Source organism: Amborella trichopoda, chromosome 7 (assembly GCF_054954075.1).
Source record: "Amborella trichopoda isolate Santa Cruz 75 chromosome 7, AtrichopodaSantaCruz75HAP2 v2.0, whole genome shotgun sequence".
Taxonomy (NCBI): Eukaryota; Viridiplantae; Streptophyta; class Magnoliopsida; order Amborellales; family Amborellaceae; genus Amborella; species Amborella trichopoda.
In genome coordinates this window covers 6,089,740-6,157,500 of record NC_142342.1, presented here as the reverse complement: position 1 = coordinate 6,157,500, position 67,761 = coordinate 6,089,740, and the positions used below count along the sequence as shown (strand labels likewise).

General features: G+C 34.9%; 4 protein-coding genes across 12 annotated transcripts; 2 read left to right on the top strand and 2 right to left on the bottom strand.

Annotated features, from left to right (window-relative positions):
- Positions 1–9,797: 9,797 nt before the first annotated feature.
- LOC18444239 (uncharacterized) lies at positions 9,798–15,974 on the top strand. Of its 6 annotated transcripts, none has more exons than XM_088871192.1 (3): positions 9,798–10,105; positions 13,225–14,969; positions 15,615–15,974. In XM_088871192.1, the coding sequence occupies exons 2-3, from the start codon at positions 13,278–13,280 to the stop codon at positions 15,783–15,785; spliced, it is 1,863 nt and encodes a 620-aa protein (XP_088727318.1). In that variant the 5' UTR covers positions 9,798–10,105; positions 13,225–13,277; the 3' UTR covers positions 15,786–15,974. The 6 variants fall into 6 exon arrangements, with proteins under 6 accessions (XP_088727318.1, XP_088727322.1, XP_088727319.1 ...); XM_088871196.1 differs by having other exon boundaries at positions 9,798–10,193; XM_088871193.1 differs by having other exon boundaries at positions 9,798–10,316.
- Positions 15,975–29,659: 13,685 nt separating this feature from the next.
- On the top strand, positions 29,660–44,442 carry LOC18444240 (histone-lysine N-methyltransferase SUVR4). Of its 3 annotated transcripts, XM_006854415.4 has the most exons (11): positions 29,660–29,818; positions 30,096–30,187; positions 33,415–33,652; positions 33,819–33,854; positions 33,965–34,613; positions 35,038–36,290; positions 36,618–36,883; positions 42,190–42,256; positions 42,786–42,836; positions 43,617–43,713; positions 44,203–44,442. In XM_006854415.4, the coding sequence occupies exons 3-11, from the start codon at positions 33,473–33,475 to the stop codon at positions 44,247–44,249; spliced, it is 2,646 nt and encodes an 881-aa protein (XP_006854477.1). In that variant the 5' UTR covers positions 29,660–29,818; positions 30,096–30,187; positions 33,415–33,472; the 3' UTR covers positions 44,250–44,442. The 3 variants fall into 3 exon arrangements, with proteins under 3 accessions (XP_006854477.1, XP_020529107.1, XP_088727312.1); XM_020673448.2 differs by lacking the exons at positions 42,190–42,256; positions 42,786–42,836; positions 43,617–43,713; positions 44,203–44,442 and adding exons at positions 40,419–40,449; positions 40,569–41,617; XM_088871186.1 differs by lacking the exons at positions 29,660–29,818; positions 30,096–30,187; positions 33,415–33,652; positions 33,819–33,854 and having other exon boundaries at positions 34,166–34,603.
- A 1,794-nt stretch (positions 44,443–46,236) lies between these two features.
- LOC18444241 (uncharacterized) lies at positions 46,237–60,031 on the bottom strand. 2 transcript variants are annotated; one of them, XM_088871187.1, is made up of 3 exons: positions 59,219–60,031; positions 47,188–47,437; positions 46,237–46,630 (listed from the first exon to the last, which is right to left on the bottom strand). In XM_088871187.1, the coding sequence occupies exons 1-3, from the start codon at positions 60,022–60,024 to the stop codon at positions 46,430–46,432; spliced, it is 1,257 nt and encodes a 418-aa protein (XP_088727313.1). In that variant the 5' UTR covers positions 60,025–60,031; the 3' UTR covers positions 46,237–46,429. The 2 variants fall into 2 exon arrangements, with proteins under 2 accessions (XP_088727313.1, XP_088727315.1); XM_088871189.1 differs by lacking the exon at positions 47,188–47,437.
- A 906-nt stretch (positions 60,032–60,937) lies between these two features.
- On the bottom strand, positions 60,938–66,281 carry LOC18447336 (large ribosomal subunit protein uL14). Its single transcript, XM_088871190.1, has 4 exons — positions 66,167–66,281; positions 64,714–64,998; positions 61,356–61,397; positions 60,938–61,257 (listed from the first exon to the last, which is right to left on the bottom strand). Exons 1-4 carry the CDS (start codon positions 66,267–66,269, stop codon positions 61,175–61,177), a joined length of 513 nt encoding a protein of 170 aa, XP_088727316.1. The 5' UTR covers positions 66,270–66,281; the 3' UTR covers positions 60,938–61,174.
- Between the last annotated feature and the right edge of the window lie 1,480 nt (positions 66,282–67,761).

The following is a 67,761-nucleotide window of genomic DNA, read 5'->3' as shown; positions in this document are numbered from 1 at the left end:
GTATTTTTAGTCAATACCGAATGCTTATCTTGTACTCGACGGGGAGAATACTTTACCCTCTTCCATATAAATATGTCAAAGTATTTTTTTTATATATGCAAATTTATAAGGATGAGGTTTGTATAAGGTGTCAATCTTATGTTATTGAAGTAAGACGAGCCACAAGACTATACCAAAAGATGTAGTATTGGTGCCAAAAAGCCTTGTGATGACATGACAAACTATTGTCACCTTTGATTATGAAATTTAAAGCTCTAAAAATGATGCAAATCTAGTAGATCTATAAACAACTAAAAATTTTGAAAAATAATGGTCCAGATAATGTGTCACAAGATATATTATTTTCATGACTTGAAATCTTTATTTTTTTAAATCCATATATGTTGAGAATAAGATGATCAACTTGAGAGTTTTTTAAATTATACCATTTAGCTTCGATACAAGGTGGCTACAATTCCTTGCAACCATTTGATATGAAATTTGATAGCTTTGATATATCACAAAGTTCAAGAAAATTTCTTTTAAAGTTTGAATTTGATCAATAGAATAATTACAGCACCCAATTTCACATCCAATGGTCGAGACTCAAGAATAATATGACCTCCTTGTATCAAAGGTAAATGGTCTCATTCTACACTTTCCCTTTTTAATATTGGAGCAACATTTTCCGATGGCGAGTTTAGATATGACTTGTTTCAATAGTATAAGGTTGACAACTTATACAAACTTTTTCTTGTTCTAATACTCTAACAAATCATCATAAAAGTATTTTCAAATAACGGAAACTAGACCTGGGGTTTAAAATACTTGTATCTAAATATTTGGACATTAGACTGTTTTTGTTCAATCATAAAACGTCATCTTTTTAAAGCATATATGGAGTTTGCATGAGAGTTGGTTTTTATTTTGAAGTTGATTGCTAGATTGATGATGTTACATTAAAAAAAAATTGGTGTCCTAAAAATACTTTTAGATAGTATTTTACCCAATAGAGTGAGTGCACAATATGCTCCCGAGGGACTGGTAGTCTTTTAGCTTTAAGCTAATATTTCACGCAACCTACAAACAATGTGGCACCAGGCCAAAGCCTAACACGGACAGGGGCTGGGTCGTTGTGGTAGGACCCCATAGTTATCCGTTGTGATTTCCAAGATATGCAGCCACAATGCCTTAAGGGTCCGCGCAAAGGGTATATATATATATATATATATATATAATTAAAATATAAAATAAAATCGTGGCCGTCAGATCAGCTTAGATTCAATCTGAACCGCTAGGCTCATATGTTCATATAAGCTAGTGGTTAATCTCAGCATTTTCTATATATGGAAAAAGCTGGAGTTAGCCCACTAGCTCATATGAATATATGAGCCCAACGGTCCAGATTGAATCTAGGCCGATCTAACGATCACGGATGTCAAGTAGTGTTTGAATTTTATTTTTTTTCTACAAATTCAAATCATTTGAAATTTAGGCATGTGTTCATAAAAAATAAGTGAATCTTGGAAAAATATCAAAAAAATATTTTACATGAAATAAATTGACCAAAATACCCCCAAAACGTTTCAAGGGGTATTTTGATCATTTTGTTTTTCACAAATAATTTTTTTTATATTTTTATTATGTGCACTTTGATAAGAATAATACACATCTAAAATTTCAAGTAATTTGGATTTGTAGAATAAATAAATAAAATTCAAGCATTACCAAACATCTGTGATCGTCAGATCGGCTCAAATTCAATATAGGCCATTAGGCTTATATGTTCATATGAGCTAGTCGGCTAACCCCTATATATATATATATATATATATATATATATATATATATATATATATATATATATATATATATATATATATATATATATATATATATATATTATGGAAAAAGCTAAGGTTAACCCACTAGCTCATATGAACATATGAGCCGACGTCTCAGATTAAAATTGGGCCCATCTAACGATCACTGATGCCCAGTAGTATTTGAATTTTAGTTTTTTTTTCTACAAATCCAAATTACTTGAAATTTTAGAAGTGTGTTCATCAAAGATAGGTAAATCTTTAAAAAATATAAAAAAAATATTTTACATGAAATAAATTGGCCGAAATACCCCTGAAACGTTTTGGAGGGTATTTTAATCATTTTATTTTTTACGAATAATTTTTTTAATGTTTTTATTAGCTGTACCTTAATGAGAAGAACTCACATCTAAAATTTCAAGCAATTTGAATTTATAAAAAAGTAAAATAAAATTTAAGCACTACTAAACATCCGTAATCGTCAGATCGGCTTAAATTCAATCTAGATCGTTGGGCTCATAAGTTCATATGAGCTAGTGAACTAACTCAAGCTTTTTCCTATAATGGGCTCATGTTAACAGTAATTTCATTGAGAAAATGAGGGTAAAGTGTATATATATGTTAAGTATGCATCAACATACTAACCCTCATTTATATGCCATTAAGTCTACATCCCGTACTACTACCACTACCACTACCACCATGTGCGGTAATTATACCAAATCCATCACCATACATCACTATTTACTTGGCTTATCAAGGGGGGTGTAAAGGGTTTGTTCAACTCATTCTAAAAGTCCTTATTGTTCATGCCAATTAAAAATACAGTTATTCCATAGCTTTCAAAACCTTACAACTCATTATATGTTCACCCACCTCTCTCAAATGATGCGGATATTACACAAGCCCATGTGTGGGATAGTTATCCAATTTTAATTCAAATTATTACATTTGATTGTTAATGTCAATTCACATACATGTCCAAGTGTACACTCAACTACCCTTTGCACGTGGCTCATTCCAATGTCCACTCAAGGTTAGGTTGCGCGGAATTCAACCAATCAATCCTTAGCTTGTTGATCTCAATAATCCACTGAGTCCCACCAACTTAGCCTCCAATGCCTTGCACCAGGGTTCCCTGGTCGTTGCCGAAATGAGTGTGAGGGTCCATGCACCATGCTACACTTGTCTCTCCTCGAGCTCAAGGTCAATCAAGTCTAAAGTGACCCTCTTATTTGGGTTCGTCGGTCTAAAGAACAACCATGTCAGGAGGGATAGCTAAGTAGGACAAGCTAGGGTTGGCATAGGGTCGGGTTTGGCTAGACTCGGACCAGGTGCTGACTAATATTCAAGTCCAAAATTTAGACCCATGTCCAGACCCGTCAGGTCCTGTCGGATGCATTGCCACCATATAACTATCATTTTTCGTAAGGGGAGGGGGGAAAGTATAGAATGAGACCATTTTACCTTTGATACAATGTGATCACATTAATCTTGACCATTGGATGTAAAATTGGGTGGCTGCAATTATTCCATTGACCAAGCTCAAACTTCAAAAGAAAATTTCTCGAAGTTTATGACACCTAAGCTATCAAATTTCACATCAAATGGTTGTAAGGAATTGTGAGCACTTTGTATCAAAGATAAGTGGTCTCATTGTATTAAATCTTTTTTTTTTACCTTTTTTTTTACCATCATATACCCTATGACTATGAGCATTTGTTTTTTTTTTTTTTACCAATAATATTGTAAATGTTGTCAATATTGTGACGATAGGAACACCTAAAAACACATAATTACCATCATATACGTTATGACTACAAATACAGGTCAGGTTCGACTGGACCTAGACCTAGACATAAATAGTATTTAGATCCAACATTTAGACTCGTACTTGGATCCGAACCTGAATAATATTCGGATCCAAATTTTTGACCCATACTTGAACCTCAAGTGGGGTATACCCATTGGGCCCTAGGTCCGGTGGGGTCCATTACCACCCCTGGGACAAGCCTACAAAATACTTGTGGGTCTTTTGCAAAATGTTTCATCACTAAGGCATTTCACCTGCCCCTTTTAGCCAACAAGTGTAATGCGAACGAAATGGATCTAACAAGCATCCCCCAACTTAATGCTGATGTCATCATCGAACGGTTGTCCTGCAATGCAGTCCCATGAAGCATTGCATGTCCTAAGATTGGTACACCACTCTCTTACATTTGGACATTGAAGATTGATGAATTTGGGTTCAAACTATGTACAGTAAAAGAATATATTAAAAAGCTTATAAATGACAAAGTTGGAAATAGTTTCTAAAATAAATCAAAATTAAAATATCGAAATTCATTATCAAACTTAACAACTTTCACTGTATATTCATTATCAATTACTTTAAAATTGCTCTCGATCTGACCTTTTCTTTTAGGTAAATGAAATGTTTCTTTCAAATTCGAAGTGTTGAACATTCTCTCCTAGACATAGTTTTGGTGAGTCAGCCCACTCACATATTTATGTGCGGTCTCTTGTCTATCTAACGTCCATGTCCAAGATGGATGTCAAAAAATATTACATCAACTAAAAGTTAAAATGGATGGTGAAAACTAAAAAAATAATAATATTTATATTTTTTGAAAAAGAAACCTTCTATTTTAAAAAAATTCCAAATTTAGATATATTGAACTCTAAAATTTTAGATTCAAAATATATCTTTGAAATATATTTTATAGAGAGAAAAATAAAATAAATTTGCACAAGATAATTGTCACTAAGTGGACATGCACATTTGGCATGGGCATAAACCTTATACACATGAATTGGTGGGCATGTGGGTCCCACCAGCCATGTGTTACAATGTATGGTCCACGTGTGCCTACTAAGAATGTTGAGCACATTGGTGTGCAAGGCATCTTTCATTTACAAAAGAAAAACTGGACAAACAACATATTTGGAAGCATGTGAGCTTTGTCCATCATGCCATAAATCACGCTTATTTTCAAAACCATGAGCCCTCAACTTCTCATATGACGCCAATAGCAGGACACGATAGTCATTTTCATAAATTTTCCATAGTTGGGTGAGTCTTTGGAAAAAAAAAAAAAAAAACTCCAAATAGTAAAGATTAATCGAACTTAAGAAGGTAAATGTTGGTTTGCCCTTTGTCGTTTAAATGCTCAATTATGTGAATTGGCCACAAAATTTCTTGTTGTCACCCTCCACATTCCTTAAATTACCCATGATATCCAAAAATCCAAAGTATGTGAAATTGTGAATTAACCAAAATGACCATGGGTTGGTTTTAAGACTAGTATGGGGTATTGGATCGGCCCTCCACTGGCTTAGTGATTTTCAATCTAAATAGGGGTGGCAATGGACCTAGACCCGACTCAGGGTCCAACGTTTGGACCTGACCTAGATCCAAGGATTAGACCCAACGAGCCAGGTCCGGGTGGCCAAATATTGAACTCGAACATTGTTCGGGTCCGGGTCCATGTGGACCCGACCTGGACCCTATTCGAATAGTGTTATTATATAACATAATATTTAGGAAAATCATTGCTAAGATACCTTAATTTTAACAAAATTGGAAAAAAAACCTCAAACTTTTCAAAACCTCACCCACACACTTTTTCTCAATTTTCACGATTGTTTGGACGAAAATGCTATTTACGGTAGTCTTTCTACCGTAAAGGCATTGATATAATTACGGTGCTAATACCTTAAAAATATATTACGGTACTCTTACGTTACTCGAAGTACCATTATAATGTAATACTTTAATGGGTATCATTTTATACGGTATTTAAAATACCGTAATAACTTCAATTAGCATTACGGTACTTTAAATACCGTAAAAACTAACCCATGTTATACCGTACTTCAAATGCTATAAAACATTTACTCTTTACTATATTTATCTCTTTCATCTCAATTTTTTTATATTAATCTCTTATTTATCTCTCTCATTCTATTTAATATTTATCTCTTCTTTCTCTCTAATTTTTTTTTCTCTTCTTTCTCTCTCTAATTCTTTTCTCTGCCTCGGATATTTGGCTGTGTCCAAATTGGCTCGTAGAGTAAGATTGTAGAGAGAGAAAGAAGAGAAAAAAAAATGAGAAAGAAAAGAGAGATAAATATGAAAAAGTATTAAAGAGGAAGAATTAACCAAAATTAGAGATGAAATAGATAAGTATAAAGAGAATGAGAAAAGGGTTTATGGTATTTTAAATGGCGTAAACCCTTTTTATATTTATCTATTTCATCTCTAATTTCTTTTATGTTGATCTATTCTTTCTATCACTAAGTTATACGGCATTTAAAATGCCGTCAACCCTTTTCAAATGCCGTAAACCCTCATAGAGATAGAAAAAATAGATCAATATAAAAAAAAAATAGAGATGAAATAGATAAATAGAAAAAACATTGACGCCATTTAAAATGCCGTAAACCTTTTTCTCATTTTGTTTATATTTATCTATTTTATCTCTAATTTTTATCAATTCTTTTTCTTTCATATTTAACTCCCTCATTCTTTTTTATCTCTTATTTCTTTCTCTACAACCTTACTCTACAAGCCAATTTGGATACGGCCAAATATCCCAATTAGGGAGAGAAAAGATTTAGAGAGAGAAAAAAAAGATAAAAAAATAGAGAGAAATAATAGATAAATATTAAAAAAAATGAGAAAGAGAATTAAGAGATCAACATAAAAAAAATAGAGATGAAAGAGATAAATATAATAAGGAGAAAAGGTTGCCGTATAACATGGGTTAGTTTTTATGGAGGTAAAATGGGTTTTAGTTTTTCGATACTTAAAGTACCATAATTGGCTTCCATACTTTTACGGTACTTAAAGTACCGTAATGTTAATTGAAGTTATTGGTATTACAGAACTATAAATACCGTAATACATTTTCAAGGTATTATGGTACTCGAAGTATTGTAATTCTATCAATGTGTTTACAGTAGAAAGACTATTGTAAAGGGTATTGTCGTAAAAAAAAAGTGCAAATATTGGAACAATGGGTGTGGGCGAGGTTTTGGGAAGTTTGGGGTTTTTTCTAATTTTGTTAAAATTAAGGTATATTAATGATAATTTTTTTAATATTTAATATATATTTTAATTTGAAAAAATTACAAAACCCCCCTCAACGGAGACTTTCTAGACAACCTTTCCCAACCAATTTTTTTTCTCAATTTTTACCCAAAATTTAACTTTCCTAGCAAATACCCCTAACTAAAAAAGTCTTATTTTTTTGACGAAAATGCCCATACCCCATACAGCCAGACATCTACGTGGACTAGCTCACTACCAAAAAAGGTTCGCAACCCAAAGTGACGGCCGCCCCTATTTTGTGTCGGATTGCATGCTTTCTAGAAGCCCAAAGTGTCAGATCGCCGCTATTTTGTGCTAGACCGCATGCTTTCCAGAAGCCCAAAGTGCCGGATCACCCTTATTTTGTGTCGGACCACATGCTTTACAGAAGCCAAAGGGAAGGTATTTTAGTCTGTACTTTACTTTACTTTTTTTTATTGAGGGGCATTTGCTGGGAAAGTTAAATTTGGGATAAAGGTTGTTAAAAAAAACTTAGTTGGGGAAGGTTGTCTAGAAAGCCTATTTTTGGGGGGTTTTGTTATTTTTTATATTATTTTAATAATATTTAAACAAATATAATTATATATTTTTAGTCATAATATTTGAATAATACATATGTATATTTACAATACTATTTAAATATATATAGTTTTTATTTTTGGATGGATCTAATCGGGTCCGGTCAAGTCCGGGTTTGGGTCCAGGTCCGATAACTTCATGTCCGATCGTGTTCGGGTGAAGGTGCCATAATCTTTTTTTGGGTCCAGGTCTAGGTCTGGCCAAGCCCCAACTCTGTCCGACCCGTTGCCACCCCTAAATTTAAAACTTGGGGCCACAAAAATATATAAGAAAATAAAAATCTACACAAATTTGGAATCACCAAGTTTTCTAAACCGAATGGCAAATTTCAATTACCTGGGTCATTGAGAGTTTACCAAATTTGGTCTAGATCCGCTATTTTTGATGTATCTGCGATTTAAAAACTATAGCTTAAAAGTAATACCCCTAAAAAAGGGTTAGTTGCTTGGACTTTGGACCGTACCTTTTGGTAAAAATGAAGTACGAGACTTCATTATGGAGTAATGCCAATGCCCTGCCCACTCTCGAAGGAAGACCCCTAAAAGATAGATTATTATTTTCAAAATGTATTTATAGAATTATTATTTTAAAATGTATTTATAGAGACTCTTGAAATGCCTTTTATCTTTTAAAATTGACTATCATGATTCTCAATATATGTTATAATATATTTATATGTGCTCTATCTCTCTCTCTCTCTAATTTCATAGTACTTCCAATATTCATGGGATTGATAGAATGTTTATTGCACTGAAATCAGGACATTTGCAACACTTTCGATTCTTCAAAATATAATTTATGCATAAACTTCCCTTTCTCTTGTTTCGGAAATCAAGGCAAATTTGTCACAACTATCGAATCTACCAATATAATTAAAATTTAATAATCAAACAAATATGAGAGGAGGGAAAGAGAGAGATTTATGGGCTCCACCTGTTCAAAGAAAAATATAGAATAAAAAAAGGGGAAGAGAGATAGAGTCATGCGATCCAATCGAAAAAGAAAATATTCAATAAAAAATGTCAGTTTACACCAAGAAAAGCTCATTTCTCCTCCAATCCAACTTGTTTTTTTTAATGAATTTGGGATCTTAAATATTTCTTAAGGACAAGGTTTATATGAGTCGGCCAACTCACTTATTTAAATGAGTCCTCTCTCCCTAATCTATTTTGGAGATGGATTTTGGATTTAGAATTTAAAAGAACGAAAATCTCAGCCAGCCAGCAGAACCTTCAAAATATAAATTTAAAAAATAAAAAATAAGAATATTTTTACATAATTGTAACACCATCTATTGCAAATTTTTGTTGGGCTACTATTTTGTCTAATATTTAAAAAGCACCAAGTCAACACATCACTCCGCTCCGATTCTGTGTATATATAGGAAAACGGTTGAATCTAGAAAGGAACCGGTCGTTTTGCACAGTAAAACGACGATTCTCTACAATAAAATAGAGATCCAAACCGTTGATTCACTGATTCAGACTTGTTTTTGGAGTGTCTACAATCTAAGTCACCGATCTATTTTTAAAAAAGATTGTTTACAAAGAGACCATTTATCTTTTATATATGAATATCACGACCATGCTTGTCCTTTAAATTTTAAAATTGATTGTTGTAATAGTATCATCTAATAAACATAAAGTACCAAAAGAAAATATTTCTTGAATTTTGTGGCTTACCCCAAACCATCCAATCACATATTTTATTTTGCGGCATCCATCTCTAAAATGGATGATATGTGTATCAAGGGACGCTATTATAGAAGTGTATACCCTAACACACAAACTACTTTTCTTTTCTTAAGTCACTCCAAATGCATTTTTGCTCAAGAGCTTTATTTTCAAGCCCAAAAGTTTCAAAATACCTAATTTTAGAGTTCAAATTTTAATTTTTTTATATTGATAGGTGTGGCCCTCACACACCAAACCCTAGCCTACAACAACAGTATGAGGCTATAGAGTCTACAAGGATTTTAAAGGATATTAATGGAGATAAGGGGCACACAGGGTAATGTCGGATTTGATAAGGACAGGTCAGTTCTTACCGTCCAGTCAAACTTTTCAAAATTTTAAATTTGAAAAATTTATGCCGTATAAACATACGGCTATAAACGGTATATATATACGGTTGGGGTCTGGTTTTTTCTTGTTTGTAAAGCTTTGGCGGGGAAAAAGTCACAGTTTCTGGTACAGTGAAGGGTAAGCATGGAAAGGATGCTTCTTTTCTGGGCATTCGAAATTTTTAGTGAGAGAAAAAGAAAGGAGGAGAGAGAAAGAGGGAGAGAGCTAGTGCGAGAGAGATGGGGGGAATCATGGGGGTCCATTTCCACTAATTCCGGTTTGAAACCGTGTTTTTCTTAGAGAGAGAAAATGGCAGTTCCCGGAGTGGATTAGAAACCTACACCACATGGCTGACCTCAAAAGCTTTGGCCCCTTTGAATTTTGTGAGCTCCATTTCTCCACCAAAACCCACTTTCCAATTTAGCTGAATTTTGGGTGGTTGATGCCTGAAGCTTGCGATTTTCGTCCTGTAGTGTGATTTCACAAGTTGGTTTTTGGCGTATGGAGCACGGGTGTAGAAGCTTTTGGAGTCTCCATGGGGTTGTGGGCTGAATAATCTTCTTCTCTAGGTTGGTTTTTCTTTTTGAATATGACTCTCTCTCTTCTTCTCTAGGTTGGTTTTTCTTTTTGAATATGACTCTCTCTCTTCTTCTCTAGGTTGGTTTTTCTTTTTCTCTCTCTCTCTCTCTCTCTCTCTCTCTCTCTCTCTCTCTCTCTCTCTCTCTCGCTCTCTCTTGAAGTTTCTATGGGGTTCGGGGCCTGAATAATCTTCTTCTCTAGGTTGGTTTTTCTTTTTTACTTTGATTCTGTCTCTATCTTTCACACACACAGATTTATTCTGTAGGTAGGTTTTCCTTTTAGGGCTATCTTTCTCTCTCTAACTCTGTCTCTATCTTTGGATGGGATTCTTATGAAAATGGGCTTTGTTGGAGTGAATATATTGAAAGGCTTTGTGTTTGTTCATTTAGTTGATAGAGGATATTGGAACAATTTGGTTTCCCTATTAATTTGTATGATGTTCAATTGCAAAGGTGAAGTTACTCTTGAGCTTTTCTTCTGGGTATTTGAGTAGAATTAACAATGAGTTTTGTGGTCGTTTCTTGTAAGAATTTCTGTGATTTTGGAAAAGTAAGATTTTTTTTTTTTTCCCAACTGATTGGTGCTTTATAGTCACTGCGTCTTATTATTTATAATTGGGAGGAAGCTGGTTATTTATCCATTAATCATCCCTAAAAGCTTAAGTACAAAGCATGTTGAATCAATTATTACTTTACAATTCTTTCAGTTACCAAAAATTCCCTTTGTGGATCTCTTTATATCGTTTCATGAAGAACAGTTGTATAATTCCTTCTATGGGTATTCAGTGTTCTGCAATTAATCTTCAGTTTTTGGTGGTGCATTTATGTCGTTTAGATAGAGTTAGGACTCTGTGTTCTAAGACAGTGATGCATCTACCGGCCTAGGTTTAGATTTGCGCCTTGCTGTGGCAACTTTGATCATCTGAACAGGAAATGGTATACTACGAACATTTTTACATTTTAATGGCTTTTGCGTTAGCAAGTGAAAATTTTCTTTTATGGGAGACTCTTTGTTATGCACTACAACTTTTTGAGGAATTAGGCAGATGTACTTGTGCAGTTTGAAGTTAGAAGCCTGTCTCTATGTTTTTTAGCTTTCATCTTCACTTTGGTTTCTGAAAATCACATAATATCATAAATTCTTTTAACAGGTCACCCCACAAGTCTTAATTTAGGTGGTGTCAGTTTTCTTGAGATACACTATCTCTCTATTTGGATTATGCTTGATATGCTAAGCGCTAACACATTAGATTTAAATCATGGCTGCTAAGATGGCTAGGATTGCTTTGTAGTAAAACAGAAAAATGATGGTTTTTAAGTTTGGCTATATGATACTCACTTAAAGGGCAATTGTGTGCAACCTGTTGCCACAATTCCTCTATAACCGCCAACTCTATTATTTATCCTGTTGATGTGCTAGGTAGTCTTTTGAATAATGCATCATTGAGCAGCAAAGAAATATATGCTTTAATAAGCTCTTCATTTATTTTCTTAACAAATTCAATTCTTATTTCGTGGACTTCATGATGACAATGAATTGGAAACTATTAGTATGCTATCAGAAATGAGTAGCATAGAAGTTGACCGAGCCATGTAGTTTGCCATTATAAGCCAAACTGTGATGCTTGATTAATGCTCTGCCGTGCTTGACGTTACTATATTTTGTTTGTCTAAATATCACGGCTTTGTTGTGCTCTATCAGTTTCTTCATACTGATTGAATATGAAAGGCTTGCATTTATTTATTTTGGCTTGTTGAACCTTTAGAGGTACAGGTTACATTTGCAATTATTAACCAAGACATTTACATTGATTTCTCGAGCTTGAGCATATGATGAAGTTGATGGGTGAATGCTGGAAGTGGAGATGAGAAACAAGTGTCAACACAATAACTTCTGCCCATTTAGCCAGGGGATTTTTGGACAATTTTTTTAAGTTCAAAACATGCGTTCTTCTTCTTCCAGAGAGATTGTCCCAAGTACTTGTGAAGCCTTATGCCTTAGTCCTCTTAATGTAGCATAGTTTATGCCGATGTAGGATGAAGATAAAAAATTCCCCGCAGACCAGCAGTTACTTGTTTTCTAACTTTAACGATACATCTGATTCTCGAATCGCCTTTGACTATGAAGCTTTTCTGGCATCCTGTTTATGGGCTGGTTCATGAGGTTGCATGCCATGTGGACAGCCTTAACCCAAAGGTGACCATGGTAATCGCAAATCCATTAACAAGCACCTCTTAAAATTTTTCCTTGAAAATACAAAATATTTAAAATATAATATGTTTTGGTAAGCAGTATATTATATAGCTTCAACATATTTAGAAACTTAAATTAATCCCATTTTATTTCCTATGTCCCAGGTTTCTTTCCCAATATTGGAACCAGGAGTGCTTCATTGAATTATATATGTAGGATAGTTATTGAAAAGGCACTAGAATACTGTATAACATTTAACATAGTGACCATGTTAAACTAGCTCATGGAAAACAACCAACTGGACACAAGATAATTAGAAAGTATAGTATATAGACTATAAAGTTAATTGAGAGACTTACAGCGAAAAATAGCTAAATAACAAATTGCTGGTGCTTCTTGATAGGGAAGATGATTTTGAAGAAGAGTTACTGATCTGTCTCTTGTCTCTATTATCCATGAAGTTTGTTACCATTTCATTGCTGTGATATAGATTTTCTTGGTGTTAATTTACGTCTTTGGCCATTTTTATATCAGGCTGGTAATAGAGTTCACATGGGTTTATGAAATTATTTTGCTTTTACTAGCCTGATGTTGTTTTCCATACCATTTTAAATCGGTAATGACATAGTAATATGTGTTGTCAACTAGTTTCCATGAATCTGAAGTCCTTACTAGGTTTCAATTATTGAGGTGTAGAGAAAATTCTGAAAACTTAATTGGTCAATCCATCAGGCTGTTTTGTTCTGTAGATTAACCAATGGATCAAACTCTTCTTTACTATCTTCATAGAATTTTGTGATTCTGCTCATATAACAAAAGGATTTGCATTCAATTATTAAGGGGCATTGTATTATGTTCCTTCTTGGTTTTTGCACACAGCGGATACTGACTGAATCATGTACCCATTCTTGTACAGGGTATGATGCAATTTTACAGGGCAGAACTCTATGTCCCTTTCTTGGACAGACAATGAAGAAAAAGGTGAATTCTAAGGATAAGGAAGACTTTCATGACGAGAATTATTTTCTGGTTCCTGATAGGAATCATGACATAATATTAGCCAAAGAAAAACAATTTTTATTAGACCTCAACAAGGTATCAGAAAGGGTGAGCCATGAGCTGTTAGTGAAGAATAGAGGAGGAAACAGTTGCTCTTTTATGACAGTAGACAGGACTGGTGATTGTTGCAATGAAGAATTATCCTGTCGCAATAGTTTCTGTGACAAATTTACAAAATCCAACACTATTGATCTCTCAAATCTAGGAGACCACTATCCACTAGCTCTTGAGTTCATCAAGAAGTCATCCCATCTAAGGATAATATGCAGTGCTTCCATCGCATTCAACAAATCACTGAAACAGAGAACCTCCAAATTGGAGGTTCAGTTCAAGGGCTTGGTAACTTCTCAAAACAATGGAATATCGAGCCCAATCACTGGGTGTAAGCCTATAGAGTATTCAGAAATTGCCCATTTGCAAGAGCGGATTATGAGTACTGGAGATGAAAATGGAAAAACAGAAAGTGTTTTGAGAAGCCCTATTTATAGTAACTCGCCAAATCAGTATAGTAATTCTAGCTCTAGAACTCCCAGTGCAATGGATGATAGAAAAATCAGCTCCTGGGAATCAGATAGTTCTTTAGTCATCGTCAATGATACTTCATCTCATAAGCCAGTTACTCTTTCTAAAGGACTGATCCATTGCTCATGGAAAGATGGGCTTCCACACTTTGTATTCTCTTTAGATGACTCCCACGAGGTTCTTGTAGCCAAACCACAGAGGGTCGAGTTTTCAGGTGAAAAAGCTCTGGACTTTATCTATTTTTTTCATTTGAGAAGCAATGGAGAAAAGTCCCAACAGAAAGCTCAGAAGAATTCATCAAATCTCATTGGAAAGATGACCGTATCTTCCAGATCAAACCCAGTTGAATCTGAGTTTTTCGATTCGAACTTTGTTTTGTATGGTGCAAAGGAAGACCAAGTTAGGTGCAACATGAGCAAGATGGCATCTTCAAGCCCCTACCGTAGTTGGAATAAAGGTGCACAGAAGAAGGCAGGCAACATTTTTGGAACCTATAGTAGATTTCAGCATAGTCCTCTTCCTAAATTTCGAGAAACCAATGTGAAGTTGAAGGAATTGAACTGGGAAAATCCTTTGGATGCATCCAACAAACAGGATTGCTTAGTTATAGACAACCCTCTTGGAGAAAATATGCTGCCCAATCTTGAGCTAGCTTCTATACTCGTCAAATGTCATAACAGCAAGAAAACTGGTCAAGAGGCTACAATTGGGGGGTGGGGATTAAAATTTCTAGAAAAAACTTCAGTTGATGGGGCTTGTAATAGTCCCTCACAGTCCAAAACAAACAATTTGGAAGTTGTTTCTTTTAAGAATTGCAATGAAAGTGTGTCAAGAAATGAAGGAAAAATGATTGCAGGCATGACTGTTTTAGTCCCTGCAGGCTTTCATGGTGGTCCAAGAACCAGAAATGGAGGCCCTTCGAGTCTTTATGAGAGATGGGAGTCCGGTCACTGTGACTGTGGAGGATGGGATATGGGATGTCCTCTGACTGTGATGAACCTGAGAGAGAGAAATGATGCAAAAGTTGTGATAGAAGTTGATACAAAGGAAGATTGCCAATCATTTGAACTGTATATTAAGGTCAGTTATGGAAGGTTTTCTGGTTCCATTTTAATTCCAGAGCCTGCCAACAAAAGTCGATGTTTTCTTTTACAAACTTTATAGAGCACCATGTTGCATTTGACTGCACATAGTGAGAGTATACTGCAATCCAATGTATTATGGAAGAAACCATTGGCCAATGGGCCATAATCTTATAATGCAATGAGAGAGAGAGAGAGAGGGTACCCTTCTGGAACATGTGTTAGTCTGACAGGTCCCCTCTCTCTCTGTAACTCTGTTATTTCAATGACAGTGATAATCCAATGGAATACGTTTTCTCCATAAAATGCACCTATTAGTAGGCATAGTCCGTTGATGCGGTTTGCACATTCTACTAGTGACTTTAGAAATAAATGAAAATAAGCTTGTTAAACTCATGACTTGATGTAGTTTCTTTTACCTGATGTGGAAGCACAACTCTCACTTATTGAGCAAAACATAATCCCTTCTGTGTGTATGTTCTTATCCATAATTTCATGATATGGGTACTGTCAGATGAAAGAAAAGGGATATGGGGACATTTTCACCTGTGGAACCAAATGAGCTTTTAGACCTGCCACTTTCTAATGCCATTATTCTTCCAGTTCTGATCAGATTCTCATGCACATAGACTCAATTTTGCAGGGTTCAAAGAAAGGTGTCCCAGCTGTGAAGTTGGTGAATATACATGAAGGCCTGTATTTTATTTATTTCCAATCAAATCTATCAGCTCTTCAGTCATTCTCAATTGGGATGGCCATGATCCATGCACAGAGTCCAGGCCTTCCAGTAAATCATGTACAGCAGATGAAATAGTGAGTTCAGTGACTCATCATGAAGTATCCAAGTTTTGTAGTGTCCCTTTTCTCTTATGAAACTCACATAGCATTGTATTACTTATTCTATGTATTGAAAAATGTATCATTCCTCATTGGTAATGTATGTATTTAACTGAAAAGCCTATCTATTTTTTGAATAAATGTATCCTAATTTTGAGGTTCTAAATATCGGAAGGGCATTTCATATCTTAGATGTGACTTTGTGCTTGTTTTTCACTTAGATTTAAAAGAATAGTATTATGCTTGAACTGCTTGAGTTAATGAAAATAGGAGGCATTAAAAAGAGAATCTAAATTAGATATAGTTGATTGAAGTTTCAAGTTACTGAAAATGAATTCGTTATGGGGCCAACTAGGCCATTATCAAACTAAGCAAGAAATTCAAGTGGGGGATAATTTCATGGGTCATTAAAAAAAAGTTGGTTTCACAAATTCATTGTAAAAATTTAGGAAATAAATGGTCAAATAGTAATATACTTGAAAAACCGAAAGGTTTTTCATAAATTTTTAAGGGAAATTTATCCAAACATCCATGAGAGATGAATTCTTTAACATTTTGCCTAATAGATTTGAACCATTTGGACAACCATGAAATTTTACTAGATTTTTAGATTGAAATAAAAAATTCTACACTATCAAGGCAAAAGAGTTTTCGAAAAAAAGACAAGTCAGACTTGAATATGAAAATACGGCTCTCTCACCCCGTACAAACCTAGTAACCTACACCGTGAAACCTCAGAAACCCAAATCTACTTTCTCTCTCTATTAATCTACTCTCTCTCTCTATTTATCTACTTTAGAACTCCAAATCTACTCTTTATCTCATAAACCCCAAATCTACTCTCTCTCTTACTCTACCTGATAAATCCCAAATCTACTCTCTCTCTCTAAACTATTTCAACCTGAAATCTTCAAAGAAAAATCAACCGTCACAAATAATTTCTGAAGGTGACAACCACTCAAGTTTTTGTTTGTTCGCAGGCTGAAGTAAAGCATGTTGTTTATCTCGAGAATGACCAAGCTCCTCCCCTCTCTCTCTTTTTTCTAAAATCAGGGACAGACTTTCATCATACCTCCAAATAATGGTAAAAGAGGAAGCTCAAATAAGGCAGAGAAGATGAGTGAAGAAGAAGAAGAAAAATAACATGAGCTTGGATCTCTTGTTAAAGGGGCGAAGAGAAGAGAAAAGCGAGGAGATCTTTAATTCACCATTAGGGTTTGCTAGCATGGGTCTCTTGTTAAAGGGGAGAAGAGAAGAGGGAAGCAATGAGACCTTTAATTCACCATTAGGGATTGTTCCATTGTTCTGCTCATGGATTTGTGGTTGCATCAAGGTTTGAGGATGAAAGAGCAGCAAGGTGATGTATAGAGGTGTGAGAGAGAGAGCGTTAATTGTGTAGTTATCCCCTTCTTGTTGAAGGAGAGAATTGCATAGAGAAAAATAGACTTTAATCGCCCAACGGCTTTATAAAAAAAGAAAAATGCTTGATTTATTTTGTAATTGGTATTTAAAAAACCGTATTTTTATTAGATAATAATTTCTTTTTATTTGACATCCAAAATGACCTAAGTTTATGCAACTCTTTGACTACTTAAGAAACATGAGAGAAACTTAAGAATGTTTGGTTTGAATCCAGATTGGATGAGATTTGAATTATTTAACAAAAATACGCTGAAAGTAATACGTGATTCACTTAAAAAATTTCAATACCTGGGAAATCATCAAAATTTTGCTAAAATTTAAAAAAAATCGTTTGGGCCAACGGAGATCTTTAAAATTTGCAAAGGATTTCATTAAAAATTTATTTTATTGCAATTTTCATTGAAATTTGCTAAAATTAGGTATAGTTCAACCATTTCCACTGGTATTAAATTACTTATCTCACGTTGGGGGCCATGCCCCTGCTCGAGCTAAGTAACTCAAGCCAGTCCCAATGGACTGACCTAAGTCCTACCTAAGTACACAAAGAAATTCCATATAAGTTCATAAAATTCCCTTAAAAAACAAAAAAAAAATCAAATATTCAAAATAAAGTAACATAATTTATGAATAATAACAAAACAGCCCCCTTTGATTTTGCATCCAAGAGTAAGGAATACACGGTACACATACTCTGGAATGCCTCTCAAACGCAGACTCTTCCTGCGGAAAGCACTCCAATACAGAACTATATGTGAGCTACATTCTAGTTCGAAAAGGAGCACACATGGGATCATGTGTCTCATTGCCAAGACTCGTCATGCTTACTTCCACCTCGGCGCTATCCTAGCCGCCTGACTCTTTCAGGCCTTGCTACTCATGCTTACTTCCACCTCTGCTCTATACTATCCGCCGGGCTCTCTCGCTCACCACCTAGGCCTTGCTAGTTATCACCCTAGCTGTATCACTGGTGGAGTCATCGGCTATATCGCTCACCACCTAGGCTCTGTTGTATGTCGTCATGGCTCGACCTCTGACTCTCTAGCCAGAACCTCAAGCCTCCTCATCAGTGGAGCTAAAACCATCTTAAACCCCAACTCCTTCGACCTTTGGCTCCTGCACACTTTCGTGGTTAGTCCCCTCTACTTTTAGGTCACTTGGCTTGTTCACAATCTCTTCTTCAAGGTCCCTCCCAGCTGCTACTTCATCTAGCTCAACCAGTTATTCGTTAGCGGGATCTCCATTGAAAATGTGGTCAAGGTTGATTGAATTGTAATTATTCACCTCTGCCCTGGGTGCCTCTTCCTCTGGTTCAAATAATAATGGACATATACCAGCTTGTGCAATTCCTTCGTCTTAGCATGTTCTGCGGAATATGAGTACTATAAAATGTGCTCCGATTTCTCTCACACAATGACAAAATAAGTTCGACATAGGATCTTAATTGCAAATTTTAAGATATGATTATCTATTGGTATTTAAGTTGAGGAAAAATGGTTTGATAGAGCTGCAGTGTAAAAGCCTCACCTAATAACTCATTAAAAATTGCAATTCTAAGTGTTGAAAAACCTTTAAAGCAATCATCTCGGCTTGATCATTATGGTATGCAAAAAAATTAAGATTTTAAATTGTAAAAATAGTGTATATTGCAACAAATCATCTAGACCATTCATTTCTCCTTAAAATAAGTGTTCACATATCTGCAAGATTTGTATATTTTTTTAGTTTCAAATTTCATGTTTTGGGAATTAATTTTAGAGACCGTGAAAATTTCCAATGCCAAAAAGTACTTTTCGGATAAGGATTTGAGGTGAGACTTTATTTTGTTTTCAAAAAGCATAGGCCCAATAGAAACAAATTGGGATAGGAGATGGCACCACCATTAGCTTTTTGTAATGTCCTCGGGATCCCTCGCTTGCGGAATCAAGATTCTCAAATACTAGGATCGCACACAAAATCGTATACACAATTGGCTAAATATGAAATAGATAAATACAATTATAAATCGAGTGTAAGAAATAAAGCAAAAACTAAAACTACATCACAACGACACACGATTTACGTGATTCACCCCGTAGGACTACATCAATGGTCTCGGCAAGTAGAAATCCAGTATCACAATGAAGATTACATTTTTAGGTTACAAGTGATATACCTATCTCTAAATATCGATAAAAAACCATCATCGATCTTCCCTTCTAAACCCGCTCTCTCATCCGAGCCACGCCGTCGATCAATATCATCTTTCACAAATACCGCTACCAGAAAGATAATCTCAAAAGCAACCAAGTGACCATCTCTCTATAGAAATGGAAACATTAGCAAACTAAAACCCATGGGAATATTGCCCCTCTTTCGGAGGCCATGTCTTTCTCTCTCTTAGAAACACATCTCCATCTTAAAGATCCATTCGCATAACCCCCAAACAGGTGACCCTAAAAAATATGAGTATAATATATTCTGTAACTTCCTTAGATCACTTTTTTGCTCTCCAAGAAAACTCCTTTCTTTTTTACCATAATACTTTTAATCTTTAAAAGAAAATATAGGTGTGGTGATATTGACAACCACCCAACCTAACAATCTCTACCTTGATAGTAAAATCAACATAATTGTCTTGCCGACATTCATTGAATATACTTATTGATTTTTTCTTTTCTCCATTGCGAAATTTTTACAAACACTTTGCCTTTATATTTCTCCACCTTAAACTTTGTAACTTCGTCATTCATCTTTTTCTCCATACATTGTGCTTTGATACCACTTGTAGGGTTTTCGGGAACCCCTCGCTTGCAGAACTAGGAATCTCAAATACCATGATCCCACCCAAAGTTGTATAAGCAATTGGCTAAATGCAAAATCGATGAACACAACCGTTTATCGAGTATCAGAAATAAAGCAAAAATCAAAATCTCACCACAATGACACAAGATTTACGTGGTTCACCCTATAGGGCTACTTCCACGACTTCGGCAATTAGAAATCAATTATCTCAATGAAAATTACAATTTTGTTTTACAAGAGATAATACATCTCTCTAAATATCGATAAAAGCCCCACCGATCTTCCCTTCTAAACCTGCTCTCCCGACCGAGCAACTCCATCGATCAAACTCATCTTTCCCTTCGCAATGCCGTGACAAAAAAAATAACCTCGAGAGCAAAAGAAAGATTTTTTCTCTCTATAAATGGAAACCTGACCAACCCAAAACCTATGGGAATGCCGCCTCTCTCCGAGGTCATGTCTTTCTGTCTCTTAGACTTCACCTTAGAGATCCCTTCCCATAACTTCCATAGGGATGACCGTTAAAAAGATGAGCATTATGCCTTCCTTGCCCTTAATATTTAGAAGACAACATAAGTGTGGTGATTTTGACTATCACCAAACCTAACACTTTCCCTTAGTAGAACTCACATGAATTTTGCAATTTTAGGTACTTAATGTAGTATTTAAATGTGGTGCAAGCGTTTTAAGCAAATAATTAATCACCACACTCAAAGTTTGGTGATTGATTTGACGTGGTGCAAGTATTTTAAGCAAATAATTAATCATTTCAATCTCAATCCCCAACTTCAAATAAGTAGTGATTATATCACATTTTCTTTTTTTGTTTGGATAGAACACTCCTTAGAATTTTGGATTTCACTCACTGTGTTTAATAGCATACATGCATTTTATAATTAATAAGATGACATAATGGCATCGCCAAATATATAACCTTTCAAAAATCTAAATCCCTATATATATATATATATATATATATATATATATATATACCTGCACATCTGCAATATGAAATTTTTCCGAAGTTGGGCCCAGCAAAAGGAAGAGAGATCCGAGTCCGTGTTTGCTACTGTTCTGTACATATATGACAGAGAGTGAGAGAGAGAGAAGTTATGTGCTATTCTTTTATAAAGAAAATACGATTATGTGACTCCATCCTACATCTCGGTCTTCAATAGTGTTTTAAAACTCTGGGATTCCTGATCCCATATCGACGATCTCGATGAGATATTTGGAGGAACCGAATTGGTTTCAAGATACTATGTATCCTAGCCCAATTCCCTCCTAAAACCCCACCTTCTAAGCATAGTACAATGTTTATTAGGTGGCATTTGATAAACTTTCACTGCACTGTCGTCCTTAAGAATGACCCACCCTGCAGACGTCTTGGATTCTCGAATGCAAGTGAAAATTGATAGGGTGAAAGCTGGAAATCCTATTTGATAAACTGTGGTGGTAATGTCACCTATTTGACAATGGGAAAGCTGAAAACTGACTGTAATACTGTTCATTAATGTATTTTATTGATATGATGTGCAAACTACAGTCTTTTAAAAACATTATGTAACTAAATAAGGTTCCTTCCATCCATCCAATATAATACCAAACATGTAATAGATTCAAGGAATACTTTATTGTGCTTGGAGATTTCATAAAATGTTACGGAACCTGCGCAGCAAAGAGGATAGGGCAGTGTACTATAAATAGTTTAGAAGGGACCAAATTGATATAGAGATTAGGATGTAGGATGTTTGTTGGGTTGCCTTGGATTGGTTGTGGAGTAAAATAGTGGGGATTTTTTCTCATATAAGTTTTGCCACAGGCTCTTCAGATGAAATAAATGAGCCATCATTCATAATGGACTATCTAGGCTCTGCCTCATAATAGAACCTTTATTTGGTCGATAACCTCAGGCAAGATGATTACAATAGACTGTCTCCAGATGCATATTTTAGGGATACTTTTACGCTATGATTCTTTAGTGGTCATACCTACAAGTACTTGATTAGTTTTAGGGCAGAAGTCACAAAATGTTGATGTTAAATATTTAGAACAATCCTTTCAAATCTGAACCAAGGGTGTCAAGCACCAAATGAGCAGAGGATCCACTCAAGCTTAATTTTGACATTCATTCGGAACCTAATCCTTATTTAGGACTTCCCATGAGACGCAAAAAACACAAGTTGTCATATGCATGATAAAAGTTTTTGCTTCGAAGCTTCATAATATGCAAATTACTCTATGGTTGCCAATTGATTTGTACAAAATGAAAATCCGGATCTCCTCAGCAAAAGCAGTTTAAATTTCCATCACAAGAATACACTTGTATCCTCTGGATGGCCATTACCAATGTCAAACATTGGTCTTCTTATCTTGGTGTTTCAAAGTTCAAAGGAAGGTCCAACTGGTATACAAAGTGAGTACAATCTTGAATTCCATTAGGTGAGCTAATCTATCACAAGTAGCACTCAATGAAGTTTAATTCCTTTTAACACCACTTCCTATTCATGAAATAAACATTTTGGCACTAGATTTCTCATTTCTCTCTGATCGCTTTATTTCTCAATGATTTTTTTTTTTTTTCAAATAGTTTCTCTAATGCTTGTGAATCGGACTGTCAAGATATTGCTTCTGCGAATAAAATAGCTATAATTTGTGAGAAGATTAATATAAAATCAGACAATTACAGACACTACCTAACACGAATGATCAACATCAACATAATAACATTAGACATTGAGTAACTTCATTTGAACTCTGGTTTACCTAAATTTCTGACTTTTGTCAGCAGTTATACCTCTCTCTCTCCTAAAGGGGCACGCCCACTCTCTCTCCTCCATATTTCTCTCTTTAATTTTCTCTTTTCATAACCTTAGGTAGTACTCTCTCTCTCCTCTCTAGACCTAAGTTAATTTTAAGGGTTGGAAAAATTAGAGGGAGCCTAAGTTAATTTTAAGGGTTGGAAAAGTTAGAGGGAGCCTAAGTTAATTTTGGGGGTTAAGGTTTAGTAGATATTTTAAGGGGTGGTTACCTAATTTGGTCGAAATCAGCTATCCCGGTTCGAGATTGAAGCTAGACCATAGATCCCACGTCATTGGATGTGGTGACTCAGTGTGGGGTGTAAAAAGCCCGGTTGAGGTAATCTCCGACATCTTTTCTTTTATTTGTTTATTCTTTTATTTCATATTCTCAAGTATAATATTATGTTGTATAAATGACATCAAGTAGTTGAGATTTATTTTATTGATGTATTATTTATTTTGGAATTTCTATTATTTGTAATAAGACCATATGTGAGTGATCCTGTTGCCAAAAAAAAATATAAAGGGTTATTATTATTAAAAAAAATTATATTTTTCCGGCAAAAGATCACATAGGTATTTCTTTCAACCCCCAAGAGTTTTGAATCGAAGAATTAAATAAGTGTGATTATACAAACTTCAAAAAGTTAGATAGAAATATGCAACCCACATGGAAGATGGTGATTCACGGGTGAAGCTCCCAGGAAGAACTTCAAGGTTTTCATCAGTTCATCAAACCCGAAATATTCTCTCTTTCGAATCGAGACTAGCTCACTTTCTCTCTCTCTAAAGTCCGGCTTTTTCAAAGATACATAAGTACAAACCAGTCTCATCAAGCTTTAAGCATAATTTAGATGCTTAGATGATGCCCATAGAGTATTCAGTGAAATTATCGAAGGAGATATTTGCCAATGCACCCTGCTAATTAATGAGTATGCACAGAACAATAGACCCATTGAAACAATAGACCCATTGAAGCGTTACGGCTTTTTTCTTTAATGCTAAGCATGTTCAAGCCTTGGAGACTTAGGCCATTTCTAAAGTGATCCATGGACAGGGTCATTTTCAGCATTTCAAAAATCGAAATTAGGCTCATTTTAGTTTTTGAAAAACCAAAAATATGTAGTTCCGTCTTACAAAAAAAAAAAGATTGTTATGAAGTTAAAAAAACGGACGTATGTGTAATAATATAAACTTTTAGATATTTTCATAATAATAAAAACTAAAATGGATATTTACGTAATTTCCCTATTTTAAAATTTTTAAATTTTATAATTCGATACAAAAAAAAAAAAAATTCAACCTATCACCAAGATCTCTATACTGAAACAATATAATTTAGCTCTATTTGAATGCGCGCATTAGTTTGATTGTTTATAGCCTCAGAGTTATACAAACCACACCCAAATATCAAAGGGGAAGTTCTAATGAGATTCTGATCAAGTGCGGGCCCTTCTGAAGTCTATCTTGTGGATGGATCTAGGAAACATATTTGAAAAAGTTTCATGTAAGTTAACAGATGCCCACTAACCTGAAACATCTATATTTAAGAGATGGAAGTTGTGTAAAGTGCACCGCACCAAAATAACATATAGACGGGTCAAAATAAAAAAACAACAAAAATAAAAAAAACACATATTTATTTTTTATTTTTTACATATTCATGACCATTATACCGTAGATCATGAATCGTAAAAAATTTGGATTAACAATCGATCTTTAATATGGATTTTAGAGGGGATATGCGTATGTACATATGAGTCGGCCAACACACAGAAACGTATCCAACATATTTTAAGTCAATCTAGAGGCATTTTTACTTTAGGGAAAATTTTCTATAAGGTTGCAACCTTAAAATGTAGAATCACATATGCACCTCAAAAATCTATCAGAAATGTTGTTTTAATGTTGAAAAAACCCTTTAATTGATCATCTCGACATTGAGATATATGAATATGAAAAAAAAATGTTTTTGAGTCCCGGAAATAGTGTACTTTTAACACATTATCTAGACCATCCATTTTCAAGATTTTCACATATTTATAGATCTACTTGATTTTAACTATTTTTGAAATTTAAAAATTTCTAATTAAGTATGAAAATAGGTTTTAAGATAATACTAAGAACTTTTTATAACAAAATTATGATAAGGTTTCAACCTTATAGAAACCACACCTTTTACTTTAATATGTGAGTTTGGACAAATCTAATTATATATAAAAGGAAGAAGTTTATATAGAGCCGAGGCTCTAAACAATCAAATTAGAGCGCACCTCAAAAATTTCACTAGAAGATTTCGTTTTGATGCTCAAATATCCTCAAATCATCTATACATCAAGGTGCGTGGATATGAGAAAAAAAAAAAAAGATTTCAAATTTAAGAAATAATGCATCTTGTAATGCATTTTTTTTACTGTCAATTTTCAAGATTTTTAAAGTTTTTATATATCTGCTCGATCTACACTATTTTTTAAGCTTTAAATTTTATAAGTAGAGATGATAATATATTTTAAGGCTATCACAAAGATTTCCAATATAAAAGCTACATTTCTTGACCCTATTTGAAGGTAGGCTCTACTTCGATCGTTTAGAGCCTCGGCTATATACAAATTGCACCCTATATAAAAAAGTAAAATGAATAAAAATTAGTACTTAAAAAATACAGTTTGCAAATAATTTATACTTGAAATTCAAATTCCATTGGCCGAGATTATCAATATTGACTTGTAAATTTTAGTCCCAAAAATAATCTTTAGATTGAACATAACATCCCACCGTCCATTACTTATATATATATATATATATATATATATATGATCTAATGAACGGTTGTATCATAGTATAATGTAATGACACTAACCATGTTTGTGGTATTTGTATGGCCTCAAATTTTACACACACACTCTCTTCATCTCAATAATCAATCCTCCAAAAACAAAGTTCAATTTGAACCATAGATATAGTCAAAATGAGTCTCCTCCAAAAATGAATTTAGACCATTCATTTTGTGCATTTCAAGATTATATCATTTATAAACTCAAAATCATTTTTTCATTTTTTAACATTGTTCATCTAATGATAATAAAAACATCCAAAACACTTGGAAATGAAAAAATCCTTCTGAAGCCTAGATCTAAGCATCTCACCAAAATAAATTGCCTATGTTAATTGGGGTAAAAAAATATTTTTAAGGTTGTGTTTTCAATTTTTTTTTTTTTTTTTGTGATTGTTCATTAGAATGAAAAGAGTGTATATTTCAAAATTTGGATCAAACAAATGGCCACGAGATGGTTTTTTAAGGTTGTTGCATCATATTACTATACAATGGTTGCATAAAATCATTGCTCATATATATATATATATATATATATATATATATATATATATATATAAAGTGATTTCATTCAACGGTTCTATAATAATATAATGCAACAACTTTAAAAAAATCATGTTAGTGCCATTTGTTTGATCCTAATTTTTAAATGCAAACTCTTTTCATTCCATTGAACAGTTACAAAAAAAATAAAATTTGAAAATAACTCTAGAAGGTATTATTTTAGCCCAAATCAACATAAGCCCTCCATTTTGTGAAGGTGCATAGATCTGGGCGTTAGAAGGACTTTTCTCTTTTCAAATTTTTTGGATAGCTTTGTTATCATTAGATGAACAATGTTGAAAAATAAAAAAATGGTTTTGAGTTTGTAAAGGCCTAGATTTTGAAATTCATAAATTAGACAGTCTAGATTCAATGTTGGAGGAGACTCATTTTAACTGTGTCTATGATGCAAATTGAATTTTATTTGTTTGAAAATTGACTATTGAGATAAAAGAGGGTATGTGTAATTTTTGAGGTAATACAAATGCTACAAACATGGTTTTCTAGAAGTGAGGTTGTATTATATTACTATACAACCGTTGCATAAAATTATTCTCCCCTCTCTCTCTCTCTCTCTATATATATATATAGTAATAAAAGATATGTTCCAAGCCCCTCATTGTAACGGTATTAAAGTTGAAATATAAGTTATTCATACATGTTAATTATCTTTCTTTCTTATTTTTTACCAGTGATGATTATTCACGATTTTTAAAAAATGCAACCAAATAATGCATTTCAAAATACGTGAATGACACATTTAAGTGAAGGAAAATTGTCTCATGCGGGCTGGACCAAATAACATATGCGGTCAAAAAAGTGTAAAGCGTCCATCTTAAAGATTGATGCAAGTAGGTGTTCCATCTAAAAACAAAAGAAACTAACGGTCCAAATGTTTTCTTACTATAATTATTATTTCCAGTTTTTAAAATTTACTTCTTTTTTCGTATTCGTGGTCTTCGTGTTAGATATTATATGTCCTTAAAAATTAAGTCCAAAATCCATCTCAAAAATGCATTTATTAATAGGCCCACATTTCTACATATGCGAGTTTGGCTTTCTACGTATGCGGGCTTGGCCACATAAAAGCCAGGAATAACCTTAGCATAAGTCGAGTGCAATATAACAAGGACCCGGTTTTTATGCGGCCAAGCCTGCATGTGTAGAAATGTGGGCCTCCTAATAAATCTATTTTTGAGATGGATTTTAAGACTTAATTTTTAAGGATGTGTAATCTCTAGCATGGAGATCATGAATATGAAGAAATAAATAAATTTTAAAAACTATAAATAATAATTATAGTAAAAAAACATTTGGACCGTTAATTTCTATTGTTTTTAGATTAAACACCTACTTGCATCCATATTTAAGATGGATGCTTTACACCTTTTGGACCATATATGTAGAAATGCAATCCAACCCGCATGAAACAATTTTCTATATAACAAACCATCTTGTATTTCTGTATTGGATTAAGCTTGTATATTTTGTGAAGGGATTTTCCCTTTATGTTGAGAAAGCTTTATATGTAACCCCACCCATAGATAAAGCATATATGACCTTTGCTTTCAGCTGTCAAAATTGAGTAGATGGCTAGAATGACCAGAGTCATAATTTCACGATCATCAAATGAATATTTTTTAGTACAATGGCTAAGAGTGCTTTTTAATCTTTATTCTATAAATAATTTTGCTATGAAATTTGAGGTGCACATACATTTTGATAGAAAATCACCATAATACCCCTATAATTTTTGGAGTATTTTGTTATATTTTTTATGATAAATATATATTTTTATTTTAGGTGTGCCCCATTACGAAGATGGGATGCTCCGAATTTCATTCAAAAAGGTTATTTAAAAAATTAAAAATTAAAAATTGTTTTTGATGTGACATTATAACATGAATAATCCTAGCCGTTCATTCAAATCGAATGGTTGAGAAGTATACGAGGCCACATAATCTTTCCTTTTTATATAACATCTCTTGCTGCAATCGTCCCCTATAATGGACGGCTGGAAATTGAAATAACAGTGCCTCCACTCAAGTAAACAACAACATCTCAATCAGATGAACCTTAGTCATTCATTTGACAATAAATGATTAAAGTACAATATAATTAAGTTAGGGATTGTTTATGAATAGATTATTTATATTTTATACATGTAAGTCGCAATCATTCATGCTCATTAGATATTAAATTAAATGGGTAGGGATGAGTCACGAAATTTGAAAATATTTTATTTTTTTTATTTTTAACGTTGTGTTTATTTATGATACTCGTACAACCACTCATTTTGAATTTAAGAGACAAAGATGATTGTGACCTCTATGTACTAAAGATAAATGGTATCTTTGTAGACAATCCCATTAAATTTGCAAGGCAATTATCTCAGAGCGCTAATGCTAAAAACAAAATGATAATAAAAAATATATGATCCTTAGTTCAAATAAATGACAATATTACTATATTATTAAAGCACAATCCGACACGTACATGTGCCACAAGAATAAAATCGGACATTGAAAGAGAATGTAGAACATACGATAAATAAAGCTTAGATATATATTTTTTAATTTTAATAATCATTTTCTAGTCATCATTATTCATCCCAAAAATCAAATTAAAAAAGAAAAAAAAATACATAGAGGCATTTATTGTTGGCACAAAGAGGTCACAACCACCTGTAGCTGTTAGATGTAAGATTAAGTGATTGAGGTGTGTCATTGAATAAACTCAAAGTCCAAAAGAAAACTAATCGAGATTTGTGACAACTTCAATTTGTCACGTTCCACCTCTGATAGTTATGAGTGATTAATGTGATCATCTTATATCAAAGGTAAATGGTCTCATTGTATACCATATTTATAAATTAATGGTCTCATAGTAATTATCCAAAAAAAACTAATTGATTTGGACAAAAAAAAATAGAAATAAATTTAAGACTTAACACTAAATTTTCCATTAGCATAATGAGGTATAGGGTCTTAAGAGATCAAATCAAGATTCTTTTAGTTTGAAATCGCTCATAAATGAATCCCAAATATTACACAAGAATTTATCAGGCTAGACAATGAGCAAGGCAGCCCCACCCTGACCCTTAAAAAATTAGGCTTGGCGGCATTATTTTTCCTGGGGCTGTGCTAGGGTCAACTGCCATGCCCCAAGGGTAGGGTTGAGCCATGAGCGGCTCGGTTTGGCCCAACCTGGATCTTTTTTTCTTACCCCTTTTTATTGGATTTTATTTGGCCGGCCCAGCTTTGCCCGGCCCCAATAAGATTAGGGTCAAACTTGGGCCAAGGCCTTTTTTTGGAGCCTGGGCTTGGGCAGACCTGGGGCTAGGCCCAAGGCTGGCCGAGCCTGTTGCCGGACTTAAAATTTCTCGATGAAAAAAAATAAGAAAAATTGTTTCATGCGGGGCTTGGCCGCATAGAAATCCAATAAATAAATCCCTCATGTGTTTTGCTCGACAGACCATGTGTTTTTGTTGGTCTCGCAAGACCACTCGTGTGGGAGCCCTTTTAAAAACGCTCCTAGAATAAATCCGCGCACGTGCGCAATGTCAATTATAACAAGTCACACGCAGTCTTTGCGCTCGCTGAAAGGCTTCAACCATGGTTGCAGACGAAGGTCTCTTCAAATTCCCGCCTTTTATTTCTGCCCTAATTTCCCCCAATCTCGACCTTCATTCTCTCTTTAAACCATTATCTCTCCTCTTCTTCTTTTTTTTTCCCTAAATTTTTTCTCTTTTTCCACTTCGAACGCTTCATGCTCCATTGATGATCTTCTATGAAAGTGCAATCTCTTGCTAAAGTTTTCAGTCCTAAAAAATTTCCTCTATTTCCTTTCTTGCATTATGTTTCACTTGCATTTTTCCCTGTTTTAGTGGATTTTTTGGTGTATGCAGCTTCTCTCTGTAACAATGTCGCCTCATAGTGGAGTTTTCAGTGTGCAAAGTACTGCATTGGTAGGAAAGATTTAGCTTTCTGATGTGACCAGGTATGCGTTGCTTCGATTTTTTTCGTTTTTACTTCAAATAGGTTATTAGATTAGTGTTCTGGGAAATATATCACTTTTCTCTTTTTTGACGTGAAGTATTTGGGTTTTAGAGTTTGAAATAATTTAGTCAGGAGTTTTGTTTGTATGGAATCATTTTTTCAATGTGCTATTCTTGTAGAAGTTTTTCCTTTTTGAGTTTTTAGGGTTTATTAGCTGGAAGCATTTGTGAATTTACCTAGCCTCGAAGTATTTGCATGTTTGGTGCATTAAGTTTATGATTTCTTTTTTTGTTTTGTATCTTTATTTATTTTGGGGTGGGGTGTTTGCGTCACCATGATTATGGTTATTACTTTCCGGGTGGGATAGCTGGATTTGAACCTGTGAAATCAAGGTTGCCACTTTCAGTGCCTTGAACAGATCAATTGGTTTTGTTTTCTCTCTATTAGTCATTGAATATTCTCACTTTTCTAGAATTCATTTAGAGTGTTTAAGATAAAGGTTTGGGTTTTATGTTTTCATTTGTTGATGTATTTATTTCATTTTTTATTTCATTCTTTCAGACAAAATTCATTTTGTATTTTGTTAAAAAGTATTTGGGCGGAACTATATGAAATATTGCTTTTGTCCTTTCATTCATGAGTTAGTTGTGCACATTGTTCTTGTTATTTAGTGTTCCTGTCTTCATCAGTTAAGCAACTTGGTATATTTCTTTGCTGTAATTTGAGTATTCTTACACATTTATACGGAACACCATAGCAGTGCATAAAGATAGCAAAACATTATTTTGGTGCGCATTTGAGGGTTTTTTGTTTATCTAGGATATTTGTGTGTTGGATCTTATTTTAGTTTATTTTGTTTTATGTTCTGGCAAACAATTAGGTTTGTGTTGTTTTTGAACTTTGAACTTGTATATATATATGTAAAACTCTTAAAAATTCCTATAGGCGAAATTGAATAGTTTTTCACCTCGCCACGAATATAGCATATCCGTTGCGGTACCGCAACAGACATAGTAGGTCCATTGCGGTCTTTTAATCCACGCCATCCAAAAAAATTAGACGGTGCCGAGCCTATGGGCAAAAACACTGTTCATTTTCGCCTATAGGCGTTGTGTAGTGGCTTTACATATATATATATATATATATATATATATATATTATTTTTTATTTTTTTCTTTTTCTTAAAGACCTAGAATTTTAGGCCGACTTTCCCATATTAGTTAAGGTTCCATCTTTTGGTGGGTGCCAATGCTGGAAATTATGGTTTAATAATGTGCAGTGTGTTCAAATTCTTCTCTTTTCAATTTCTTTCATTAAGCTACATTTGATTTAGAGAGGTGGATTATAACTCCTTAGATCAAGATGCATTGTCTATATTAGAATCACATCTGAAGTACTGTGATGCATTCCATGATATTTATTGCTTATTTCTACTTAGCTCCTCTTTAACTATAAAATTTGTGATCTTATTCTTTCAATTACATTGATTTGTTTCACATTTTTTATGTGTAGTTATTTCACATTTCTAATGTATGTACGAATTGTATCTATGAATTTGCTAACTCCAAATAGTTGGGATAAGGCTCGGATGATGATGATGATGTCGATGAATTGTAGCTCCTATTTTGTGAAATTCTATGATATCTTTATGTAATTGAACTGCTTCTGAACTTATAAGCTGCCAAGTACCACTAATAGTTGCCATATGGTAATGGATCAAAGGGTCCTTACCTTCCTTTATGTGATCTCAATTTGGTAGTCCAAGTATTTATCAATTTTGTATATCCTGCAGGCAAGCCTTTGCTTCATTGTCTTGTTACGAAGTTATCTTCTTCATTTATCGGATTTGAAGTGTGTTGCTGACATACTGAACATTTACTAAATTTATGTTCTGCATTTGAATTTAGATTGTAAAATTTCAAACCAGCTTGCATGGTGCTTAATTTGATGGTGAATCTATCGGCCCAGAGATTTGCCCATAGGCGTTACGTAGTGGCTTCATATATATATATATATATATATATATATATATATATTTTTTTTTTTTTTAAAGACCTGGATTTTTAGGCCGACTTTCCCGTAATAGTTAAGGTTCCATCTTTTGGTGGGTGCCTCTGCTGGAAATTATGGTTTTATAATGTGCAGTGTGTTCAAATTCTTCTGTTTTCAATTTCTTTCATTAAGCTACATTTGATTCAGAAAGGCGGATTATAACTCAGTAGATCAAGATGCATTGTCTATATGAGAATCGCATCTCAAGTACTGTGATGCATTCCATGATATTTATAGCTTATTTTTACTTGGCTCCTCTTTAACTATAAAATTCATGATCTTATTCTTTCAATTACAGTGATTTGTTTCACATTTCTTATGTGCAGTTATTTCACATTTCTAATGTATGTACGAATTGTATCTAAATTTGCTAACTCCAAATAGTTGGGATAAGGCTCGGATGATGATGATGATGTCAATGAATTATAGCTTCTATTTTGTGAAATTCTTTGATATCTTTATGTAATTGAACTGCTTCTAAACTTATAAGCTCCCAAGTACTACTAATAGTTGCCATATGGTAATGGATCCAAGAGTCCTTACCTTCCTTTATGTGATCTCAATTTGGTAGTCCAAGTATTTATCAATTTTGTATATCCTGCAGGCAAGCATTTGCTTCATTGTCTTGTTACGAAGTTATCTTCTTCATTTATCGGATTTGAAGTGTGTTGCTGACGTACTGAACTTTTACTAAATTTATGTTCTGCATTTGAATTTAGATTGTAAAATTTTAAACCAGCTTGCATGGTGCTTAATTTGATGGTGTCTAAGCAAGGGTGTCTTTGGCATTTCATGTTTTTTTATACGCAGTTTCCATTGGGGTCTGATATTGTTATCATATTTTTTCTTGTTACACATTACCACTTGGTTTATAATCTATGTATACGACTTCTTGCTATAGGGAATTTGATCTTTTTTGTAAATTTTTAATGTTTAGTAACCTATGTGCATTCACGTGTTTTGTATATGTAGAGGGGGGAATTGTCTCCTGTCCTTACTTACATTCAACCCCTATTTGTCAGCCTTATAGAGTCATGTTTTATTTTTTTTCTACTGATTCTTAGAATGAATTGTTTTATATTAGCTGAAGGGAAACGCAACCCCTATTTGTCAGCCTTATAGAGTCATGTTTTATTATTGTTCTACTGATTCTTAAAATGATTTGTTTGATATTAGCTGAAGGGAAAGGAAGGGTGTTTTGTGGCCTTTCTAGGATCGGTCCAGAGATTCAATTATGGCTCCAGTGAAATTTCATATGGCTTTGGAAGCAATGGGAAACATTGGAATTCCTCCCAAAGCTGTAACACCTGTCCTTAAAAACCTCTTGAAGCTTTATGATGATAATTGGGAGCTTATCGAAGAAGAAAATTATAGAGTTCTTGCAGATGCTATCTTTGAAGCCCAGGAGACCAAGGTGCAAATTCAATTAACATTCTTAATTACTTTTCCAGTCTGACTTCCATTTTTTCTTTGGTTGATTCCCATTTGATCACAAAAATGACATTTGGGATAAAGAATTTTTGGAATGACCAATCAATAGTGATATGTTTCCTCATTAACTTGCTGATTTTTTTAAGCAGAAGCAAGAAAGAAAGAGGAAAGCTGAGAAAATTGATGTATGTCAGCCATCCTTGCCTTACGACTGTTTGCTTCACTTTTTATCCTGAGAACTCTTTTATCTCTGTTTCCTTTTATTTATGTGTTTTGGTATTTATCCTTTGATCAGAGAGAAGATGATAGGAACAAGGAAATTGAGAGAGATGAGACAATGCCTACACCACGTACACGTTCTCGCTTGAGGATAGAAGAGCCATCTTCACCATTCCTGAGAACAGAAGAGCCTGTTGCTTCACCCTTGAGATTAGAAAAGCCTCCGGCAGCATGCACAACTCATTCTGGTTTTGGAGTAGGTGAAAGCTCTTCAAAAGAACCTAAACGTGTACCATCTGCTTGCCCTGCAAGTGGTGAAAGGACATGGAAACTAATAAAATCTGAGGAGCCTGATTTGCCGTGTACTAATTTGGGGCAAGAAAAGGCAGCAAATGAGGCAGTTCCTAGCACCAAAAGGTGCTTAAAAATGCCTAAGATTGAACCAGGCATTGAACCCTTACCTGATGCGTCTAACGCAAGGGAACCTTACGATGATGGTCCAACCCCATTGGATAAGAGGTCTCCTGCAAAACTAAAGTCTCCTTGTGATAGGTATATGCATAGTGAGAAACAAAAGGATCGTGTCGATCATGACAATATGCCTAATCATCACAGTAAGAGTCCATGCCAGCTGAACACTGAGGAATTGCCTAGCTGTTTCCAGCAAGTGGAGTTTGAGGTTCCTATTGCAGTGATCCCACCACTGTTCTCTAATGTATCTGATGGTACCCACTGTTATGGTTTTTAGGATGTACATGGTTGATTGGTTGAAAAAGTAATGCCAAATCTCATGGAATATGGAACAACCATAGTGCATTGGATCATCACCATCCATAGGAATGTTGGATGGTAATGGAGAGTGAATGGAACCCGCAATTGGGTCATGTCCTGGTTTTTGCTGGGTCCTACATGCTCTTGATTACCATCTGTCATTTTTGCGCATGATGACGACCTTTATGGATTAAGGTTTTCTTATTTTCTAGTTGACTATTGTGTACTTTCCCTAAACAGTTACTTTTACTCCTGGATGCCTGATAATTTTTTCTTCCAAACTGATTGGATTCTTGAGCTCTTTTTGAACAGTAATGCTTAAGTTAGGTAATTCCCTAACCCAATTTGTGCTTTGTTTTTCTTTTTTCGCCTATCCAGTGCCTAAAGAAGGTCCCTCCTCCAGATATGAGTCTTTTGAGAATACAAGTGTCCCAAATTCCCCTTCTGCAAATTATAAAGATCAAGTGGGAGAAGAGGATATGCCCCCCTCTTCCAGTGGACCATGCCGAAATTCTAATCGTTTGGAACTTGTTAGTGTTCCTGAGGCAACTGCGAACTATGAGATTGCCTCATCAAGCTCAGGAGAGGTTAAACTTTCTCTATCATGTAATTCTGCTCACGGGTCTCCTGACTTTCATGTGCCAAGTTTGGAGGCAGTCCTAAAATTGGCAGAGGATCGTGCTCTCAAGACGTACAGAATTCTTGATCCCAGCTTTTCCATTATGAAGTTAATGAAGGACATGTGCCAATGCTTTCTAGAACTGAGCACTGGCAGTACTTCTGGTGATGAGGAAACCCATGTGAACCCAACTCCAAACATTAACTTGTTCTCTTCCAATAATCAAGACCATGGGCTTGATGCTAAAGGGGTTTTTGCTTCAGGTAACGGTGTGCCAGTTACTTCGAAGGATTTAGCATTGAATCATGCTCAAAGTTTTCGTTTATCTGTTGATGAGAAATTCCTCCAATTTCCAAGGCAAATAAACTTACATGGCATGGATGGACTCTGCCGAAATGAAAGAGCTAAAACCAATGACAAGGGTAAGAAGAAGAAAGAATTGGGCCCAGATCCCAACTCACGAATGTTGGTTGTTTCTTCACAAGCCCAACTTTCTATGGATGAAGCCAGGATAGTGCACTGTGTGAATGACATATCCAAAGGTGAAGAGAGTGTGAGGATCTCAGTGGTAAATGAAGTTAGCAGTGAACGCTACCCGCCCTCATTTCAGTATATCCCAAAAAATATTGTTTATCAAAATGCATATGTAAATTTCTCTCTTGCTCGCATTGGTGATGAAGACTGTTGTCCGGAGTGTTTTGGTGATTGTTTATCTTCATCACTTTCATGTGCCTGTGCTCGTGAGACAGGAGGTGAGTATGCCTATACTTTGGATGGCCTTCTCAAGAAAGAATTTCTGGACCAAGCACTTTCTATGAACCGAGACCCAGAAAAGCATCATCACTTTTACTGCAAAGATTGCCCCCTTGAAAGGTCAAGGAATGAAAACAAACCAGATGCCTGCAAAGGGCACCTGGTAAGAAAATTCATTAAGGAATGCTGGAGCAAGTGTGGCTGCAGCAGACAATGTGGAAATCGAGTTGTGCAGAGAGGAATACAATGCAATTTGCAGGTCAAAATTTCTCTTGTATCTGGGATGTGTTTCGATTGTTACCTGTTCTAACGCTGTCGAAATCTACGTATAACAAACTTGAGGATCTTCTTAGAAAAATTTCATATGATTCTTAGATTATCATATCATATAGCTATTTGATTGCCTTTTCCCATAAAAGTAGAAGTAATTATACAATTGAGATATTCTGATGGCATGACTGTGTGCTTCTTTATCTCCTTTGTCTTATAATTCTTTCTATTGAATTCTCATTTATGGATTCTATATTTACCTATTTTCTATCCATGAGATAGCAAGCTATTCTCAATGTTATTTCTTGTATTTCAGGTATTTTTTACCTCTGAAGGAAAGGGATGGGGTCTTCGGACTCTCGAGGAATTACCTAGAGGTACTTTTGTATGTGAGTATGTTGGTGAAGTGTTGACTAACACCGAGCTCTATAATCGAAATGCTCAAGGCAATGGAGATGAAAGGCATACATACCCAGTGCTACTGGATGCTGATTGGTGTACAGAGGGAGTATTGAAAGATGAAGAGGCACTTTGTCTGGATGCAACACATTTTGGAAATGTTGGCAGATTCGTCAATCATAGGTAATTTGCGCATGAGAGTTTCAATATTTTTGGTGCAGTTCGGCGCTACGAGACTTAAGTCTCAGGTCACGAGATGATTGGCCTGGAAATTTTATTTCTGAGCTTTTAATTAGAAGGCCTTCATTGTTAAAAAACTTTGCTTGGGCTTGGGACTTGACACCTATTGGGCCGAATGACTCGGGCGACTTCGGACTCAGTTGAGTCCTGCTCAAGCCAAAAAATTGCCTGAAAAGTCGCCAAAAAAATACAAAATTGTTAAAAATAGTTAAAAGAAAACTAAGTTGTAACATCATTTAATATCGATAAAGGATGAAAAAATTGTATATAGAAGATTTGATATATAGTTGGAAACAATTCAGAAAAATGAAAAAAGGAAAAAATAGAAAATTGGAGCATATAAAAAGAAAATTTCACAAATCATCATTAAAAACATAAGTATTATTTAGAAACATATTTTTGAATCATTTATTAGTGATTTATTAAATAAATTCTTTATTTTTTATGCAAATTTAAGAAACCCATATTTGCCTCAGAAACTTGCTTCGGCAGAGTGCCGAGGCCAAGTTTTGAAACACTGAAGGTATTTGTTCTGAAACTACATTCTTTATGCTTACCCATTGATATGGATATTACTGCTGCTGATTTAGGGAGTTGACTTTAATTGACTTTGTGACCTATATATTTTGATGGTAATCAATTTCACTTGTGGTTCCTATTATGGCCACGCTGACCATCAAACTTCAAAAAGTCGGCTACCCAGCCTCTTAGGCGGGTTGCCCAGGAGGTTGGGAGGCCTCACTGCCGGGTGACAGCCCAGTGCGGCTGACTAATCGCCTAGGGCACCGCTGAGGAGCTATATTGGTGAGGGCAGAAATTGCCCTTGCTAAAAGGGCAGAAAATGTAATTTCCCCCCTTTAAAAGGGGGGAAATAATATTTGGCTGGCATTTTGGCTCCTGGAAACCCTAGAGACCTATATTTGTGCCCCAAAAACTACTTTTTTAGCTCAAAATTGATTTCTTTTTTAATGATCGAATTCCAATTCGAAGTTTTCAACTTCTCGTGGCTTTTTACCTATAAAACGTTTTGCGGATTAAAGTGGTTGCAAAAGAGAGATTTTGGCAACTGAAAGTGGCCGATTCAAGCCTCCTTCGATTAGCTTTCAAAAAGTAAATTCAATTGTTTATGTCTAGGATTCATATGTTTTGTGAGTGTTGTGTTATGTTATGCTTTTTTAATCATTTTTTTGTGTTTATTTTTTGAAGTTTGGCTGTACTTTTATGATAAAACTTCGTTGAGTGCCTTTTTTGTCTTTTTTAAGGTTTCTATTTCCGTGATCATAGTATATTTTTGGCTATGGTTCTAATTCATAATGGAACTTTGGAAAGTGTTGAAATCTAACTTTTGAGCTAAATTTTTGCGACTTTTTATATCTTAAACGGCTAACGCCTAATGGATGTAAATTCATGGTCTATGAGTTTTTATTTTGGCTTAAATGGTTAATAGATGTAAACTTTTGAGCAATTTCAAAGGTTTTGTTTTGGACATGTGTATTTTAGTGTCAAACAATGTTTTAGAAAATGTTGATATTATATGGATTAGAATTGGTCGATCTAGATCAGGAATTGTTCTAGACCGAACTGATTCCTCTAAATATATCGAGAACATGGTGGTTCCATAAAGAACCAGTTGGTTATTGGACAGAACTGGTCTGTTCGTGTTAAGGAACCGGGCGATCCGGCCCCGCTGGATGTCCCAATTTCCACTTTTTTGTTTTTTATTTTTTATTTCTAATTTATTGATTCTTAATTGGATAATTCGCTCGGCCAGATTGTTGATCATTCGCCGATCCAGACCAGTTTCCCGGATGGGCTTGTTCACTCAACCAATCTAGGTTTTTAAACATTGATTTTAAATGTAAATCTTTCGCATTGGTTAAATATGTTTGAAGTTTGAAAACTCTCCCCTCCCCCACCTTTAAAGAAAATAAGAGCAAATAAAGGTATTTCTTGAACATTTCTTACCATAATGTTCATGTAATTTAGTAATCTACAATAAAAACGTTATGCACATTACACCCCAACCACAGAAAGTAGGGTCAGCAGTCTGTTGAGTTATCAGACCTGACTACATATTGATGTCCTGGTATTCATGTTGACAAGACAGATATGTGCATGGAAGAGGGCACATTTTGCGTGATGTTACTTCAAGCTGCAGGTTAATGATTCATGCACTCTTCCCATGGAGGTAGTGCATGACGCTTTGCTACACTTGCTTGCATTGCTTGTGAAACAGAATTTGTGATGGTTTTGTCTGATGATTCATTATGAAGCCTCTATTGCCATATCCTTTACAAAAGTATAAAGGGACCAAAGTTTGGGAATCTTAAAAGATTTGACGTGGTTCCTTTACCCTGCATGCCATACGAATCTTATTTGTGTTGGGTGTACTGGGAGAACTTACCAAAAATAATGATGGGATCTGTAGGGGTAAGTTGGTCCAATTGAGATGAGAAGGTTATCAGGAACATTAGTCTCACTGTTTATGCAACCTGCAGGTATTCTTGACTTGAATATAAGAGAGTAACTTACCTTGTGGTCATATTCAAACCTTTTTTCCTTGTTTTTGAAAATGATGGTTGTATTCATGCTTATAAGCATAAAGATTAGGGTTGTGCAATTGGAAGAACAGTTGAGATGTCAAATTGGATGGCTTGGGTTGTTATGAAGTTCAATAAATTTTTTTTGAACTTTGACTCTAGTCAATGTCACTCTTGCGACCACCCGATTTGAAATTTGAGGGATAATAGTGATAGTGACCTCCTTGTACTAAAAGTAAATGGTCTCTTTGTATTACTTTTCCTTAACTATATGAGGACTGCGTATCAATAAAAGATTGTATTTCTCTGCGATTATTGTCTTACTCTATATGTTAATTTAACAAACCTAAAGTTTGTATATACTGTATAGGATACATAGACATACACACACAACAATTTGTCTATGTGATAGTAACACACACAGGTATCTACAAATTTATTAAGCATTCTGTATCTCATATAATGTATGTAGCGAGTACTAGCAAGTGTGTTTATGCTATCTAGTATACAATTTGCACCTCTTGGCTTCTACCATTTGTTTGACTGTGCCGATGCTGTACGAGTTGTTTCGATTCTGAATTTTCATGAACATACAAGCTTGGAGTGGCTTGCCACATTGGAGAAGAATTTATGAGACATGAATTGGTCTTCCGAATTGTTATCGACCATGCATTAATATATTGGATAGCACCATGACCTTTTAGTGGCAAACATTGCATGAAGAGTCAAAGCCTAAAGTGGGATGTCACTTCATAGGGTGGTCTGAATGTGTGTGCACAAATGCATGTTCAAAGCACACATTTGCAATCTCTGTAGAGCCTTTTTATATTTATCGTAGAAGGGCTGTCTTATTTTTGTTCTTGATGCTTAAATTTTATATTTATCTGTAATTTCTATCTTATATTTTTCTTTACTTCTTGTGGTGCATATTATTCTAGGGGTTCAGACATTCAATTCAGTGCCACAAATGTGAGTATTTTCTTATTCAAATGTTGTTTGAATTTGTCAAATTATCATTATGGTGCGTTTAGCATCTAAACGTTGACCTAGTAACTATGCTCTTCTACATTCCTATTGGTCCATCAAAGTCTTGGACAGGTAGCAACATGCTTAGGTGTGTAAAGTTGGTTCCCAGAAACTACACATATTCGGGGTGTCCAGTCACATGGCAGTACTCTTGTCTGTTTTGAGCCCCTTGCACAATTTCATGGGTCATGTCATGTGAGCTCAGTTAAGAATGAACCAGATCTGCGATCAACATTTGTCAGATCATGTATGGTTGGCGTGGTTGAAAAGGAACATGGACAGTCTGCTGGCCTATTGTTTCGCGGCTACCTGCGTTGAAGTGATACTGCAGAGCTAAATAAGATAATCCACATATTTAAGGTGAAACTCATTATTCCATCTATATGATCCAAATGATCAGAGGGGTGGCACACTGGCTTGTGTTTTGTCCGGACCTTGGGTTACATTAAGGGTTGTTGTAGGGCGGAAAGGGATGGCTTGTTTTGTGGATGGTGTATTATGCTATGATGTATGTCTCAGCATTCAAGTTTAACAGGGATGAGGATTCAGGCTTGGGCTTGATTGGTTAAGGACCTTAAGATGTTTTACAACACTATATCCCCAGTTGGAATCTTATAGCTGAACTACCATTAAAAGAAAGAAGTTCGACAGGATCCTAATAAAATCTTTGATAGATCAACCGTAAGTTGTGTGGTTTCAAATGAATTTTTGAACTGGTGAACGTAGTTTTTGGGTTCCTGGAACTTGGAATTTGTTCAACCCTTGAGGAATGTTGCACCGAGCTATGTTTTGGACATCATTCTTTTGCTTTATGATGCAATGAAGTTTTTCGATCCTGGGCCAGCACAACTCACTTATATCCATTATTTTGAATTCTTCCTTGTGGTTTTCTTTGTTCCCATCATCTCATGCAAGATATGTCCGCATTTAAATTTCAATCACTGGATTTAAGTTTGCATGAACCAAGCATTCGAGAAGTGTATTACAAAATTGGTCCAGAAAAATCGTAGCACATAAATTTAAAAAACTGATGTATTCAGTTGATGATGCTTCATGCCATTGGTAGAACTTGTATTAATGGTTTTGCAAATTGCATGAACCCAGCACTAAATTCATTAGCAAACTTGTTCAATTCTAAATGGTTGGCACCATTGGCATAGAGACCGAACTAGTTGTCTTATCAGTTAGGAGTTGACCGTATCCCAATGGGTCTCGATGGTGGGTCAGTTGGATCAGTCTCAAAAGATAGCATAAATAATGGACAAAATTAAGGAAATACAAATACAAAATTTTTTGCCTCATTGTTCTGGCACATTTCTCTGGGTTTTACTTAATTTTTCAGTTTTTAAGATAGAATGGGCAGTTCCTGGCCTAGTTCCTTGTCGAATTTGTTGGCCTGATACTGTTCTTCTAATGTTGGGACTTAGAACAATCAACCTGAAATATGTTACTACATCATACACTGGTTTTTGGTCATCATTCTGTTCGAATGCCATCTGAGTTTGGATGAAATTTGGAAATGCTTGTCTGTAAATGACTGAATTTTTCTAAAACTTGGGTGAACTTTGAGAATCAAACATGCATATCAAAAGAAGAACTTTGATATTCATGCAAACAACATACTGTTTTCTTTTAATAAAAATTGCTCTATAATGTTTTTTTTATTAATGTAATGACTTCTAGGTGTGGTGATGCAAATTTGGTGGAGATACCAGTTGAAATAGAGACGCCAGATCATCACTATTATCATGTATGCAATCTTACCGACCTATTTTTTCTTGAAATATAGTATATTCTTAGTTTTCTTTTGATATAGAGCCTTTTTTATGGGAAACGTTTATATAGAGCCAAGGCTCCAAACAATCAAATTTGAGCCTACCTCAAAAACTTCACTAGAAGAGGTTGTTTTGATGCCCAAATGTCTTCAAATTGATCATCTCAATATCAAGATGCATGGACATGAGAAAAAAAATGGATTTCAAGTTTTGGAAATAGTGTATTTTGTGACACATTTTTGCACCGTCAATTTTCAAGATTTTCAAGTTTTCATAGATCTGTTGATCTACACTATTTTTGAAGTTTTAAACTTTATAAATAAAGGTGAAAATATATTTTAAGGCTATCACAAAGATTTCCTGTATTGAAACCACATTTCTCGATACTATTTGAAGGTAGGCTCTAATTTGATTGTTTAGGTCCTAGGCTCTATACAAACCGCCCTTTTTTTTCGTGTTTAATATTGAACTTCGAAATCCAAATCTTTCTATTGATATGTGCAGCTTGCCTTCTTTACAACGAGAAAAGTAGAAGCACTAGATGAGCTTACTTGGGTATGTAACTTGACTTTTGGTAGACATGCTTGTGATGATTGTTTAGCTGTTTTGCTCAGCAGTGATTTGCCTGTTCTTCTATCTGACAATAATCATTGGATCTTGGATGAGCAAGAAATGTCCTTGGATACTTAAACGCTAGAAAGTTGAATGGCAATGCATTATTCCTTTAGATGAACCGGTTTTGGTAAAACTAGCCAGGATCCCCATGGTCGGTCTCCTTGGAATATTTAATTTTTACTTTGATTGGGAGTGTTATTGGCTTCCCGAATTCTGAAGATTCTTTTTGGTCTTGCAGTTCTATGTTTAAGAAAGAAAAAGTATTCGTTCCATTTATTTCTTCTGCAGCTCCATCTGCTATCTGTTCTGCTATTTATTCACAAAAGAGGGATCAATGTGTTTTTGAACAAAGTGGTTCTTGGGGAATAGAGATCTCCAATCAGAAGTCTCTTCCATGTTTGTCTTAAAATGAATTAAGCCTTTTTAGCTGTAAATTTGGCTTTAGAGTAATATATAATGATATGAATAAATCAATAAACCTTGCATTCTTCATGTAATTAATGAGTTCTATCTGATCACCATCATCTCTAGGGATTTAGCATGGATCCTTCAATAATGAATTTCTTTTGTGAAATTAAATCCCATGTTGGTATTTCTATTAGAGCTCTCACTTTTCTGTTATAAGTATCAATAAGCTACAGCATTGCAGTTCTTGTGCAGTATGACCACTAGATTCCTTTCATAGGTTGTTTTCCACTGCACTTGTGGCATTTGTTGCAGGACTATGGTATAGATTTTGAAGACCATGACCACCCTGTGAAAGCTTTCAAATGTCTATGTGGAAGCAAACTCTGCAGAGGAATTGGGCAACGAAGCAGTAAGTACCTTCATGCACCATTAGATTTTCTTTTTCTAGCTTCTTTCCCCTATTTTAGGCTTTTGGCCTTACACGCTATCATTTCAAACTAATTTTTGTGTGGGGGAAAACTAGTGAAATCCCATGCACCTTGAAGATTACGAAGCAAAAGCCACACTCATTTTGTTCTATAACCTAGCCTAATGTATTTAATTTAGAAAAACTACACTTTTTTTTATAAGAAAAAGAGAAAAAGAGTTTATTTCAGTGCGAAGAGAGAGAGAGAGGCAGAAGACGAAAACGGATGCTGCCAGGGGAGGGGGGGTTTAAAAATGAGGTCGTTGTCTTTAACATGCTTCCTGAATGTGAGGTCTTGGTTTTTCTCACCATCTTGTCTCTCTTTTTTAACTTGCTTTGATTCGAACGGTTTCTTTTTTCCTGAGATAGTGGCAGTTTAGATTATTTTTTTTTGCCTTTCTCCTCCTAATATTGAGCCTTCGCTATTTTTAGGGACAAAGGTCAGGCCGCTTACTGTTGACGGCTCATACCGAACATGATTCTGAGATCTCTCAACTTCACTATAACTGGTTTCAACGCATTAGCATACTGGGTTCTGAGTAGATGGACAAAATTGTACAGTGGCTACCAGTTCAAATCAATCTAATTAGGCGTTTTCCTATGTAGTTGTTTTATATGTTGTCTTAATACTTTTGGATCTAATTCTATGGATTGGTGGCGGTTTTACGGTTCTTGGTTGTGGCTTTGTTTGGATATTTTCTGGAATTTTGGTTTGCTGTTGCAGAAGGGGAATTGGCTGAAAATTAACATGCATTAATCTAAATTTGGATAAAATATAATAGAATATATATTAGGTTATGGTTTGCATAACGTGCCAACTTTAAACGATCAGAGTAAACGTGTCACCCCAAATTTTATTGGAAGATGTAATTTTGGTATCTGAAATTATTAAAATGGCTGGAAAATCTATTTTTACTTTTTAAAAAAACAAAATCTGTTATCGACTATAATTATCAAATTTAAAATTTTAAAAATAGTACTAATCGAACATATCTATAAACACTTTAAAAATCTTGATAATAAATGGTATATATTTTGAAAAACTATTTGTAGGATTTGAAATTCTCTTCATTTATATATTCGAAACTTCTTTCTTTCTCTCTTCCTACATCTTTCTCTCGTGTTTTTTAAAACACCACTCTTCCTAATAGCTTCTCACCTCCATGAAGCTTTCTCTCTCAAGAAGTTTGGGAGAATGGCTTTTAAAAAATGCATATCTTTTTGGATTTGTTTGGTCTAAAAAAAAAACAGGTTTAAATTAACTCAAGGGTTAAAAGAAATGAAATGTACAATTTATATGCCTCAAAATATCTTTTAAAACTTTGGATCTATTATGTAATGGAACTTAAAAATATGGGGTATGAAAATATTTTCCTTAAAACTTTTTCTTTAATACAATATTTGCCGTATTTATGCTGGAATCCGGAAATTCATGGCATGAAATGTTTTGCCCAAAGTTTTCAGTAATAATAAAGAGGGAAACTTACAATCTAGTGGGGCCTCTACAAGTAACTTATGCATGCTTAGGCGCAGGTGTTTGATTCAAGGAAAAAGTTTGTACAAGGCGAGGCCCTAAACAATCAAATTTCAGCACACCTCATAAAGTTACTAGGTGGGTTCACAAAAATGCTCAAGTCAATCATCTCGACTTCAAGTGTATAAATGAGAAAAGATAGACTTCAAGTCTCGGACATATGGCATCCTATAATGCATTTTTTGAACCCATAATTTTCAATTGTTTATAGATCGGTTTGATTTACACTGTCTTAAAAATTTTTAATTAGAGATGAAAATAAATTTCGAGACAATCACAAAGATTTCAGTACTGAAAAAAAATCTTTTTTAAAGGTGCGCCTTTGATTATTTAGGGCGTTAGCTTTATATAAACCACACCCTTTATGTAATGGAGCACTCATAAGACCTCAACGACAATTAAATTTTGACTTATCTTTATTTTATAATGATAACTTCCATATCTGTTAATTATTATTCTGTAAAATAAAATAATCACAATACGATATTCTCACAATAAATACTATTTCCAATATGGATTGTATACAATAAGACTATTTACCTTTGATATAAGATGGTCACAATTACTTACAACCATCCGATGTGAAATTTAAAAAAAATTATTTGAAGTTTGAAATTGGTCAATGGAATAAATACAGCCACTCAATTTCATATCCAATGGTCAAGATTAATTGTGACTACCTAGTACAAAAGGTAAATGGTCTCATTCTATGCTTTTCCTTTAATAACATGTACATATAAAATGTAAAACTCGAATTTGAAAAGAAACATTCATTTGCTTATAAATAGCTCTAAGAATATTAATAAAGTAAATGGGACGCAGTTTACTAGAAATTTTGAAGGAATTGATTTGATTATTTTATTTTTTATATATATTAATAAATATCACAACAATGTGCAAGCAATTTGCATAGACATGTATGGCTAAAGCTATTTTGTCTAATGAGTTCTGATATATTTTAGTATTTGTATACATTATTAACACTGTTATTTACAAACTTCCATACAAATGAAGCTCAATCTTGGTGAGATATTTCGGTTTTGGGTAGCATTTCACTGTAATGAGGCCATACAAATGAAACTGAATTAGTCACTAAGTTTGTTGGTTTTTGAAAGCATTGCCTTGCTATACAACTGAAGAAGCTGAGACACTACGAAATTTGTTGGTTTTTGATAGCATTTCCCTATTATGTGGCTTGCTGAGGGTTTCATGTGCATAGCCCAAAGGCATTGCTGGTCTGATGCCTCCGGGGTTCAGAGGGAAGAGAATGCGATAGTAACCGTCCATGATTGCATCGAAGTTGCATGTGGCTGCAACCTTTGGAATCTAAGCAAAACAAAACAGTATAAAGAGAATACATTAACAAAAAAAAATGAATGCATAACATGTAAATTTAAATGGTACAGTAGAGGTCAAGGGAGAAAAATTTCCCAATTATCAATGCATTTCTAATCTTGATTTCTTTTCATTTTCTGGCAAGCTGTTCTGCTAGTTGAAAAAATCTCCTTACTATTTGAGAATTTGTAAATACTTTCAGAAAAGATATTTCCGGGCTCTAGCTTTTTCTCTCAGTTTTCTATTCTTTTAAGGAAAGTTCCAGAAAAAAGATATTGTTAATTGCAGCATACAAATAATTCAATAAATAGAAACTTAAATTTCTCCGTTTTTAAATTTACCGTTTCGATTTTTTTTTTTCCCAAATGTTCCCCAACATGTTCCTGGACTTTATCTGAAAACTCCAAAATTTTAGACTCCCCAAGGGAATTCCACACATCATAATAAAATGCTATCATACCCAACTCTCACCCATCAAGTATATGAACACTTTCTGATCAGTAAACCCTTTTATTTTTCTATTCATGGAGTATCAGATTGAGAGTTACCTGATATATGTCAAGCATATAACCATGGAGAGTAGGGTACTCTATCAACTTCTTCTTCGTACATTTGAATAGAACATTATATACTAGATCAAAGCGAATCAAAGTGGTAAACAAGCAAATATCAGCAAGTGTCAGTGCATCACCACATAAGTAACGGTTAGTGGCCAAGTGGGCATCGATCTTATCTAATGTACTGAACAACACCTCAACAGCACTATCGTATGCCTCTTGGCTCTGTGCAAATCCACATCTGCAGAAAAATAGTAATAGTGTGTTTTCAACTTCCAATTCTGGATGTCACTTCCTCCATAGATACATCGATCTTTAATACATGAGCAAGTTTATAGTGGGTTTTAATTTTCAACTCTTCACTTCTTTCGATGATATATCAATCTTTTGTTGATACATAGTACAATTGTCAAAGGCAGCAAGAGGAGAACATCGCTTTTCAGATCAGATTCATATATGCTATTTGAGAACTATCCGTTGAATTAAAAAGTAAATATTCCAGAACAAAAAGAAATAAAAAAATCCAGAACATCAAATGAATATGCAGGGTACCAAACCACAATTCCACATAAGGAAGTTTGAATTTTTGCAGTTGATTGAATAAATAAAAGATGTTATGTACAAAAACCATTCAATTCAGGTACTTGAATGCACATAGAAAAGGAGAGGTCAAGTTTCTTATTGAACAATGTGAAAACACCATGTACGGCATTTTAGCATAGGATAGTATTTGCATCCAACAATTCATTTAACTTGGATTTGGATGCAAGCACGGATGTCACGCACGGCACAAACATGGATATGACGCTGCAAATTTAGTAAATGTAGGATGAGAGTAAATGGCATATGTTTTATATTTAGATATAGATTTAGAAGAATACAAAGTATATTAAGAACTCAATAACCACGCTGAAGTTAAGTAGTACAGTATTGAAGTCATTTATGAACGTATAAATACTTTAGAGGTAAAAATTTAAAAAGTCTTATATGAACAATTATACAATGGTTAGTCATTTCCATCCATGATATTCAACAAGATTAAATACAATCATGTTTTCTTACTTCGAGAGGATCAATTATTTATGAACTGTCTATGTTTTCATATTTGAAAGAGAGTACTCTTAACTTGTTTTTATCTGCCATTTCAAGTGAGACCCATGATATGTGACACCAAAAATGGGGACAATAAATAATACTAACTTGACAAGTAACCATATTGCTAGGAGAGCACAAAAATTCCCCAAGGATGTATACATAATTTAGAGAGACTGCTTGCTTATGGTTGACACCCAAAAATATAACACATTGGACACGGTTGACTAGAAAATGGAACTTTCTTTTAAAGACAGCATAAAATCACCCTAAGTTTCACCTCAAAAGGTACAATATGTGTGTTTGTAAGGATTTGATTGGAATTTTATGTGACTGAGAACGGGAATTTGACAACACTTGAACGTCAACTGTGCATTTATTATATGTCCTCCTTTTGTGCCATCGTTGAGAAGATCAACTTCGTCAGACATATGAGATTTGATATATTGAGCTTCAAGATTCACGAACACTAGGAGACCTAAAATTTTTTTCTCGAACAATACATTTTCTCAAGAGGAACTATAATTAAATGTAGCAAGAATTGCAGAAACCAAACAAAATCCAATCCACTGCACCATGGCCCCAAAAAGGAACCAACATAAATATTATCATAAGCACTGGAAGACAATCTATCATAGACAAAATAGGAAAATTGGTGTGCATTTTGGGAGTAGAATTCACCTTTTCACACACCTTATGAAATTAATAGAGGTGGGTGCTCTCATTCTGCTTTTTTATGCTTTTGATATACATTCTTTCCCTATATAGATCCCATTAGCCCAAGAGAAAACACTGTAAATTCTCTACCAACAAGTACGGCTAGACAAAGATCGAAAATCACGGGCAGCTTGGGTGCGCACCCATAGTGATATACTTCACCCACCTTCCCCCAAAAAAAAAATAATAAAATAAAAATAACCAGGCAATTATCATATAGTTTCTATTTGGCGGACTTTTCTACACAAGCAAAGTTCCAAAGCTGAATGCATAACAAGGAGTTGCAGAAGACAATTGCACTAAACCCATAAAGTGGTCCATCAAACAGGTCTCGATTTTACATAACACTCATGAAATAGATTACAAAAGGTGACAAAATGCAACACTTGAGGTAAGAAATTGGCAAATTTGGTTCAACCCAATGTTTAAAAAGTTGGACCGGTGGGCTAAACCAGTCACTCACTGGTACCAAGTCGAACAAGCAAAGTCGCAAATCATAAAAAAAAATAAAGGAAGCGAAAAAAATGCAAACGAAATTTAAAATATTTAAAAAAACATTTAGGGATTTCAAATCATTCTAGAATAAATAGTTTGCTAACCAGCAATTATCATATAGTTTCTATTTGGCGGACGTTTCTACACAAGCTAAGTTCCAAAGGTGAATGCACAACAAGGAGTTGCAGTAGACAATTGCACTAAACCCGTAAAGTGGTCCATCACACAGGTCCCGATTTTACATAACACTCATGAAATAGAGTAAAAAATGTAAAAAAATGTACCACTTAAGGTAAGAAATTGGCAAATTTGGTTCAACCCAATGTTTAAAAAGTTGGACCGGTGTGCTAAACAAGTCACTCACTGGTACCAAGTCGAACAGGCAAATTCGCAAATCAAAAAAAGAAAGAAAAGGAAGCAAAAAAAATACAAACAAAATTTAAAATGTTTAAAAAACATTTAGGGATTTCAAATCATTCTAGAATCAATAGTTTGCTAACAAGCAATTATCATATAGTTTCTATTTGGCGGAATTTTCTACACAAGCTAAGTTCCAAAGGTGAATGCACAACAAGGAGTTGCAAGAGACAATTGCACAAAACCCGTAGAGTGGTCCATCAAACAGGTCCCGATTTTACATAACACTCATGAAATAGATTACAAAAGGTGACAAAATGCAACACTTGAGGTAAGAAATTGGCAAATTTGGTTCAACCCAATGTTTAAAAAGTTGGACCGGTGGGCTAAATCAGTCACTCACTGGTTCCAAGTCGAAGAGGCAAAGTCGCAAATCAAAAAAAAGAAAGAAAAGGAAGCGAAAAAAATGCAAACGAAATTTAAAATGTTTAAAAAAACATTCAGGGATTTCAAATCATTCTAGAATCAATAGTTTGCTAACCAGCAATTATCATATAGTTTCTATTTGGCGGACTTTTCTACACAAGCTAAGTTCCAAAAGTGAATGCACAACAAAGAGTTGCAGTAGACAATTGCACTAAACCCGTAAAGTGGTCCATCAAACAGGTCCCGATTTTACATAACACTCATGAAATAGATTACAAAAGGTGACAAAATGCAACACTTGAGGTAAGAAATTGACAAATTTGGTTCAACCCAATGTTTAAAAAGTTGGACCGGTGGGCTAAACCGGTCACTCACTGGTTCCAAGTCGAAGAGGCAAAGTCGCAAATCAAAAAAACAAAGAAAAGGAAGCAAAAAAAATGCAAACGAAATTTAAAATGTTTAAAAAAACATTTAGGGATTTCAAATCATTCTAGAATCAATAGTTTGCTAACCAGCAATTATCATATAGTTTCTATTTGGCAGACTTTTCTACACAAGCTAAGTTCCAAAGGTGAATGCACAACAAGGAGTTGCAGTAGACAATTGCACTAAACCCGTAAAGTGGTCCATCACACAGGTCCCGATTTTACATAACACTCATGAAATAGAGTACAAAAGGTGACAAAATGCAACACTTGAAGTAAGAAATTGGCAAATTTGGTTCACCCCAATGTTTAAAAAGTTGGACCGGTGGGCTAAACCTGTCACTCACTGGTTCCAAGTTGAACAGGCAAAGTCGCAAATCAAAAAAAGAAAGAAAAGGAAGCGAAAAAAATGCAAACGAAATTTAAAATGTTTAAAAAAACATTTAGGGATTTCAAATCATTCTAGAATCAATAGTTTGCTAACCAGCAATTATCATATAGTTTCTATTTAGCGGACTTTTCTACACAAGCTAAGTTCCAAAGGTGAATGCACAAAAAGGAGTTGCAGTAGACAATTGCACTAAACCCGTAAAGTGGTCCATCAAACAGGTCCCAATTTTACATAACACTCATGAAATAGATTACAAAACGTGAGAAATTGCAACACTTGAGGTAAAAAATTTGTAAATTTGGTTCAACCCAATACTTAAAAAGTTGGACCGGTGGGCTAAACCAGTCACTCACTGGTTCCAAGTAGAACAAGCAAAGTCGCAAATCAAAAAAAAAAAGTAAAGGAAGCAAAAAAAATGCAAACGAAATTTAAAATGTTTAAAAAAACATTTAGGGATTTCAAATCATTCTAGAAACAATAGTTTGCTAACCAGCAATTATCATATAGTTTCTATTTGGCAGACTTTTCTACACAAGCTAAGTTCCAAAGGTGAATGCACAACAGGGAGTTGCAGTAGAGAATTGCACTAAACCCGTAAAGTGGTCCATCACACAGGTCCCGATTTTACATAACACTCATGAAATAGAGTACAAAAGGTGACAAAATACAACTCTTGAGGTAAGAAATTGGCAAATTTGGTTCAACTCAATGTTTAAAAAGTTGGACCGGTAGGTAAAACCAGTCACGTACAGGTTCCAAGTCGAACAGGCAAAGTCGCAAATCAAAAAAACAAAGAAAAGGAAGCAAAGAAAAGGCAAACGAAATTTAAAATTTTTAAAAAAACAATTAGCGATTTCAAATCATTCTAGAATCAATAGTTTGCTAACCAGCAATTATCATATAGTTTCTATTCGGCGGACTTTTCTACACAAGCTAAGTTCCAAAGGTGAATGCACAACAAGGAGTTGCAGTAGACAATTGCACTAAACCCGTAAAGTGGTCCACCAAACAGATCCCGATTTTACATAACACTCATGAAATAGATTACAAAAGGTGACTCAATGCAACACTTGAGGTAAGAAATTGTCAAATTTGGTTCAACCCAATGTTTAAAAAGTTGGACCGGTGTGCTAAACCAGTCACTCACTGGTTCCAAGTCGAACAGGCAAAGTCGCAAATCGAAAAAAGAAAGAAAAGGAAGCGAAAAAAATACACTCATGTGAATGCACAAACCCGTAAAGTGGTCCACCAAATAAGTCTCGATTTTACATAACACTCATGAAATAGATTACAAAAGGTGACTCAATGCAACACTTGAGGTAAGAAATTGTCAAATTTGGTTCAACCCAATGTTTAAAAAGTTGGACCGGTGGGCTAAACCAGTCACTCACTGGTTCCAAGTCGAACAGGCAAAGTCGCAAATCAAAAAAAGAAAGAAAAGGAAGCGAAAAAAATACACTCATGTGAATGCACAAACCCGTAAAGTGGTCCACCAAATAAGTCTCGATTTTACATAACACTCATGAAATAGATTACAAAAGGTGACTCAATGCAACACTTGAGGTAAGAAATTGTCAAATTTGGTTCAACCCAATGTTTAAAAAGTTGGACCGGTGGGCTAAACCTGTCACTTACTGGTTCTAAGTCGAACAAAGTCGCAAATCAAAAAAAGGAAAAAAAAAGAGGAGAAAAAAATGCAAACGAAATTTATAATGTTTAAAAAAACATTTAGGGATTTCAAATCAATCTAGAATCAATAGTTTGCTAACCAGCAATTATCATATAATTTCTATTTGGCGGGCTTTTCTACACAAACTAAGTTCCAAACGTGAATGCATAACAAAGAGTTGCAGTAGACAATTGCACTAAACCCGTAAAGTGGTCCATCACACAGGTCCCGAATTTACATAACACTCATGAAATAAAGTACAAAAGGTAAAAAAATGTACCACTTGAGGTAAGAAATTTGCAAATTTGGTTCAACCCAATGTTTAAAAAGTTGGACCGGTGGGCTAAACCAGTCACTCACTGGTTCCAAGTCGAACAGGCAAATTCGAAAATCAAAAAAAGAAAGAAAAGGAAGCGAAAAAAATGCAAACGAAATTTAAAATGTTTTAAAAAACATTTAGGGATTGCAAATCATTCTAGAATCAATATTTTGCTAACCAGCAATTATCATATAGTTTCTATTTGGCAGACTTTTCTACACAAGGTAAGTTCCAAAGGTGAATGCACAACAAGGAGTTGCAGTAGACAATTGCACTAAACCCGTAAAGTGGCCCATCACACAGGTCCCGATTTTACATAACACTCATGAAATAGATTACAAAAGGTGACAAAATGCAACACTTGAGGTAAGAAATTGGCAAATTTGGTTCAACCCAAGGTTTAAAAAGTTGGACCGGTGGGCTAAACCAGTCCCACTGGTTCTAAGTCGAACAAGCAAAATCGCATATCAAAAAAAGAAAGAATAGGAAGCGAAAAAAATGCAAACGAAATTTAAAATGTTTTGAAAAAACATTTAGGGATTTCAAATAATTTTAGAATCAATAGTTTGCTAACCGGCAATTATCATATAGTTTCTATTTGGCGGACTTTTCTACACAAGCTAAGTTCCAAAGGAGAATGCACAACAAGGAGTTGCAGTAGAGAATTGTACTAAACCCGTAAAGTGGTCCATCAAACAGATCCCAATTTTACATAACACTCATGAAACAGATTACAAAACGTGACAAAATGCGACACTTGAGGTAAGAAATTGGCAAATTTGGTATAACCCAATGTTTAAAAAGTTGGACCGGTGGGCTAAACCAGTCACACACTGGTTCCAAGTCGAACAGGCAAACTCGCAAATCACAAAAAGAAAGAAAAGGAAGCGAAAAAAATGCAAACGAAATTTAAAATGTTTAAAAAAATATTTAGGGATTTCAAATCATTCTAGAATCAATAGTTTGCTAACCAGCAATTATCATATAGTTTCTATTTGGCGGACTTTTCCACACAAGCTAAGTTTCAAAGGTGAATGCACAACAAGGAGTTGCAATAGACAATTGCACTAAACCCGTAAAGTGGTCCATCACACAGGTCTCGATTTTACATAACACTCATGAAATAGAGTACAAAAGGTGACCAAATGCAACAATTGAGGTAAGAAATTGGCAAATTTGGTTCAACCCAATGTTTAAAAAGTTGGACCGGTGGGCTAAACCAGTCACTCACTGGTTCCAAGTCGAACAAAGTCGCAAATCAAAAAAAGAAAGAAAAGGAAGCGAAAAAAATGCAAACGAAATTTAAAATGTTTAAAAAAACAATTAGGGATTTCAAATCATTCTAGAATCAATAGTTTGCTAACTAGCAATTATCATATCATTTCTATTTGGCGGACATTTCTACACAAGCTAAGTTCCAAAGGTGAATGCACAACAAAGAGTTGCAGTAGACAATTGCACTAAACCCGTAAAGTGGTCCATCACACAGGTCCCGATTTTACATAAACCTCATGAAATAGAGTACAAAAGGTAACAAAATGTACCACTTGAGGTAAGAAATTGGAAAATTTGGTTCATCCCAATGTTTTAAAAGTTGGACCGGTGGGCTAAAACAGTCACCCACTGGTTCCAAGTCGAACAGGCAAATTCGCAAATCAAAAAAAGAAAGAAAAAGAAGCGAAAAAAATGCAAACGAAATTTAAAATAATTAAAAAAACATTTAGGGATTTCAAATTATTCTAGAATCAATATTTTGCTACCCAGCAATTATCATATAGTTTCTATTTGGCGGACTTTTCTACAAAAGCTAAGTTCCAAAAGTTGATTGCACAACAAGGAGTTGCAGTAGACAATTGCACTAAACCCGTAAAGTGGTCCATCACACAGGTCCCGATTTTACATAACACTCATGAAATAGAGTACAAAAGGTGACAAAATACAACTCTTGAGGTAAGAAATTGGCAAATTTGGTTCAACCCAATGTTTAAAAAGTTGGACCGGTGGGCTAAACCTGTCACTCACTGGTTCCAAGTCGAACAGGCAAAGTCGCAAATCAAAAAAAAGAAAGAAAAGGAAGCGAAAAAAATGCAAAAGAAATTTAAAATGTTTAAAAAAACATTTAGGGATTTCAAATCATTCTAGAATCAATAGTTTGCTAACCAGCAATTACCATATAGTTTCCATTTGGCGGACTTTGCTACACAAGCTAAGTTCCAAAGGTGAATGCACAACAAGGAGTTGCAGTAGACAATTGCACTAAACCCGTAAAGTGGTCCATCAAACAGGTCCCGAGTTTACATAACACTCATGAAATAGATTACAAAAGGTGAAAAAATGCAACACTTGAGGTAAGAAATTGGCAAATTTGGTTCAACCCAATGTTTAAAAAGTTGGACCGGTGGGCTAAACCAGTCACTCACTGGTTCCAAGTCGAACTGGCAAAGTCGCAAATCAAAAAAAGAAAGAAAAGGAAGCGAAAAAAATGCAAACGAAATTTAAAATGTTTAAAAAAACATTTAGGGATTTCAAATAATTCTAGAATCAATAGTTTGCTAACCAACAATTATCATATAGTTTCTATTTGGCGGACTTTTCTACACAAGCTAAGTTCCAAAGGGGAATGCACAACAAGGAGTTGCAGTAGACAATTGCACTAAACCCGTAAAGTGGTCCATCAAACAAGTCCCGATTTTACATAGCACTCATGAAATAGATAACAAAACGTGACAAAATGCAACACTCGAGGTAAGAAATTGGCAAATTTGGTTCAACCCAATGTTTAAAAAGTTAGACCGGTGGGCTAAACCAGTCACTCACTGGTTCCAAGTAGAACAGGCAAAGTCGCAAATCAAAAAAAGAAAGAAAAGGAAGCGAAAAAAATACAAACGAAATTTAAAATGTTTAAAAAAATATTTAGGGATTTCAAATCATTCTAGAATCAATAGTTTGCTAACCAGCAATTATCATATAGTTTCTATTTGGCGGACTTTTCTACACAAGCTAAGTTCCAAAGGTGAATGCACAACAAGGAGTTGCAGTAGACAATTGCACTAAACCTGTAAAGTGGTCCATCACACAGGTCCCGATTTTACATAACACTCATGAAATAGAGTACAAAAGGTGACAAAATGCAAGACTTGAGGGAAGAAATTGGCAAATTTGGTTCAACCCAATGTTTAAAAAGTTGGACCGATGTGCTAAACCTGTCACTCACGGATTCCAAGTCAAACAAAGTCGCAAATCAAAAAAAGAAAGAAAACGAAGCGAAAAAAATGAAAACGAAATTTAAAATTTTTAAAAAAACATTTTGGGATTTTAAATCATTCTAGAATCAATAGTTTGCTAACCAGCAATTATCATATAATTTTTTTTTGGCGGACTTTTCTACACAAGCTAAGTTCCAAAGGTGAATGCACAACAAGGAGTTGCAGTAGACAATTGCACTTAAACAGTAAAATGGTCCATCAAACAGGTCCCGATTTTAAATACCACTCACGAAATAGATTACAAAACGTGACAAAATGCAACACTTCAGGTAAAAAATTGCCAAATTTGGCTCAACCCAATGATTAAAAAGTTGGACCGATGGGTTAAACCAGTCACTCACTGGTTTAGTGTCGAACAAGCACACTCGCAAATCAAAAAAAGAAAGAAAAGGAAGCGAAAAAAATACAAACGAAATTTAAAATGTTTAAAAAAACATTTAGGGATTTCAAATCATTCTAGAATCAATAGTTTGCTAACCAGCAATTATCATATAGTTTCTATTTGGCGGACTTTTCTACACAAGTCAAGTTTCAAACGTGAATGCACAACAAGGAGTTGCAGTAGACAATTGTACTAAACCCGTAAAGTGGTCCATCACACAGGTCCCGATTTTACATAACACTCATGAAATAGAGTACAAAAGGTGACAAAATACAACACTTGAGGTAAGAAATTGGCAAATTTGGTTAACCCCAATGTTTAAAAAGTTGGACCGGAGGGCTAAACCTGTCACTCACTGGTTCCAAGTCCAACAGGCAAAGTCGCAAATCAAAAAAAGAAAGAAAAGGAAGCGAAAAAAATGCAAACGAAATTTAAAATGTTTAAAAAAACACTTAGGGATTTCAAATCATTCTAGAATCAATAGTTTGCTAACCAGCAATCCTCATATAATTTCTATTTGGCAGACTTTTTTACATAAGCTAAGTTCCAAAGGTGAATGCACAACAAGGAGTTGCAGTAGACAATTGTGCTAAACCCGTAAAGTGGTCCATCTAACAGGTACCGATTTTACATAACACTCATGAAATAGATTACAAAAGGTCACAAAATGAAACACTTGAGTTAAGAAAGTTCCAAATTTGGTTCAACCCAATGTTTAAAAAGTTGGACCGATGGGCTAAACCAGTCACTCACTGATTCAGTGTCGAACAAGCACACTCGCAAATCAAAAAAAGAAAGAAAACGAAGCGAAGAAAATGCAAACGAAATTTAAAATGTTTAAAAAAACATTTAGGGATTTCAAATCATTCTAGAATCAATAGTTTGCTAACCAGCAATTATCATATAGTTTCTATTTGGCGGACTTTTCTACACAAGCTAAGTTCCAAAGGTGAATGCACAACAAGGAGTTGCAATAGACAATTGCACTACACCCATAAAGTGGTCCATCACACAGGTCCCGATTTTACATAACACTCATGAAATAGAGTACAAAAGGTGACAAAATACAACACTTGAGGTAAGAAATTGGCAAATTTGGTTCAACCCAATGTTTAAAAAGTTGGACCGGTGGGCTAAACCAGTCACTCACTGGTTCCAAGTCGAACAGGCAAAGTCGCAAATCAAAAAAAGAAAGAAAAGGAAGAGAAAAAAATGCAAACGAAATTTAAAATGTTTAAAAAAACATTTAGGGATTTCAAATCATTCTAGAATCAATAGTTTGCTAACCAGCAATTAACATATAGTTTCTATTTGGCGGACTTTTCTACACAAGCTAAGTTCCAAAGGTGAATGCACAACAAGGAGTTGCAGTAGACAATTGCACTAAACCCGTAAAGTGGTCCATCACACAGGTCCCGATTTTACATAACACTCATGAAATAGATTACAAAAGGTGACAAAATGCAACACTTGAGGTAAGAAATTGGCAAATTTGGTTCAACCCAATGTTTAAAAAGTTGGACCGGTGGGCTTAACCAGTCACTCACTGGTTCCAAGTAGAAGAGGCAAAGTCGCAAATCAAAAAAAGAAAGAAAAGGAAGCGAAAAAAATGCAAACGAAATTTAAAATGTTTAAAAAAACATTTAGGGATTTCAAATCATTCTAGAATCAATAGTTTGCTAACCAAAAAAATAAAAAAATTAAATATAACTTCTAGGCATGTTAGGCCTAGTTCTGACTCCTGAGTTGGGAATAAAATCGGATCGACTACCTGCCGATTATGGTTCACTTGGGTGTTTCCAAGTCGAATGGCCGATTTTTTTAGCACCGGTTCAACCTGCCACAAAGACCTTTCTAGTAGCCACAAACAATATGGACGGAACAACCTATGTGAGAACAACCATGGTATTTAACTCTTCAACTACTGGAGAACCAGGCAGATGGTTCTACGCATTCAATAAAAATTGATTTCATGGTCAAGGTAAAAATCGAATTCAAGCTCTTGCTATTCAAATCAGATTCAAGACTTCGCAATCTAACAAAACTGAAGTAGTTGCCATCAAAAATGCACCACAACACTTCATCAAACAATGCACAATCACAATCCAAATGAATAACTACCCAGCCTACTTTAATTTGAACAGCAGAAGTCAAAATTTAAAACTCATTAGCTACCCGCTCATCAGCAAATGTTGTTGCTAAGATTCACAAAGTCTGTCTATCAGAGCTTCTAAAGAGTTCAAATGCACAATGATCCTCGAAGCTCATAAAAAAAATACCAAAAGAAACAGGGGCAATACCCAAATCCAGTACTAAGGAGAAAATGCACAATTACCATCACACTCAGATTCAGTAGACCAAAGAAAAATAAAAGAGAGAGAGAGCTGACAATTGAAATCTATATATTCAGAGAAAAAAATAAAGGAATAAAGAATTAAAATGCAACCAATCCAAATCATCTTGGGAACAAAATGAACATATACCTGTAAACCCCGTTGTTAACATTCGGATAAATCAAATCATACCACTCGTTAATCTTCCCATCTAGCTCTGGTGGCGAGAGGTCCAACCCCGAATCACCCACCTCCCCGTCAAACCCCGAATTCAAAAACTCGATAATATCGAAGCTCTCATTGCAAGCAACATCTCTCTTCTTAATATCCCAAAGCATCGGAACAGTGCTCCTTCCATCATAGCCCCCATGTCTAAGACCATACACCTCCTTTAGTGTCTTACACCCATTAGCCTTATCCAAACCAGGAGTATAATCACTTCTATCTCCATTAAAACTCCTAGAACTCTTGAATTCCCATGATCCATTGACACCAGGTGAAGCAATGGAGACTGGTATTGCCTCTTCAAAACCTTTGAGAGCCCTCACAATTAGGGTTCTATGGGCCCAAGGGCAAGCAAGGGCCACATAGAGGTGATACTTTTTGGGGGGCTTTTTTTGGCGGGAGCCAACGGCCAGAGATTTGAATTTGGAGGGGGGCCTTGCGTAGGAGCCTGACGAATCAGATGGCGCCATCTGGCTCATCATGATTTGCCATGCGGAGGTCCAGGCCGAACGGACGGCTGCGATTAGAAGTTGGGGAGGCAGGGAGTTGGACCAGAGGAAAGTGGTTATGGAGCTTAGGAGATTAGGGTTACGATCAGCTCCGCACATTCTAGGGCTGACGTGGCGGTACAAGGGGCGATGCAGGTTTGGGGGGAGATGGGGTGGTTTAAGGAGCCTTTTGGTCTTTTCCGATGACGGTATTGAAAGGCAGGGCCCGAGGGTTAGAGCCATTTTCTTTACGCCGATAATGATGAGAGGAGAGTTTAAAGAGGAAAAATCAGGGGTATAATGGTCATTTTTGCCTTAAAGAAAAATGAAAGGCACCGAACTAGATAAGGGACCTTTCAGGGATTCTCACAAGAGCTTGGGTTTTGTTAATAAAAATGGGTCTCAAGCAAAATTTGAACTCATTTGGAAAAATTCAAGCCACAGAAATTGAGAAAAAAAATGAGGATAAACATCTTTAGTAATTAGTTTGATTTTCCATGATTTTAATTTCCATTTTATTATTTTCGAATGATTTCATTTTCCATTTTATTCTCAATATAAAATTTTATGCAAACAGAGGATTACATCGAACAGTGATTCAACGTCTTTAGGCGCGTCCCCATCCACATTTTGTCCTCTTTCTCTCTCTCGAGGCCAAGATCAAACATGTCCAAAACTTGAAAGCCTTTTTTATCCATATTCACACATCTTAAAGTAAAGATGACCAATTTGAGGAAATTTCAGCATATGAACAACTTTTCTCGATCAATTTTTGAGATATTACTTACATAGTGTAATTGATTAAATAGCCTACCACAATTAGTTAAAAAAAGGGTTTGACGATGATAATGAAACAGTGTTATAGCTAATTAAGATTGACTCCCATCCATTACGTGTTTTGCACCCAGGCAACATAGTGAGAGAGAGAGAGGGGCCGAGAAAAATAGACAAAAATAGAAGAGAGATACCTAGACATACAAATATACATTAAACCAATAGTCATCCCATCTTAGAACTTGTGTATACTATAAATAAACATGTTCCCAATAAGCTAATCAAACTTAGTATAAAACTATGAAGACCAGACACAAATTGAGATATGATGATCAGAAAGAGAGGCAAAAGAAAACCACAAAGAGAAGGAAAACCACAAAAAGAAGGACAAGGCCTTATAATTCAATTTCAACCTAACAAAATGATTTAAAGTTTCAACATTGATCTGCAAAGCCCACTAAAACCAGACCATACAAAAATGAGGAGACTCCACACGGTAAATTCTATTTCAAAACATTTCTATTTCAAAACATTAAAAAGAGCAACAAATCCAACTTCGAACAGATATAACAACTCTCAACAAAAACCAAATTAAAGTCAAATTCTAATGTTTCTGAACTTAGATGATAGTGTTTGCTGCACTGGCAATACGAGGCCATAGATCCGCACACTCCTTCCCAATTGGCCCTGTGATGGCAGATCCTGCAAAAAACCCACAAAACACAAATATTGTTCAAGTTCATGTACTCAGGCCCTCACTCCCTCTCTCACTGTCACACACATAACCACAAATGTATTACCTTTCATTTCTCCTTTCGGATTCACTATGACACCCGCATTATCTGTTGAGAAAAAATGAGGCCCAAGTGTAAGTACTCAAACTAAAGCACAACATGAAAAAATTGAGGTATTCATTGAGTGATCAAGATGTTTATAGGGTTAAAATAGAATTTTTTTCCGAGACCTTTTTAATTCACAATTACTTTTAGTTATAGATAACAAAAATCGGGACAATGCTAGGCACCTTACTCAAAAAGCCAGATCTTAATCTGATGAATTTTACAATAATCACCACAATGTAATAAAATGGGAACATATCAATTGTTTTCTTTGAACTTCTGCTGCCAAAATGCAAGACAGAAACCCCACATATACCATGCTAAAACCTTTAAATTTTCTGAACGGGCCAGCATCGTTCGGTGAAAGACCATAAGTGGGTGAGGTAAATAGATGATTACCAAAAAATCAACTTTCTAGACATCCTTAACCCATTACTCTCTCACATACTAAACCCCAATACTATACTTTCTTGTATTGAACCCCCCAAGTCAAATAATCAACAAACCGAAGACTAATATAATATGCCCTTCTCCTCTCTCCCTCTCTACCCACCTGTCTCTTTCTCTCTCTACCCAACCTCTCTCACTCTCAATACCTCGCCGATTTTCTCTCTTCGGCTTACCTTACAGGCCAGAAAAATAATAGCATGGGTGGTTATCCAGCAAACAAGATCCCTACTCTTGGGGCACAGGCACCGAGCACCATTTCCGACCAACCAGCTGGTTTCCCGACAACAATGTCTCATTTTCCTTCCAAAAATAAGAAGCCCACTGATTTCCAGGCCAAGAGGTCCTGGTTTCCGGCCAAATTCAGAAACCTGCATAGGTTACGGCAAAAAATAGAAACCCCAAGGCAAGAAATAGAAACCCAGTAATTTTTGGGCAACGAATGTTTCCCTTTTCGGGCCAACCTACTGATTTTTATGGCTACTAAGGTCCTGTTTTGCTGGCTTCCCAAGTCTGGTTTTCGGTCATATGTTGCGAACTATCACTGTACCGTTAACCAAGAAATCCATTCTCTGGCCAAAAGTAAGAAAATTGTTGATTTCCCAGAGGCCAAGGTCCCTATTCCAGCCAGAAAATCACATACCCTTCCAGTTGCGTTCCAATGCCCAATGTCGCATTACCATTTTCTTGCTTGAACTACTTGGTCTGTGTTACTTCAGGCGAATATGTTTCACATGTCATTTTATGGAACTCAGATTGGAATTTTACTCTGTGAAGGATCTTGAGCAAAGATGGTGTGGCCATTGACATGCTCGAGGATGATTTTGTTTTTATGTTTTTTTTACTAATTCTGCGTTTCAATTAGAATGGAGGTTCAGTTTTTCCGAGGACTGTGATCCCTTTCCGGCAAACAATCCAAAGAGAATCACCAACGAAGCATCTCTACGCACCCTCTCTCAAACCTCAGGATCTTTGAAATTGGTTGTTGGCCCCCGTAGCCCCATTTAGAGGAAACAAACTGAAACATTTTGTGGTGTTGTTTGCTTCTAATTGAGGACTAGTAATATTCAAGCTCTGAGAATGGGATTATGACAAATCGAGGCCAGAAGACTTTGAGTTAAGCCGCTGTAGTTCTTGATAGAGAAAGGGGATGTACAGTAGCAGAATGCAGAGATATTGATTGTAGTGAGAGGAATTGATGGAAAGTAATGGAGAGAAAGAAAGAGGGTGGGTAGAGAGAGAAAGAGCGTAAGATGATGGGTAGAGAGAGAGGGTGGGTAGAGATAAGGCCAGTAGAGAGAGAAAGAGAGAGAGCGGGTAGAAAGAGTAAGAGAGGAGAAGGGCATTTTAGGATCAATGACTTTTTGACCGGGGGAAGGGGGGGGTAAATATAAGAAAACATTGTATTAGGGTTTAGGGTGTGATCTTAAAAGCATTGGGAGGTAGGATGGGTACAAAGTTGATTTTGGGGGGGTATTTATAATTTTCCCTAGATAATTTTCAGTAAGTGGGAAGTAATATACTACTCTGAGGACAATAGAACAACCACAATCCTCGAGGCTATCACCAACAAAATGATGGAAAATGATTCTCAAAGGATGGAGCCCAGAAATGGGGTCCTGTCTTGTTTTGGCAGTTCCCACTCTCATTCCATCCTACATCATTTCAACGGACATCGATGAGCTCAAGGATCCAAGGAAGTCCATAATCCTTATGCCTATATTATACTTCCCCTTAGTTTCTTCTACAACTCGAGGAGCAACCAAACAAGGGCAGAAAACTTCTTCATAGGACAAATGGGCAAATACCAGGACTCTATGCTGAAGAAAACAAGACAAGTGCGATTTATGTGTAAAAGGGAACCAAAGATTGTCCACCATCATGGTTAATGATAAGAAGTTTCAATAGGTGAAGGAAATTTTAAAAGGAGTCCATAATCATATGTTGAATCAGAAGATGACAATGCCCTGATCTACAAGCAATACAATGAAAAGATAAAAGAAGCACCCATCCCCAAATAAATATGAAAATTTCAAGGATGGCCAAAAATGCTTCCCCAGACGCATCTTGTTTGCTACGTTTCAATACATTTAACTATTAGATTCATGAATTATCATATTTCATAGGAACAACATGGCCAGCCATTTGGCCCTGCTAACAATTTGGTGAGATCCTAATTACACCCTCCAAGGTGCTAATGAACCTATAAATAATGCAATATTTGTGACGAATAGGGAAAAAAAGGCATACCGCTCGTTAGAATATGCAATCTTAAGGATGACAGGATAGGTTTTGCCACTTCTATTTCACACATAAGGTATCCTAAACGAACAACTGTTAGGTTATAGAATGCTTGTTGTTGGTGGGATGAAGTCATTACATTCAAATGATTGAAAAGGTATCACTGTCATTATTGAGAGAAGAAGTAAGATTATATCGAGCTCCAATAAAGCATAGTGCTTTCAACGTCGTTGTTTCAATGGCAATGTTGCGGGAATGAACTTTGTTTCTTTTTGGTTCTCATTAGTCAACAAAATTAGTTTAGTTCCCATGGTTGTGAATAAAAGAAAGCAATTTCATCAAAGAAAATGGTTAAAGCACTGCCATCAAAGAAAATGGTTCTTTACAAGTCATTAGTTAACTACAGAAAAAAGAAAAAAGGAAAGAGAGAGAGAGAGAGAGAAAAAACAAGTATTCAACAAAACATATACAAGGCAGATCACATTTTACAATGTCAACAAGGGTTACACAAAGAAGTCATTATTCTTGCATAGCTTCAAAAAAAAATGTAATCTACAAAAACTAATGAACAGAAATACATAACATGAAGCTTTTCCAGGACAAACTTTACAGAAAAATCAAGAAAGATTACCTTCAAAGTACATAAAAACACCATCCTTTCGACGCCATGGCTTTCTCTGCCTTACAATAACAGCTGGCATGACCTTTTTCCTGAGATCAGGCTTCCCTTTCTTCACAGTGGCCATCACCATGTCCCCAACACAAGCAGATGGAAGACGGTTGAGCCTGCCCTTGATGCCTTTCACCGAAATTATGTAAAGGTTCTTAGCGCCAGTGTTATCTGCGCAATTTACAGTAGCAGCCACTGGTAAACCCAGTGACATGCGAAACTTGTTCCCAGCTGAACCTCCACGTCCTGTATGTGTGTGTATGTGTGGAATTTGAAAGTTAGATACGATATTGGTAATAAGAAAAGGGAAAATTGGAAAATGGAAAACTAAATTTCATTGTTTGAATGTCTGGAAATCAAGACAATAAATTAAGCATGTTAATATGGGGTTAGTGGATAAATATGGCCAGCCAGAAAATTAGGCTAATGATGTCAGTAAAACAGAAAAGGAAATAATTAGAACCCTGACATTAGATGGAACTTCAGAAAACAAAGAAAGACAAGAAGACTAAAAGAACATGAAATCTTCATTGAAGAATTTGTAAACTATTGATAACAGAAAAAACATAACTCTACCATAGAGAGGTACTGCAAATGATAAGACTCGGCTTTGAATAAGAAAGCTAAGTTACTGAATCTATTGAAATCCTATATATCAAGAACATTATGCAAACCGATGATTTCAACAAACTAATGAACAAATCCAGTTCAGTGGATCACCACAAAATGGATATGTAAAATAACAAATCTTCTGCAAAAACAGAATGAATCCATCAAACAATATATGGTCGGAGAATCAAGCAAGAGGGGAAAAGATCTCAACAGCTGCAAATGATACGAAAGGGTCACGGTCTTCGTGATATTAAATATGCACATAAATTTTGAATTAACATATGCACGCATAATTTGAATTAATAAATATACACATATAATTTGAATCTACGAAAAATATATAAAAAAGCAGCGATTTTGAGGAGCCACTGAATTTCAAATTCCAACAAAACAAATCTGATCCAACAAAAAAAAGTATAGAACCACAAAAAATCAATAAAATGCTGATATTTATCCAAAAACCTTACTAAAAATAAGAGAACATCCAACAAAACCTAGGGTTAGTGAACGAAAATACATTAATCAATACTCATCAGACAACGAGAGAAATTTCTGAGAAAAACATTAGACCGTAAAAATCATTCGACCACTGAATAAAACTATGAGAGTAAAGAGTGATTAAGATCTGAACAAATCAAGCGGAATCATGAAACCATAGATGATATAACTAAGAATCTATATATGAAAAGGAAAATCATGAAATCATAGATGATATAACTAAAATCTAAATATAAAAAGGAAAATAATGCCGTCTATTCAGTAAATAAGAGGAAATACATGAAACCCTAAACCCTAAGTGTACCTCGCTTCGACATTTTGCTAGTGCAGACAATGCAACGAGGAAGACGGCCTTTTCTGGAGTTTTGGCCTTTAACCCTCAAATATATATAGTGAGTATTGCCCATAATGGCCTCATCTTTTCTAAAATGTACCTTTATAGCCCTAATGCCTTGCACAAGTCCATCTACTCCGTCGGATAAAATTCATTTTGCCAATACTTTTTAAATCCCAAATTTCGAGATATAATCCTTATTAACCAATGACTAAATGAAAAAAATAAAAAAAATACCTCTTAATCTCTATTTGTTCAAAAAATAAGTCCCAATAACCGTCCATTTTTCGGTGATAAACATCAAGAAGTTCAAGAATTCAAAATACTTTTTTTTATTCTTTGAAAACAATAATCTAATGATTCTTAAATGGATCCCAAAATTTGAATAAAAAAAATTTCTCAATTGGCTATAGTGCATGTGGGAGTTGTGGTACAATATGTTCCCGCAAGAGCATGATGTGTGTACTCCTTAGATATTCTTAAAATAAAAAATAAAAAAAATAAAGAAGAAAAATAAATAGAAAAAAAAAAAAAAGAAAAAGAAAAGAAAGAAGAAAAATAAAGTAATTTCTAAGTATATGTTATTATATAAAGGGCCTAAAAAAACCCTAAAAAACATTCAAGGGGTTTCCGATCCTAAAACTAGTTCATCTTCTAACACAATTTCTAGACCGTCCATTTTTTATATTTTCAAATGTGTATAGATATGCTTGATCATCACTATTTTTAGAATTCTAGATTTCATAATTGTTCGTAAGGCCAGAAAAAAAGAAAAAGAAAAAGAAAAGAAAGAAGAAAAATAAAGTAATTTCTTAAGTATATATTATTATATAAAGGGCCTAAAAAAACCCTAAAAAACATTCAAGGGGTTTCCGATCCTAAAACTAGTTCATCTTCTAACACATTATCTAGACCGTCCATTTATTATATTTTCAAGTGTGTATAGATATGCTTGATCATCACTATTTTTAGAATTCTAGATTTCATAGTTGTTCGTAAGGCCTTGCGGCATCGAAATTGCATTTTCAGTTATTTCCATTTTAGTAAGAATTCCTTGAATATATATATTTTTCTAAATACTTTTAAATTTCAAACTTTTTTATTTCTCACTTTGAATGTAGAACTATGGATGCGACCTAATAATGTGGAAATACAGATGCCCCTCAAAAATCTATCGGAAAAGGAAATTTTAATGTTGAAAAACCCTTTAATTGATCATCTCGACATCCAGATATATGACTATGAAAAATAAAAAGATTTTAAGTCTCATAAATAGTGCATTTTACAACATATTATCTACATTGTCCATTTTCAAGATTTTCATATGTTTATAGATCTACTTGATTTTAACCATTCTTGAAATTTAAAATTTTATAATTAGATATAAAAATAGATTTTGAGATAATCCTAATAATATTTTACATCAAAATTATATACCATAATAAAATTTGAATGTGCACCTTATCTCTACACCTACAGATGTGTCTGTATGCAAACTGCATTCTTATTTTATTGAGAAATAATATTCAATACAATAGGTAGTTTTTAAAGTTGAGATAAACTTG

Excerpts from the sequence above, each read along its gene's own strand:
- LOC18444241 (XM_088871187.1), bottom strand. The coding sequence starts at position 60,024 with ATGGCTCTAACCCTCGGGCCCTGCCTTTCAATACCGTCATCGGAAAAG. Across the intron at positions 47,438-59,218 it reads GTTAACAACGGGGTTTACAG|ATGTGGATTTGCACAGAGCC; the intron begins GTATATGTTCAT and ends ATTTTTCTGCAG. Across the intron at positions 46,631-47,187 it reads ATATGCTTGACATATATCAG|ATTCCAAAGGTTGCAGCCAC; the intron begins GTAACTCTCAAT and ends TGTTTTGCTTAG.
- LOC18447336 (XM_088871190.1), bottom strand. The coding sequence starts at position 66,269 with ATGGGCAATACTCACTATATATATTTGAGGGTTAAAGGCCAAAACTCC. Across the intron at positions 61,398-64,713 it reads TGTTTTTATGTACTTTGAAG|ATAATGCGGGTGTCATAGTG; the intron begins GTAATCTTTCTT and ends TTTTCTCAACAG. Across the intron at positions 61,258-61,355 it reads TCCGAAAGGAGAAATGAAAG|GATCTGCCATCACAGGGCCA; the intron begins GTAATACATTTG and ends GGTTTTTTGCAG.
- LOC18444240 (XM_006854415.4), top strand. The coding sequence starts at position 33,473 with ATGGCTCCAGTGAAATTTCATATGGCTTTGGAAGCAATGGGAAACATT. Across the intron at positions 33,653-33,818 it reads TTGAAGCCCAGGAGACCAAG|AAGCAAGAAAGAAAGAGGAA; the intron begins GTGCAAATTCAA and ends TTTTTTAAGCAG. Across the intron at positions 34,614-35,037 it reads GTTCTCTAATGTATCTGATG|TGCCTAAAGAAGGTCCCTCC; the intron begins GTACCCACTGTT and ends TCGCCTATCCAG.
- LOC18444239 (XM_088871191.1), top strand. The coding sequence starts at position 10,447 with ATGAAAATGGGCTTTGTTGGAGTGAATATATTGAAAGGCTTTGTGTTT. Across the intron at positions 10,568-13,224 it reads TATGATGTTCAATTGCAAAG|GGTATGATGCAATTTTACAG; the intron begins GTGAAGTTACTC and ends ATTCTTGTACAG. Across the intron at positions 14,970-15,614 it reads CATTTGAACTGTATATTAAG|GGTTCAAAGAAAGGTGTCCC; the intron begins GTCAGTTATGGA and ends TCAATTTTGCAG.